Source organism: Lotus japonicus, chromosome 1 (genome assembly GCF_012489685.1).
Source record: "Lotus japonicus ecotype B-129 chromosome 1, LjGifu_v1.2".
NCBI classification, from domain to species: domain Eukaryota; kingdom Viridiplantae; phylum Streptophyta; class Magnoliopsida; order Fabales; family Fabaceae; genus Lotus; species Lotus japonicus.
Window position 1 is genome coordinate 37,752,299 of NC_080041.1, and position 72,089 is coordinate 37,824,387.

Consider the following 72,089-nt stretch of genomic DNA (forward strand, 5'->3'; position numbering starts at 1 on the left):
TAAATCAACAATTTCTTTTGGTGGGTGTTCCATGCAGTCGTTCTAGAATTTATTTAAAATAAAATGAAATAAATTAATATATTATGAATTACATTTTCAATGTAAAAGTGCTTAATTTGAATTGTATATGTTTACCTTTTCCATTTCATCCAAAATTTCGTTGCTTTTTTTTTGAGGAGAAAACAACCATCACTATCAAAAATTGTTAAAGTTGCATATCCAGTATTATCAGCAACATTTATCAACAACTTGTACCTTAGGTAAACATCAATAATTAAACTAAATGTATTGTTTATTGAACAAAATAATTTATTTATTCAAAGTGGAGTTTACCGTATGGTAGGAGTGATGTGCTTGTTACACTTTGGACAAAAATATAGTGCTCCATCAGAGTATGCTGCTTTGTGACATTTGCAATCATGATAATACTGTAACGACCTAATTTTTTTCCCTCAACAAGAAATAATAGGACCCAGGCTAAACCAAGGATGATCCAAGCTAACCTGATGACTTGGATAGAGTTTAAAAGAGTATTTCTGGAGAAATACTTCCCTGAAGACGTCAAGGCCCGAAAGGAAGTTGAATTTTTGGAGCTGAAACAGGGAAATATGACTATTGGGCAATATGCAGCTAAATTCGAGGAACTGGCTCAATTTCATCCCTCGTACCGCGATGCTGCAAATGAAAACTCCAAATGTATTAAGTTTGAAAACGGATTGAGGCCAGACATCAAAGCTGCCATTGGGTACCAGCAGATTCGAAATTTTTATACGTTGGTAGACAAATGCCGCATATTCGAGAATGACGACAAACAGAGAAAGGAGTACCTTAAAACCCTCGGCCCTCAGAAGAACTTTCGAGGAGGAATTGATAAAAAGAAACCATTCCAGAAAGCCTTCCGATCGCAAAGTTCTTCTTCTAGTGAGAAAAACAAAATCCTGAGATACCAGCCGCAAAATCCTCCCCGATGTTATAATTGTGGAGGAAACCATTACCGGTATGAATTTTCTCACACCCAAGCCGTATGTTACCGGTGCAAACAGCCAGGGCATGTCAGTATAAATTGCCCAAATCCTAAAGTGGAGTCTTCCAACAATGAACGTGGAGGAGCTGGCAATCGCAACAACAACAATAACAACAAAGGGAAGAAGGAGAACAACAAGGCGCCTGCCCGAGGACGCGTCTTCACTCTGACTGGAGCAGACCTAGAACCAACCGAAGATCTGATTCAAGGTACATGTTTTATGAATGGCATTCCTTTAGTTGTTTTGTATGATTCTGGTGCTACCCATTCTTTCATTGCTGTTAATCTCGTGAAACGATTGCGTTTGGCCACGCAATCCTTAGTTCGTAAACTCATAGTATCAACCCCTACTGGAGATACTGTGAGTACTACCTTCCTTTGTAAAGACTGTCCACTTGTAATTCAGGACAGAAATTTTGTGGTAAGCCTTGTTTGCTTACCACTGTCCCAAATCGACATAATCATGGGAATGGATTGGCTTTCGGCCAATCATGTCCTTCTGGATTGCCATCGTAAAATTATAATCTTCGGATCAGATCCCCCACATGATGGCAGATTTATTTCTGCTAACAACGTTAACACCTCGGTAAAGCAAGGCGAACAAGTCTATATGTTATTGTGCTCACTGAAAGGAGAGGCGGAACATCCGACGCAGCGCATACCTGTTGTGGAGGAGTTTCCGGATGTATTCCCTGATGACATTCCCGGATTACCTCCAGAGAGGGAAGTAGAGTTCGCTATTGACTTGATTCCTGGTACAGGGCCGATATCCATAACACCCTATAGGATGTCCCCTCTAGAGTTAGCTGAAGTAAAGAGGCAAATCGAGGAGTTGCTAGAAAAGCAATTTATCCGCCCCAGTGTGTCACCATGGGGTGCACCGGTGTTGTTAGTAAAGAAGAAAGACGACAGTATGAGGATGTGTGTTGATTACCGTCAACTAAACAAGGTGACAATAAAGAATCGGTATCCTCTCCCTAGGATAGATGACCTCCTAGATCAGTTGCAAGGAGCCTCGGTGTTCTCGAAGATCGATTTAAGGTCGGGATATCATCAAATTCGTGTAAAGGCGGAAGATATTCAGAAGACTGCCTTTCGCACACGATATGGTCATTATGAGTATTTAGTCATGCCTTTTGGAGTGACTAATGCTCCGGCCATATTCATGGACTACATGAATCGAATCTTCCACCCGTTCTTGGGCAAGTTTGTCATTGTTTTTATCGATGACATACTTGTATATTCGAAAACAAAGGAGGAGCACGTGGAGCATCTCAGGGCTGTTCTTCAAATATTGAAGGAAAAGCAACTGTATGACAAGTTATCTAAGTGTGAATTTTGGCTGGATCGAGTTAATTTTCTTGGGCATGTGGTCATTGCTGAGGGAATCTCTGTTGATCCCTCTAAAGTTGAAGCGGTGTTAAAGTGGTAAAGGCCCAAGACCGTTACAGAAATTAGGAGCTTCCTTGGTCTTGCTGGCTATTATCGAAAGTTCATCGAAGGATTTTCAAAACTGGCTTTGCCTTTGACTCGGCTTACTCGCAAAGGAGAACCTTTCGTGTGGACTACAAAATGCGAAGAAAGTTTTCAACAGTTAAAGACCAAGCTGACGACAGCCCCAGTGTTAACTATCCCTGATCCTAAACAAGACTTTGAAGTGTACTGTGACGCTTCTAAGCAGGGTCTGGGATGCGTGCTAATGCAACAAGGAAAAGTTGTGGCGTATGCTTCACGACAACTCCGACCTCATGAAGAAAACTACCCCACTCATGACTTGGAATTGGCAGCTATTGTGTTTGCCCTGAAGTTATGGCGACATTACTTGTATGGAGCCAAGTTCGTGGTATACAGTGACCATAAGAGTTTAAAATTTCTATTTAGCCAAAAGGAGATGAATATGAGACAACGAAGGTGGATGGATTTCTTGCAGGATTATGATTTTGACCTGCAATATTATCCTGGGAAAGCTAATTTGGTAGCTGATGCTTTGAGTCGCAAATCTCTTCACGTTTCAGCTATGATGATCAAGGAGCTGGAACTAATCGAAGAGTTCAGTAATCTGAATCTGGCGGTAGAAACTACCCCCACCAATTTAAAACTGGGAATGTTAAAAATTTCCAATGATTTTCTGGAGCAAATAAAGGGGGCACAACAAAATGATGAGTATCTCCAAAAACGAAAAGAGGCTGGCGCTGAGATTAGAGAAGATGCCGCAGGAATTTTGCGACTCAACAACAGAATCTGTGTACCCAATGATGCAACTTTAAGAAGGTTGATCTTGGATGAAGCACACAAGAGTAATCTGAGCATTCATCCAGGAACCAATAAGATGTACGCAGATCTAAAGAAAATGTTTTGGTGGCGAGGAATGAAGAAGGATGTGGCAAAATATGTAGTGGCTTGCCTGGTGTGCCAAAAAGCAAAAATTGAGCATCAGAAGCTTGCTGGGATGATACAACCCCTAGAGATTCCGGTATGGAAGTGGGATGCTATAGCCATGGATTTTGTATCCGGATTACCAAGAACTTCTTCTGGATACGACGCTATATGGGTAATTGTGGATCGATTGACAAAGTCAGCACACTTTTTACCCATCAAAGTTACCCATTCTCTGGAGAAGTTAACCCAGTTATATATAAAAGAAATAGTAAGATTACATGGAATCCCAACAACTATTGTCTCAGATCGAGATCCCAGATTCCTATCAAGATTCAGGGGAAGTTTACATCAAGCTTTGGGAACTCAACTACGACTAAGCTCCGCTTATCATCCTCAAACTGATGGTCAGTCGGAAAGAACCATTCAGACTCTCGAGGATTTGCTGCGAGCTTGTGTACTAGAATACAAAGGGAGTTGGGATCAATACCTTCCTTTGATTGAATTCACTTATAATAACAGCTTTCACTCCAGTATCGGAATGGCACCGTATGAGGCGTTATACGGAAGAAAGTGTCGAACACCACTATGCTGGTTCGATGATGGAGACAAGCTGATGTTGGGACCGGAAGTGGTGCAAAGGATGACAGAGATAGTAAGAGACATACGAGAAAAGATGAGGACGTCTCAAGATCGACAAAAGAGTTATTACGATCAAAGAAGGAAACCTCTGGAATTCCAAGAAGGAGACCATGTTTTCTTAAAGGTAAACCCAACCACAGGAGTAGGTCGAGTATTGAAAGCCAAGAAGCTTACTCCAAAATTTATTGGGCCTTATCAAATTATAAAAAGGGTTGGCCCAGTCGCATATCAGATCGCCTTGCCACCAGTACTATCAAATCTTCATAACGTATTCCGCGTCTCTCAACTACGGAAATATGTACCTGACCCTTCTCATGTACTGGAACCGGAGACCATTCAGCTGAAGGATAATTTAACCTTTAGTGTGCCTCCAGTACAAATAGTGGACCGACGAATCAAACAACTCAGAGGAAAGGAAATTCCATTGGTCAAAGTAGCTTGGGGAACGGGTATGGAGGAAGAGGCCACTTGGGAATTGGAGGATCAAATGAAGAAAAGTCATCCGTTTCTCTTCAACTAGGTATGAAATTTCGAGGACGAAATTTTCTTTCTAGTGGGGGAGAAATGTAACGACCTAATTTTTTTCCCTCAACAAGAAATAATAGGAGTATTTTAATTAATTAGTATTATTATTATTATTATTATTATTATTATTATAAATAAATAACTAAATAAAATAAAAATCAAAATCAAGTTCTAGAAAATTCAAAGGATAAGGATGAGAATAAAAAAAATTTTCAGGAAGGACTAAACTGCAAACTGACCTAACTCTTAAGGACCAAAGTTAATAACCGACCTATTCTATAGGGATCTAACTGTAACATCAGAAATAGTTTTAATTCAAATTCAGGTCCCTGGCTTTGTCTATAAATACCACCACCGAGTTCAAGTTCAAACCAACTCAAACCAGAACAACCCAAGCCTCCAAATCCTTGCTAAACCTTCCTCTCAGCCTCCTAAAGCCTTCCCTAACCTCTTCTCCGCCCAACAACCACCACAAAACACCCATTAACGTTTTAAAAATATCACAGTTTCGGTCACATTCAATTTTAGCAGACTAGAGAGAATTGTCATCGAAACACTTTACCATTAGCTTCCTTAAGTCCATTAGAGTGTGAAACAACCAAGAACCAAGCTCCAATTGCCCTGAGATAGCCCAACCGAGCTCAAGAAATTCTGAAACTTTGAGCTCTCGGTTCTCCCTCAAATCTCCATCAATTTTGTCGAACCAAGAGTCTATTTTGCTTAGAATTTCACCAGGAAGCTATTCGTGCAAGAATTTTGAAGTTTGGAGGTCTAGATTTCATTCTGCCATTGTTGCTGAGCTCCTCACCGGAAAAGCTTCACGGTGCTCATCGTTCTGGCCAAAACAGAGACCTTTTCAGCTACCCACCTATACCATTGAGTTACTGGGAGTGAGAGGAAGCTTTTCCAATCGGTTTCCACCCTTAACTCCACCCTTCCGCCGGAGCGCCGCCGCCAGCCACCGTCTTCTCCGGCGAGCTCACCGGAAAACTGCTCAGAACTTGGATTTTCTTGCATAGTTCGAATCCTTGTCTTCCATAGGTTCCATATACATATCTGGTTCGGAAAAATTAACTTGGTTTGATAGGGTTTCAAGAGGAAAGAAGGTATGCAACTTCCCGGCCTTATAACTCACTATTCTTAATGATTCAATGCAAAGTAAGAGTTGATTATGATTCATGGGATTAAAATGAACATTTAGAAAGAAACCGAATGAATTTTGGAGGTCTAGAACAAAAGTTATGAAATTTTTAAGTTTAAGCTAAAATAGTTAATTTTATTCTTATTTAATTGGTTAAGTCGCTTGAATTTAAAGGTGGCTCTGCCGCCGCATAAATATAAAGGTGGCTCTGCCGCCGTATAAATATAAAGGCTGGCTCTGCCGCCACACACATATAAAGGCCGGCACTGCCGCCTCATTTAAAAACTAATGGTCGGCTCTGTCGCCTTATCAAAAATACATAGTCAGCTATGCCGCCTTATTTAAAGTTATATAATGATGGTCGGCCTTGCCGCCTAATTATTTAATTTCTTACAAAATAAAAACGAATATTTGTTAAAAAAAGAATTAAATATTTAAATTATGAAGAATAACATGGAATTTTATAACTTTAAGATGAAAAATTGACTAAAATGCCTTACGATATTATTATTGCAGATAATTATTAAATGGAGGATTTTTCCGAAGAAAGGTAAGGGGGGGAGAATGCTCAACTCATGAGGGAGTGTAGTGTAAATAAATAGGTGTTGGACCTCCCTTGGGTCCCTATTTGTTTTATTGAAATATTGTAAACAGGATTTATTTCTGGGAATTGATTCGATAGGAGCCTCCGAATCTTTTCTTAAACATTTTTTTACGAGGCATCCCGATTTTTAAAGAAAATATTATTTGATCAATTCTCAGAATATTTCCACGAGATTTCTAACGGCTTGCAGGTACTCTATGAAAAGGAAAGGTCAGTGGCCCCAACTGGACAGTCAAGGCCAGGCTGTGCCATTGGGTAACGCTGTGAGATCTAAGGGATACCTTTATGGTTGCGGTCCTTGGGGTGTGATTAGGTGGGACCTACCAACAGGTTGGAGATGAGGTTTGTCCCATCCGGAACCTAATCACACTGCAGGCCCCCTGATGATCGTCCCAACCGAGCGGCTTCTCGGTGACTTTCCTGGAGAATGTTGGGCCCACATCCTCGTCTAGAGACCGAAACTATTTCTAATTAGATTTTTTTTAATGATTTATTTGATTATGCTATTACTTTTCACTTGATTTACTTGCTTATTTATTTTACACTATTCCTCTTGCTCGAGTGTGTTGGATTGCTTCTCACCCCTCTTGTTTTGGTTGGTTGTTCTAATTGAACAACTTAGGGACGGAGACCGAGGAAAAAGAACTAGAATGAAAAAGTGACCAAGGCAGGAAGAGCTGTAAATAGTTGTGAATATACGAGAGGGTTCGAGTAGAATAAAGACCAGCCGATGGGAGAAGACGTGTGCGACTGGACTCGTACTCTATCAGACTGTAAAATAAGTATGAAAGCAGTAGGTTTTTTGTAATTAAGTTTGTCAAAGTAATCGGGAAAGATTCAGAGGAGTCCATGCGAGACTCTGGGACGTCTTGTCTAAGGAAAGGAATTGCTTTTAATGACGCTTAGCGCGGCTAACTTTCCTGGAGACGTTCTCAGACTATCAATTGGACAACGATGAATTCTGACCCAAAGGTCTTGTACTTTTTTCAAAGTTCATCAATAAAAGTGTTGTTTTCTGAAGATATTCTTATTTTATAGTTTAGGTAGGGTGTGAGTTTGGTCGTCACAAATACCAATTATTTGTGCTCACAATTTTCTCAATCACATCATACACAATGATATTGTGCGGTGTAGTAATGAATAGTTGATTTAGAATTTTGTTGTAGTAACAACTATTTGTAATATTAATAATGATAATAACATATGTATATTTAATACATTTAAATGCACCTACCTAATGACATGTTTTTTTTAAGTATGTATTATAGTAGCATTTGTTGCTATTATTTAGCTAAAATTCTATGGGTAAAAAAACATTAAAAATGTTTACTGGTAAAAAAAAATTCAGAAAAGTACTGGAATTTTGTACTTAATGTTGTTATCATTTAATAAAAATATCAGGATAAATACGCAATTTACTCTACCAATTTTATTGTTTAAAAAAAAGGTAATACAGAAGTTAATGTTTTTATAAAATTATTATTAATATATGTATATAAAAATTGTCAATTAGCAAATCTTCATTATTTTTCCCTTAAATAGGAGAGGAATATAGCATTTTTTTAATTGATTAACATTTAATGTATTTAAAAACCAATAAATGTAAAAAAAAACGTTTTCCCTTTAATAATCGCAAAAAAAAATACGTTTTGAAAATACGTTTTGTTTTTTTAAAATTTATATTTTATAAATACAACTAAAATTATTTAAGGACTTAAGTGAGAAAAACATACTGATCTGCACCCAACCAAATTTCCAATGTTTGTGTGGGGAAATAGTTTTAGCATCTTCTTCAGTAACTTTGAAGCTTTCAAGCAAGACATTCATAACTTGAGTAGGAACTGCGTCACACTCAAATAACCTGTAAATAAAGATTAATTGTTGGAATTGTCATTAATAGTTGTTGAAACGATTATTCAATATCTTGCAAGGACAAACCTGTCTCTGTAGCATTGCGCTTCATCAATGTTAGGATTGAACATGACTTTTGGTCTCGCGGTAAAGTAAAAAAAAAGCTATAAGTAGGCTCGCTATTGGGAGCTATACGAGCTGTTTGCCTTTATACGGCTTCGCTAGCGCTCCTATGAAGTGAAATGGTGGGCCGCTTCGCCAGAAGCAAGCAAGATGAGGTCGCTCTCCTTTGCTCGTTCCGTACTTGACTTTGGCCTTTGATTGAAGTAGTTTAGTTAGTGCCAAAGATTGATGATTGTGCCTTTTGCGCTTAGCGTCGGAAAGAGGTGCTTCTTTTCTCTTTCCTGTCTACTTATTCTAGGTAAGCAGTATGTAACGTGGTTCCGGGCACTCTTCTTCTCGTTCCTAAAGACCTGTGGTAGAAGTTAAGTTTGGATAAGGGTCCCCACCTCTTGAAGGAACGTTAGCCTCTTCTGTTTCAGCGATTCGGTAGGAAATTTGTAAGCTAACAAGAACGAGGGATCCATGTAAAGCAGCCTAAGATTCCAATAGGCAAGAACGGTCCACACCAGTATGGGCGCACGGGAGTCCTCTCCCCTCAAAGTACGCGGTTGAACGTAAGATGGCTTTGTGTTGTGCGAGAGTGGCAAGAATCGGGTCTGATTTCGCCGCTCGATTGCCTTTCGTGCAGAGGTTCGTACGATGCCCAAAACCTTACAGTCCACAAGAGCGATTTCGAACAGCACTCTACGAGAATTGTTGGATAAGCATTTTAACCCAGTAGTTAACTGATTTTCCCCTGCCAATTTTTTTATTGGTCTAATGTTATTTACATATTAAACCTGTTACTTTTTTATAGAGAAGATTATTTTAGAAATTAGATCAAAATTATAAAATGTACCTTGATGCCTTGTTACTGCTCCCAGTAATATGATAACAACAACATGTTTGTTATCTTCTTCACTTAGAACTTTATCTAAATTGTTGACAAATTCGCCGTATAACAAACATTTAAATTTTTTCCTGCAAAAACAATAAATTGATCGCGCTTAATTTTTTTTATGAGTAGGTAAATTCTTTTTTTTCTCTGTTTTTTATGATAAAATCTAATAACTTACCCTTGAGATTCGATTTCAATGTCTCTGATATCAGTCGCCACTCTGTTCCACTCATATCCTTGATAGTTTCCGACGTGCGTAATTTCCCCCATGACATCTATTTTCATATTAATGTAAATGCTTGAAAGTGATAACTTACGTGAATTTATTTAAATCAAATGATTTACTTACCAACCAAGTATCTCTCATCGAAGTCATCGTTAAGAACATCATGCACGTTGTCAAATTTCGGCTCACGCAAAGGAACCCTACTTTCATCATATTTAAATATCATTGTTCTATTCAGCAAGTGTATCTTATATTGGTGTCTTGATGAACTAAAACCTTGGAAGTTATGCTATACGGAAAAATATTCAAAGCTGTATACTAATCCTTCATTGATTCTTTTTGCATGACGTTCTGAATTGCTTAGCCAACATTCTGCATGTATTGTTTGACACTACAAATGGTGAAGGTTCATATCGATGTAAGTTTCTGAAGTAAATTAAACGATATTAGGACAATTAATAAAAAATGTCGGTGTTTTTTGTTACTAACCTTGCGATCCATAAATAACATATTATAGGTTGATGGTGGATTCTGTTCCCCTTCCGCTTCTGTATTCCACACCCTGATGACTTTGAAAACAATTTTCCAGTTTTTTGTTGTAGGATTTATTTGGTCAAGATTACTGACGTGAGGATTCATGATGTAATTTCTTAGAAGAAAATGAAATAATACTTGTGTTGTAATGGAGAAGACTTTGGTGCTATGATATGAGTAAGGAGCTACATATATATTTGTAGGTCAAGAATGGAACGTATTTTATTTCACTATTAATCAATGATCTTAAAAGACGTTTAGTTGACAACAGTATATAAAAAAACATTAAATGTGTTTTATTATTATTATTTGACTAAAAGTTATTGTAGCAATAAATTCATTCATAATTATTGACTATATCTTTTATAAAAAATTGCGTGAGATATGCTATTTAATTTTGTTATTATTTGAGAATAATTTATTTATTTGAAAACCATTTAATAGATGATTTAAAAGTTTTCATTTGAGATATCATATATTTTTGAAATATCATTGAATGACTTTTTAATGCTCATATTGTTACTTCTCTCCTTTTTTTTGATATTTACCTAACGTAATTAACGCAGATGATTTGGTATAATTAAATTATGTAATTAAATCATTGTAATTAAGGAAATAAAATAAATTTTTTCATGAATTTTTAAACATCAGTCAACGGAGTTAATGAAATATATTTTTAAGAATTAATTTGGAAAATAATTGAATGTAAATAATGCAGTTAAACTATTTTGTGATGTGAGAAGGTATGTTTTTTAATAACATTATATGGCAATCAAATAGGAACGTATATTTTGGAAAGTTGTTGAGAACATCATTTTATTGTGTATTAATAATTTTGCATTTAAAACCGTGTAAATAGGTGTATTAAAATGCTTTTTTTTAAAGATGGGTTATTTGCAACCTACTAAATAAGCCAGTTTTTTTAGAAAATAAAAACGACAGTTTTTTTTTTTGAAAATGGAATGTATATTATTATAAAAAGCCTGAGTCAAAAACACTCTAGGCATGAGCCAAGTACAATCTGAAATGACAAACAAAAGCAACAAAGAAACCTGACCTGAGCTAAAACCTACCACCAACCCACATAATGACATAGTCGTTTTTTAGCAACTTTAAACAACAGCTTTTTAAAAAATTATTTAATTTGCTTCGAATATTTATATGGTTAATATACGTAATTAATGTTTGAAATTTGGAATAATTTAATTATCTAGTTAAATTAATAATTTAACATTTAGTAATACGTGAAATTTATTTTTAGTGAATGATTCAAAAATATGATGAAGTTTCGAAATGGGTATATGATTGTATTGATGTTTTGGAAGATAATAATTTATCAACGGATAAAGCATCATCTGTTACATGGAGAATAAATGAAGTAGTAAAACGTTCAAATAAAATCAATAATAACAATAACAGAAAATAGAACGCCAAAACATATTTAATAAGGGCGTCAATGCTAAAATCTTGAGTACATTTTGATAATTTCTGTCTATTTGTGCTGTCTCATAAATATTGCTGTCATCCTGAATTTCTTTGACTGCAGAATTATTTAGGTAGTGAATTGAATTACTTCGGTAAAATCAACATCCGAGAAACATGTAAATTCCTTCAGTGACTTTCCATTAGACTGTAGATGGTTGTCAATTTTTAGAAGACATAGTTTCTTCAATGCAGAATCTTCTATAATTAAATCTGTAAAAGATGACGATAGATTAAATTAATTTGAAAATGTGTTAGATGAAAAACTGAAAGTTCGAATCACACTTGGTTGCGTAAGAGTTCCGCGATATTCATGTTGAATGTCGTTAGCCAACAGTTTCCAAGTGATATTCCATACATGATCTGGGTTGTTCATAGTATTTTTAATTAACAATGAAGCAAATAGCCTTCTTAATTCAATTCCGGAATGATGTTCATCTGTAATGATTTCACTAACTTCTTTTATTGCATTAATGTATTCTTGATCTCCAAACGTTGCTGTAGATGGACCAGAACTAACAGGGGAATTCATTAGGGGCTAGACAGGAACATTTGCCGTGAGGGAAAGGTTTAAGGCGCAAAGAACTAATTTGTGAAAAGTTACAAACATGGTGTGGCTTTATAAAGCCTTATGAGAAGAGACTTTAAATTAGTGTCACCTTGCTAATGATTAGACATTAAAGTCAGTGATGTAATATCATAATATTTTGACGATTATATCTGTCTAGTTTAATAATATAGTATATAGTATTTCTAAAATTTAACATCTTTTTAATTTAAATTCGTAATCAAATAATTTTAAAAGGATTTGTATTTTAACTAATTTTGTTAAACAAAAGTTGTTTGAAAATTTATTTTTTCAATTAGATCTTTTTTTAAATGTTTGATAAAAAATAGAGATTAATTTCTGAGGTAATTTTTTTTTTGTTTGCTTCCTAAAAAAACTATATATTATTTTTTTTGAAATTGCAATTATGATCTAATTTAAAATGTGTAAAAATTTTGTTTGACATTAATATTTCGGTTTTATTTAAATATTTAAATTATCATTTTTGTTTTATTTTCTAAATTCAAATTTTCATTTATTATGTCATTAAATTGTTTGATTATTCCAAATTAGAAGCCTAATATTATGCCTTTTTATGAAAATCTTAAGGAATGCCATTAATGCATTAAACTTCTTTTATCCCTTTAAATTGGCTGCACATTATACGCATTACTTTTATGCATTAATTTTTTTTTACAATATAATTTATCTACTTTTTTTTGGTACATTGGCTAAAAAAAACAAAATTAAGGCCTCTCAAAGGCTACACCCGACGCATCCGCGAGAAGCAACAAACCCAAATCTGGAGAAGGTTGATCAATAAACAAAAACTCCTGATCTTGCTAGCGCCATGCTTAGCTAAGAAGTCCGCGCACGCATTTCCCTCTCGTAAAATATGATGAATGTCCACCAACCAATCTCTGGCCAAAAGATCTTTAATATCCCAAATAAGAGAGACATATAAGTGCCGAGTCGGAGGCACTGACATAACTAGATTCACGGCATCCATGGAATCCGACTGACAATCAACCACCCTATAACCCCGCTCCCAAGCCATAGACAACCCTTGGAAAATTGCTAGTAACTCCAACCGCAGGATGCAAGTCTCCTCCCGAAACCCGAAGAAGCCCCCCTGCCACTGCCCCTGGATGCTCCTAAAACAGCCTCCAAAACCACCTCGGCTCGGCACACCGCGCACACACCCGTTGTAACACACCGGTTTCTCAACTGAGGAGTCACATTAGTTACCTAACAAAATCTAAGGACTATTTCGTAATCCTAAGAAAACACAATATATTTTTTCTTTTAAAACAACTAAACATAGTTGAATACATAACATAGTCTTAATTAAACAACCCGTTCCCGACATATAATAATAGTGTCTTACAATATTCTAAACAAGTTTCCAAAATAAGTACGCTCACTTAGACAAGTGGCGAAGATAAGGTTTAGACAACAGAGTTTTCAAATGGAGAAAGAAACTCATACATAGTCCACCAAAAAGGGAGAAGCAACTGCTTCATCCATCTCTACTCGACCGCCCACGGTCACGGTCTCCAACTCGAACAGCTAAGCTTCAGCGGAAGGCTCTCCATCGCCTAATAGCGTTAAGCGCCTAAACAACAAGTAACAAACAAAAAGGGTTAACTCCATGCAATTACCATGTATGAAAGAGAAAATCATGCTATTCAAATTTACTTACCTAGCATGGTAAATAAACTAGCAACATAACTAAACTCATATATCAACAACTTAACATATAACATCAAATTAGATATCAATAATCCTCAACAATACAACGACAAATCAGATATCAATAATCCTCAACAATAAAATATCAATTCAGATATCAATAAACCAATAACTAAAATCCAACAACATAGGGTCAGGTGTTAGTTCCCTATAAAGCAACTATATGCTACTACCAAAATGGATCGATCAACAACGTCTCTCAAGACGGGACGATCACATGGGACAATCACCACCACACCGCCACTTAACGCCACTACGGACGAGACAATCACGTGGGACATTCACCACCACACTGCCACCTAAGGACATCCCGAAAGATGGGACGATCACGTGGGACAATCACCACCACATCGCCACTTTATAACGCCTTAAAAGACGGGACAATCACGTGGGACAATCACCACCACATTGCCACTTCAAGACCAAGCCCTATATGCCAAGTCAATCAACCACAATGCCCAAACCAATGATTTATTCGGAGTAACCACATGTTATTCCTATTATCAACGAACATAACTCAATTCAATTGCATACCAACTCAGTTCAATGACAGAAACCAGTAAACGACCGAAGCCTCTCAGAAAACGGAGACACACGTCTCAATAAGTTCGCTCGGCCGAAGCCTTCAGAAAACATTTGGCACAAGCCTCAGAAACAGTCAACATAAGCAAGCACACAACATTGCAAGCATAATAATCATAATCCAATGCCAATCAATATAAACATCTTCATCTCAAACGCAGGTAGTGCGATAAAAGCAGGCAAGACTCAAAGACACTCTAAAACTGAGTTACCCTTACCTTCGTGAGTAGAAGTTGGGCATGGAAGTTGTGAACCTAGAACAAGGAAACACAATCATCAACACAAGCCTCACTAGAAACAACACTATCTAATAACACTGATCGAAAACGAAAAGAAAGCTTTCAAAGCTTCGGAGTTCCTATTTAAGCACAAATTGACAACAGGAGACTTCGTTCGCTAAAACGAGCATAACTCGAGCTACAGAACTCGGAATGACACGAAACCAGGGCCAAAATTTCGACAATCGAAAGAGCTACGCAATGGCTCAGGTCATAGAGACCCAAAAATTATTTTTGGACACGGTACCCTAACAAATAGGTTTCGGCCACTATGGAAAATAGGGTTTCCGAACTTTTTCTTCGATCTAAATCAATTCCTAGGTATTTTTAGGCGATATCTAGGCCAGGGAAACTCTCAGAAAAATTATCGGATAGAAAACTGTCGCAGGGGTATTTTGGTCAATATTTTTAGCTTAGAAACTCAAAATCAGAATTTCGAAAAACAAATTAGATGGGGTCGACACCAACGACGATTATGACGACTAATCCTACTAACACTAAGCGCAGTTGAGCCCAAAGGACGGAACTTTAGCTAAAAATGGGTATTATGAGCAGAATTGAAACTCGGCGGCAATTCGGCGAGAATCGGCGAAATGTAATCCGCTAAACATGCTCAGGGGCACGCAAGGAATAAGTTTAGATAGAAAGATGAAGTTATTTGGACAGTTTTACAAAAAGCTCAAAACTTTGAGCACAGAAAACATAGAGAAAAGCGACATAATTTACGATCAGAGGCAAGGAAAAGCATCAGTACCTTGAGGCCTACGCGTAGCAACGAACTGTGGAACGATCAGGCAAGAATCGGCGAAAAACTCTTCTCCTCCTTCTCCTCTTGTGGCCGCGGGTTTGGGTGGGTGTGTTGGTGAGATTTTTGTTTTTTTTCATTTTTCAAGCTATTTATAGGAAATGGAAAATGAGGAAAAATGAAAATTTCGCGATTCCGATTTTTCCTGCGCATTTCTCTGTGAATTCTAAGATAGGTTTTGGCGACAGAATTCCAAAACTCAAATGAGGTTTCTTGGAATTAAAGTAAACAATCCAAAGTCGGTGTAAATCTATTTTACCCGAAAAACTACTTTTTGCAGTTGATGTCGGATGAGAAAACTTCTTTCTGAAGAAAGATTGGAAACATCAAGAGAAATAGGTGTACGCGTGTGGAATCTTCATTTGAAGCTCCGAATAGAAAAATTCTTCATCGTCGGTTGATTTTAGGTTTCTTGAACTATCAGTGATTTAGTTTCGGACGTTCGTACATTCCAGGGTTTCGTATCGAAATGCTTATCATGGAAGGATTAAGAGAAGTTCTAACATTTCTCTGAAGATTTTTGGAATTAGTTTCCATCGTGTCTTTAAGTGTAAATTAGTCGTTTACTAACGTTTTCGTCCTAGCTTTAAGCGAATACTAATCGTGCTATAACTTTTATCGACTTTGATACAATCCTTAGCCTTTTCCTGAACTTTCTTCTTCATAATATAAATCCAAACATTAAACGAAAGTCAAGTTCCTCTCACGCTTACCCATAATCCTATGCGTGAGTTGGAAATTAATTATTTATTTAATTCAAAAACCTGGGTCTTACAATACTAGCCCCCAAAAAGAAAGTTCCGTCCTCGAAACTTAAGGCTCAGTGAAGAGTTCCGGATACTGTTCCTTCATCTTCTCTTCTAGTTCCCAAGTAGCATCGCCCGTGACTTGGTTCCAAATCACTTTTACCAGAGGAACCTGCTTGTTCCTCAACTGCTTGATCCTAAGTTCCTCAATTCTCATTGGTGCCACTTCAAAAGACAAGTTGTCTCTAAGTTGGATGTCATCTTCCTTGATGATGTGAGAGGGATTAGGAATATACTTCCTCAATTGTGACACATGTAGCACATCATGAATCTTGGACAGAAATGGTGGCAACGCAATCCGATAAGCTACCTTACCGACTCGCTCAATAATCTGATACGGTCCAATGAACTTCGGTGTCAGCTTCCTCGACTTCATCGCCCTTCCCACTCCGGTAGTTGGTGTCACGCGAAGAAACACATGGTCTCCCGCCTCGAACTCCAGTTCTCTTCGTCGTGTGTCAGCATAACTCTTCTGTCGACTCTGTGACGTCCTCATCTTCTCTTGTATTTGTTTCACCTTCTCAGTAGTTTGTTGCACTAATTTAGGTCCAACGAGAAGATGTTCGCCATCTTGAAACCAACATAGAGGAGTTCTACATCTCCTCCCATACAAAGCCTCATAAGGTGCCATTCCAATACTAGCATGAAAACTGTTGTTATAAGTAAACTCGATCAACGGCAACAGCTCATCCCATCTTTCTTGACTATCCAGAACACAGGCTCGCAGCAAGTCCTCCAATGACTGTATCGTCCTCTCTGTCTGCCCATCTGTCTGAGGGTGATAGGCAGAGCTCAACCTCAACTTCGTGCCAAGCGCATCGTGTAAGGCCTTCCAGAAATGCGAAGTAAACTTCGGATCTCTGTCAGAAACAATACTCGAGGGTACTCCATGAAGTCGTACAATCTTAGTGACATACACTTTTGCAAGTGCCTCCACGTTATAGGTTGTCTTCACCGGTATGAAATGTGCTGATTTCGTCAAACGGTCCACAATGACCCAGATGGAATCAAATCTCTTCCTTGCAGCTGGCAAAGCTACCACGAAATCCATAGAGATACTGTCCCACTTCCACTCCGGCACATCAAGTGACTGTAACATACCCGCAGGCTTTTGATGTTCTATCTTCGCCTTCTGACATGTTAGACATGCCGCCACAAACTCTGCTACATTCTTCTTCATTCTTGGCCACCAAAAATTCAACTTTAGATCTTGGTACATCTTTGTCGATCCCGGATGAATACTCAATCTACTCTTGTGACCTTCGTCAAGAATCATCCTTCTCAACTCCATGTCCAATGGCACGCAGACACGTCCTTTGCAACGCAGAATGTTGTCGGTCCCTACCTTGAAATCCGGCGCTTTTCCCAAAATGATCAAGTTCCGTTTCTCGATAAAATCCTCATCTAACAGTTGCTTCACCTTGATCTCGTTCAGAAAATCACTAGTGATCGTCACCATCCCAAAGCTCAATTTTCCAGGTGTCACTTGCATACCCAAACTGAGGTCGTGAAAAGTCTCGATAAGTTCCAATTCCTTAATCATCAGCGATGAAACATGAATTGTCTGGCGACTCAGTTCGTCTGCTACAATATTTGCTTTTCCTGGGTGGTACAACAAAGTGAAATCATAGTCCTTGATAAATTCCATCCAACGCCTTTGTCTCATATTCAGATCCTTCTGATTGAACAGGTACTTCAGGCTCTTGTGATCACTAAAAACAGTGAAAGTGCTCCCATAATGATAGTGCCTCCAAATCTTGAGCGCAAATACCACAGCCGCTAACTCCAAATCATGCGTAGGATAGTTCCGTTCATGTATCTTCAATTGCCTTGAAGAATAAGCCACAGCCTTTCGGTGTTGCATCAACACACAACCCAAACCTTGGCACGAAGCATCGCAGTAGACCTCATAGGGTTCCTCCTCTTGTGGTAAAGTCAGAACTGGCGCGGTCGTCAGGCGCTCCTTCATATCTTGGAAACTCTGTTCACAATCCTCTGTCCATGCGAAAGGTTGGTTCTTCCGGGTGAGCTTCGTCAATTTTCCTGCAATCTTAGCAAAACCTTCGATGAATCGTCGGTAATATCCAGCTAAACCGATGAAACTCCTTATATCTGTCACAGTCTTAGGACGCTCCCAAGCAGTTACAGCTTCCACTTTACTGGCATCCACAACAATGCCCTCCTTTGAGATGACATGTCCTAGAAACTTTACTTCTTCTAGCCAAAACTCACATTTTGCCGCGTTACCATACAGTACCTTCTCCCGAAGAACTTGCAATACTTGGCGTAGATGTTCCTCGTGTTCCTCACGATTCCTCGAGTAGATCAAGATGTCGTCGATGAACACCACAACGAAGCGATCCAAGAATGGATGAAAGATCCTATTCATGTAGTCCATAAACACCGCTGGTGCGTTCGTAACTCTAAACGGCATCACCAAGTACTCATAGTGCCCATAGCGTGTCCTAAACGCCGTCTTTTGGATATCCTCATCCTTGACTCTAATCTGGTGATATCCCGATCTCACATCAATCTTCGAGAAAATAGCAGCACCCTTCAATTGATCCATCAAATCGTCAATCCTCGGCAACGGATAACGGTTCTGATATGTAAATAAGTAACACAAGAAATGGGGGGTTTGAATTGTGTCCTTAAAAATTACTTGTTAAAACTTTAGTTTATGAAAAGAATATAAGTTCTTAAGAAAACTGTTCTGGTGACTTTCCAAAAACCGTTTAGTGCAGCGGAAGTAAGTAAATAAAGCAGAACGATCAGCACACAGGAATTTATACTGGTTCACCCTAAACGATTGGGTTACGTCCAGTACTTGGCCACCACCAAGATTTTCACTAGCAAGTATCAAGGACTTCTCCAATACAAGTATTAGACAGGACTTCTCCAAGTATTATCACGGACTTCTCCAAGTATTGTACAGGACTCCTCCCAGTATTATCACAGACTTCTCCAAGTATTGTACAGGACTCCTCCTACAATCAACAAGATTGTTTGGCTCTACAAGAAATCTCTTCTCAAAAGAGTTAGTGTAGACAATTTATGGCACTGGAACTCTCAAGTGTTTTGGGTTCTGAAAGGACGTTGGAACACACAAGAGTTCAGAATCTAAGAGAGAACTAAATGAAGAGGTTTGACTCTTTTAAGGTTTGGTATTCTCTCTTGATTTAGCAAAGGTATGAGATCGGATTTGACTCTTAGGAAATCTGCTGTGAGCTTTTAATGCTTTGAAGAATGTTTGGAGTAACTGCTCTGAGTTCTTTCTTTGCTTGCAATAAATTTTTCTCTTCTCTCTTTTCTTCAATCTTCAGATATGTCCTTTATATATGATCTTGCTAGTTGTGTAGCCGTTGAGACACAAAATCTGGCCGTTGTTTGTAGCCGTTGTGAGTGTCATCTAACCGTTGATTCAAATCTCCGGTTGGTAGCTTCATTAAATGCATGCTGCTGTTCAAAGCTATCCTTTAGCCAAAAAGGTGTACTTTGTCAGCTAGTAGGTGGCGATAGCTTTGGGCTACTTTGCAGAAGAGAGACATTTTGGAAATGTGATGTTGACGTGTTGTCCTTTTTCCTTTGCATTGGTCACCGAGACTTCTCTCTTCAAAGGTAAATCAGTTTGCACGTGACCGGATTAGTTTCCTTCTGACTAAAGCATGGGACAAATGGTTGAGATATAATTTTGACTTTCCCGCTTAAAGGCTTCTTCTGAAACTCTGAGGTATGACGTGGCATGAAACGATCCAGAATAAGTGTCTTCCTCGTTTACTGGACGATGCGGTCATATCTTGCGTAAACTTCTTTTTCCTTATAAGGCTTAGACATATTCGTTGAAGCATGTGACCTTATAATATATATTTCGTGAAAAATGTCATTAACATCTGGAATTAGATTTTAGTATAGAGAAGTATTTATAAAAATTGTTAGGATCAAAATAAGATTGAAACACGTTGAACATGTTTGAACTTAACAGGTTCTTTATTGTGACTTTGTTGAACTGTCGATAATCCACGCAAAGTCGCGATCTTCCGTCTTTCTTCTTCACAAGCAGCATCGGCGCTCCCCACGGAGAAACGCTAGGTCGAATAAACCCCTTCTTGGTTAAATCCTCAAGTTGACTCTTCAGCTCCGTAAGTTCTGCCGGTGCCATACGATAAGGCGCGATCGATATAGGTCCCGTGCCTGGGACTATATCAATGGTGAACTCCATGTCTTTGACTGGAGGTATTCCAGGTACGTCTTCGGGGAACACATCCTCGAACTCTTACACAACAACTATTCCTTGTATTCCATTCTCCTTAGCTTCCATCACGGTTGTAGACATGAGAGAACTCAAAGCTCCTTTCCCCAAAGAGAGCTTCGAAAAGTACGAGTTCAGAAACTCGGCGAGTCCAGCATCGGGAAAGATAACTGCCTTATTGGCGCAATCAAGAAGGACATGATGGTGGGACAACCATTCCATGCCTATGATCACATCCAATCCCTTGAGAGGTAAACAGTTTAAGTTTGCTACAAACTTCTTATCTAGGTACATCCAAGGACATTCCAAACATGTAGTGTTAGTTACTAAGCTCTTAGATGCAGGGGTAGACACTGTGTAAGACCCAAGATTTTAAGCTTAGGATCAGTGGAAGAGATTTCCATTTACGATTAGGGTTGATGTATTGTGAAGGGAAACCTGAACTAGAGTTTACCAAATGAAATAAATTTATGAAGGAGAAAGTTCAGGAAAAGTCTGAGGATCGTATTGAAGTCGATAAAAGTTATAGCTCGATCGTTTTACGCTTAAACCTAGGTCAGAAACCCTAGTATATAGCTAATTTTCACTTTTAGGCACGACGGAAGTTAATTCCAAAAATCTTCAGAGAAATGTTAGAACTTCTCTTTTTCCATATATCACCATCATTTCGAGGCGAAACTCTAGGATCTACGAACGTCCGATTCCAATCATCGGAAGTTTGCCGAAACCGAATCCCTGGTATTTCAAAACCCTAGAATTTCTCGACAATGAAGACTTTATCTATTCAGAGCTTCAAATGAATATTCTACACGCGTACACCCATTTCTCTTGATGATTTCAATCTTTCTTCCGAAGGAAGTTTTCTATTCCGACATTCGATGCAAAAAGCAACTTATCGGGTAAAATAGTTTTATACCGACTATGCATTAGTTGCCAAAAATACAAAGAGACCTCATTTTAGTTTTGGAATTCTTTCGCCAAAACATATCTATTAATTCACGGAGAATGATGCCGGAAAAATCAGATTCGCGAAACTTTCATTTTCCCGCGAATTTCCATCTTCTATATATAGCAAAGAAAGGAAGAAAAACTCAAATTTTCCTCCATTTTCTTCATCAAGGCCGCGAGTTCTACAAGGGAGGGAGAAGAGAAGATTTTCTTCATCGTTTGCTTGATCGTCGATCAATCAGTTGCTACTTCAAGGCTTCGAGGTATAGTCGCTAATCCTTACCTCTGATCGCTTTTTCCATAGCTTTTCTGTAGAGTTTTCTGAGCGGATAGTTTATGGGTTTTTGCAAAACTATCCTGAATCTTTCATTTCTGATTCTAAACCTCTTCCTTATGCGCCCAAGATCACTTCTGCCGGGTTAGATTTTCCGTTATGTCGCCGGAATTCCGCCGGAATCAATTTGAGCCTAAAATACCCATTTTTGGAGTTTTTGGTGTAAAGCTTCAACCTTTAGGCTGAAAACTATCGCCTTAGCTTAGTGCTAGTAGGATTAGTTGTCATAAACGTCGTTGGTGACGTCCCTGCAAAATTTTATTTTTGGGATTTCAGTTTTGAAAAATCCTAAGTTAAAAATCATGACCAAAATACCCCTGCGACAGTTTTTGATCCGATAATTTTTCCGAGTCCAGAATACCCTTAGTTACGGCTAATGATAGTATAGGAACCAAGTTTGATCGAAGAAAAATCGAGTCTCCTAATTGCACAAAGTGGTCGAGCCCTATTAAGGGGGAGGAGGAAAAAATTTCTTTTCCGAAAACTTGTCTTTTCGCGCTAGATTATCGTACCTTAGAGTATAGATTACTTCGAGTAACCTTAGTAAGTATCGATAGCTTAGTTTTCGATAGATTCTGATAGTATTTATGTGGTTTTGCTCTAAAGGTGATTTTGAGGAATTCCCAGAGGAGCAAGCCTTTGATTGTGAACAAGTGTTAGGAGATCGTCCTGGAGAATCTACAGGTGAGGGCTTCTCACTGAATCTCTAGTTAATGCTTAGGGTCGATGTTTCGACATTGTTTACTATTTATGCACTGGAATTGTGTGTGATTGGAAAATGTTTTCTGAGGCTTCGGCTGACAATGTAGATGATTCATCTACTGAATGTTTTTGAGATTGTCTTACATGCTATGTGCTATGTGGGTAATCTAGGATGTGTGGTGCATGCTTTATATGCTAAGTGCTAAGTGTTTATGATGCGATTTATTGATATATGACATGTTGTTGATTGTGATGATTTAAATATGCTCTGCACTGGAATCTGAGATTCTGAATCGTGAGAATAGCGGGCAGGTCATGCCGATTTTTATTTGAGAGTTTTGAGAAAGTTTGATAGGACGAATGAGATTCGGGCCTTGTTATGATGTGTATGGATCGAGACATTCTCTGGAGTCATTTGGGGATTAGGGGATCCCGAGAACTTATAGGAATTTCGATAAGACTAAAAAGGATATTATTTTGAAAAGAAAACTCATAAGACATTAAACAACCTCTAAATCTTTAAATAAAGATAATAAACTCGAAAGGAAGCTTCGGATGCAAACCTTAGTTTTTGGAAAACGAGAAGTGTCGTCGGATCCAAGTGTTGAGGAGTTTGGTAAGTTCTGAGTATGTTGGTACTCCTTCGCTCGTTGAGCAGTTTGTTAGCCATCCAAGGGATGAGCCGAGAAGCTTCACTGAGGCGTGAGACCTTGTGAATGCGTGATACTCCACTGAGGCGTGAGACCTTGTGGAAAGCATGGATCTTCACTGAGGCGTGAGACCTCGTGAACAGCATGAAGCTTCACTGAGGCGTGAGACCTTGTGAATGCGGGATACTCCACTGAGGCGTGAGACCTTGTGGAAAGCATGGAACTCCACTGAGGCGTGAGACCTTGTGAGAGCATGAAATTTCACTGAAGCGTGAGACTTCGTGAGAGCATTGATGACCCGAAGAGTCATCGTGAGTGGTTGCACTCATTTTATGATTATTGTATTTTGTCGCAGAATCGACTTTACCTTAGGGTAAGCTTTTAGAGACATTAATTTAGCTAGAACACGTGGCGACGTGTCGAGTGAGGTCGGAGATGTTGTTTGGCTAATCACTGCATTGCATGCACTCATTAAGTGGTTTAAACACGGCGAGATACCGGACCACGGCGGATTCCAAAATTGGTTATAAGACCAGGATTTCCGCGTAAGAGCACTGCTAGGTGACTCTTAGTAGCAGACCGAAATGGCAGACCTACGGGTTTACTGTTGATCTGACTACCTTTGTGTGGTGTAAGAGGCACGCGGGCCGAAATGGTCCCACCGTGGCTGGTGTTAGGGCTGATCCGTTTGATGTCCATCCGTTCCGGATTGCATATTGGTTGACTGGGTTAACCTGCATATCATTTCATGCGACATGCATACTGACTTAGTTGATGAGTGTGTTTGATACTTGTTAGTTCTACTTGATGCATGTTAACTGTGTTTTACTGTCGTTATATTCTTTGTGGAATAATGCAACCCTAGGATGTTATCCCTAGTTATAAGCCTAAGTGGCTAATCTTTTAATGGTATCTATTGGTGGTATTGTTTATATAATTCTTTGGAGTTGACCCTCGCGTCTTCTGTGTGTGCTTTGGCGAACAAACGCCCTTTGTCAGATGTCTTTGGCGGGCTGATTCATGATGGTTCATCCTTCGGGAGGAACTAGGGTTGAGATGCAGGAACTGGAGCGTATCGCGGTTACGAGAGGAGGACGGATGGTGTATGTAGACTAGGTCGTTCTGGATTTTGAATTCGGACGACGATCATGCTAGCATGTAGGATTGAGTGTTAGTGTGAGCTCCTCGAGATGGGATTAGTGTAGGAGTAGAGTCCTAGCTCTGAACATCATTTTGTTCCTTTGGGAACAGGGTAGTTTCCCACCTATAGCTTTTTGTGTGGTTTCTTTACGGGAATCACAGGGAGTTGGTTGGACTTAGGAGGCCTTGTTTTAGGCCATCTAGGCTGACTTATTCTCAGTTTTGAGGGATGGTGTTGCGGACACTTCACCTTTTTATTTGGTTTGTACATATTGCCTACGGGCGTTACAGTTTTCTTTCCGTCACTGGAGGTTACTCGTGACGAGGTTGTTACTTACAGCGAGGGCTGTTTATATATTGTATTTTAGTTCTATTGCTTTTCGCATTCGGGTTTTATTTAATTCAGTCTTGTCTTAGTTATTATCAAAAAAAAAATATTCACGTTTTTCCGCATTAAGTTTATTTTTGGTTACTAAAGTGACGCCACCGAAATCGGGGTGTTACATTGTGGTATCAGAGCTTGTCGAGTCTTTCGGGAGTCTTTGGGGAATAGGTCTTCTGTGCTAGGTTGTGTGACTCTGCAAAGAGTGAAAATTGATTGTCTGCAAGCGATTTTTCGCTTAGAATTGATTGAAGTTATTGCTTAATCATATTGTATAGTTATGGAAATGCTATCTTATGATGAGTACTAACTGTTTGTCTAACTTAACAGAACATGGTGAACACTAACCAGTTAGCTGAGATGATGGCCACTATGGCCCAAGCTGTGACGGCGCAAGCAAACGATAATGCCATGAGGCGTGCTGCTGAAGAAGCACGTGAACAACATCAGCGCCAGAGGGAAGTAACTCTGGACCAGAATAAAGGCCTCAATGATTTCAGGAGGCAAAACCCACCCAAGTTCTCTGGTGGTACTGACCCAGACAAAGCGGATCTCTGGATCCAGGAGGTTGAAAAGATATTCGGCGTACTACAAACTGCTGAGGGTGCCAAAGTGGGCATGGCGACTTATCTGCTACTCGGGGATGCTGAGTACTGGTGGAAGGGCACCAGAGGAATTATGGAAGACAATCACGAGGAGATTAGCTGGAACTCATTCCGGACCGCATTCTTGGAAAAGTATTTTCCAACAAGTGCTCGGGATGAGCGGGAGTCACAATTTCTGACACTCCGTCAGGGAGGTATGTCAGTGCCGGAATTTGCTTCGAAGCTGGAATCCTTGGCGAAGCATTTCCAATTCTTTCATGATCACGTGAATGAGCGCTATATGTGCAAGCGTTTTGTTAATGGACTGAGGCCTGATATTGAGGACTCAGTGAGACCACTGGGAATCATGCGATTCCAATCGTTAGTCGAGAAAGCCACGGAAGTAGAGCTGATGAAGAACCAGAGATTAAACCGGGCTGGGACTGGAGGGCCGATGAGGTCGGGCTCTCAAAATTTTCAGAGCAGAGAGAAATTTCAGAGCAGGGGGCCGTATCAGCGTCCTGCTGGAAAAGGATTTACTTCAGGATCTTACAGACCCATGACGGGTACTGCTGGAGGTTCCGGAGATCAGACTTTGAAGAAGGAGACGACCTGTTTCAGATGTGGGGAGCCGGGGCACTATGCCAATGCTTGTCCCGACACGAGGCCCAAATGCTACAATTGTAACAAAATGGGGCACACTGCCGATCAGTGCAGAGCACCCAAGACAGAGCCAACCGTGAACACTGCTCGTGGAAAGCGTCCTGCGGCTAAAGCAAGAGTTTACACCATGGACGGTGAGAGAGCTGAGGGGTTTGTCATAGGAGAGCGCAAGAACGATGGTAACTTTCTAACCATTCTTTCTCATTCTAGTATAATATGTTCCATTTTTCTTGTAGAGTGTGCAGACACACCTATCTTACGTATATGGTTTACGCTTTGACCTTATAGTTACTACGCCTATTATGACTTTACTTTACTGTTACTCGTATTTTAGCTATAGAAATTACACGAGGTTTAGAATAACACGGTAAACCTAGAAAGTAGTTCTGCACCAATGCGTTTAACAAGAAGTTAGAAGCTGAAGATCATATTTGAGTAAGAGTTTTAGTGGTGTCATCATTGACGATTGTAGTTAAACCTCGGCAAGTTGAAAGATGTTATGTCTGTTGAGACGCCGTCGAACCAGCATTGGGGCTAGAAGAGTGAAACAATCGAAGAGAAAGCAGAGTGTTTTAGTGAAAATTATTTGGAATAAAGACACGGACGGTGTTATGTGAGAGTTAGAGGAAAAGATCAAGGAATAATATCCAGAACTATTACTGACCCTTAAGTTTCGAGGACGAAACTTTCTTTTTGGAGGGTAGTAATGTAAGACCCAAGATTTTAAGCTTAGGATCAGTGGAAGAGATTTCCATTTACGATTAGGGTTGATGTATTGTGAAGGGAAACCTGAACTAGAGTTTACCAAATGAAATAAATTTATGAAGGAGAAAGTTCAGGAAAAGTCTGAGGATCGTATTGAAGTCGATAAAAGTTATAGCACGATCGTTTTACGCTTAAACCTAGGTCAGAAACCCTAGTATATAGCTAATTTTCACTTTTAGGCATGACGGAAGTTAATTCCAAAAATCTTCAGAGAAATGTTAGAACTTCTCTTTTTCCATATATCACCATCATTTCGAGGCGAAACTCTAGGATCTACGAACGTCCGATTCCAATCATCGGAAGTTTGCCGAAACCGAATCCCTGGTATTTCAAAACCCTAGAATTTCTCGACAATGAAGACTTTATCTATTCAGAGCTTCAAATGAATATTCTACACGCGTACACCCATTTCTCTTGATGATTTCAATCTTTCTTCCGAAGGAAGTTTTCTATTCCGACATTCGATGCAAAAAGCAACTTATCGGGTAAAATAGTTTTATACCGACTATGCATTAGTTGCCAAAAATACAAAGAGACCTCATTTTAGTTTTGGAATTCTTTCGCCAAAACATATCTATTAATTCACGGAGAATGACGCCGGAAAAATCAGATTCGCGAAACTTTCATTTTCCCGCGAATTTCCATCTTCTATATATAGCAAAGAAAGGAAGAAAAACTCAAATTTTCCTCCATTTTCTTCATCAAGGCCGCGAGTTCTACAAGGGAGGGAGAAGAGAAGATTTTCTTCATCGTTTGCTTGATCGTCGATCAATCAGTTGCTACTTCAAGGCTTCGAGGTATAGTCGCTAATCCTTACCTCTGATCGCTTTTTCCATAGCTTTTCTGTAGTTTTCTGAGCGGATAGTTTATGGGTTTTTGCAAAACTATCCTGAATCTTTCATTTCTGATTCTAAACCTCTTCCTTATGCGCCCAAGATCACTTCTGCCGGGTTAGATTTTCCGTTATGTCGCCGGAATTCCGCCGGAATCAATTTGAGCCTAAAATACCCATTTTTGGAGTTTTTGGTGTAAAGCTTCAACCTTTAGGCTGAAAACTATCGCCTTAGCTTAGTGCTAGTAGGATTAGTTGTCATAAACGTCGTTGGTGACGTCCCTGCAAAATTTTATTTTTGGGATTTCAGTTTTGAAAAATCCTAAGTTAAAAATCATGACCAAAATACCCCTGCGACAGTTTTTGATCCGATAATTTTTCCGAGTCCAGAATACCCTTAGTTACGGCTAATGATAGTATAGGAACCAAGTTTGATCGAAGAAAAATCGAGTCTCCTAATTGCACAAAGTGGCCGAGCCCTATTAAGGGGGAGGAGGAAAAATTTTCTTTTCCGAAAACTTGTCTTTTCGCGCTAGATTATCGTACCTTAGAGTATAGATTACTTCGAGTAACCTTAGTAAGTATCGATAGCTTAGTTTTCGATAGATTCTGATAGTATTTATGTGGTTTTGCTCTAAAGGTGATTTTGAGGAATTCCCAGAGGAGCAAGCCTTTGATTGTGAACAAGTGTTAGGAGATCGTCCTGGAGAATCTACAGGTGAGGGCTTCTCACTGAATCTCTAGTTAATGCTTAGGGTCGATGTTTCGACATTGTTTACTGTTTATGCACTGGAATTGTGTGTGATTGGAAAATGTTTTCTGAGGCTTCGGCTGACAATGTAGATGATTCATCTACTGAATGTTTTTGAGATTGTCTTACATGCTATGTGCTATGTGGGTAATCTAGGATGTGTGGTGCATGCTTTATATGCTAAGTGCTAAGTGTTTATGATGCGATTTATTGATATATGACATGTTGTTGATTGTGATGATTTAAATATGCTCTGCACTGGAATCTGAGATTCTGAATCGTGAGAATAGCGGGCAGGTCATGCCGATTTTTATTTGAGAGTTTTGAGAAAGTTTGATAGGACGAATGAGATTCGGGCCTTGTTATGATGTGTATGGATCGAGACATTCTCTGGAGTCATTTGGGGATTAGGGGATCCCGAGAACTTATAGGAATTTCGATAAGACTAAAAAGGATATTATTTTGAAAAGAAAACTCATAAGACATTAAACAACCTCTAAATCTTTAAATAAAGATAATAAACTCGAAAGGAAGCTTCGGATGCAAACCTTAGTTTTTGGAAAACGAGAAGTGTCGTCGGATCCAAGTGTTGAGGAGTTTGGTAAGTTCTGAGTATGTTGGTACTCCTTCGCTCGTTGAGCAGTTTGTTAGCCATCCAAGGGATGAGCCGAGAAGCTTCACTGAGGCGTGAGACCTTGTGAATGCGTGATACTCCACTGAGGCGTGAGACCTTGTGGAAAGCATGGATCTTCACTGAGGCGTGAGACCTCGTGAACAGCATGAAGCTTCACTGAGGCGTGAGACCTTGTGAATGCGGGATACTCCACTGAGGCGTGAGACCTTGTGGAAAGCATGGAACTCCACTGAGGCGTGAGACCTTGTGAGAGCATGAAATTTCACTGAAGCGTGAGACTTCGTGAGAGCATTGATGACCCGAAGAGTCATCGTGAGTGGTTGCACTCATTTTATGATTATTATATTTTGTCGCAGAATCGACTTTACCTTAGGGTAAGCTTTTAGAGACATTAATTTAGCTAGAACACGTGGCGACGTGTCGAGTGAGGTCGGAGACGTTGTTTGGCTAATCACTGCATTGCATGCACTCATTAAGTGGTTTAAACACGGCGAGATACCGGACCACGGCGGATTCCAAAATTGGTTATAAGACCAGGATTTCCGCGTAAGAGCGCTGCTAGGTGACTCTTAGTAGCAGACCGAAATGGCAGACCTACGGGTTTACTGCTGATCTGACTACCTTTGTGTGGTGTAAGAGGCACGCGGGCCGAAATGGTCCCACCGTGGCTGGTGTTAGGGCTGATCCGTTTGATGTCCATCCGTTCCGGATTGCATATTGGTTGACTGGGTTAACCTGCATATCATTTCATGCGACATGCATACTAACTTAGTTGATGAGTGTGTTTGGTACTTGTTAGTTCTACTTGATGCATGTTAACTGTGTTTTACTGTCGTTATATTCTTTGTGGAATAATGCAACCCTAGGATGTTATCCCTAGTTATAAGCCTAAGTGGCTAATCTTTTAATGGTATCTATTGGTGGTATTATTTATATAATTCTTTGGAGTTGACCCTCGCGTCTTCTGTGTGTGCTTTGGCGAACAAACGCCCTTTGTCAGATGTCTTTGGCGGGCTGATTCATGATGGTTCATCCTTCGGGAGGAACTAGGGTTGAGATGCAGGAACTGGAGCGTATCGCGGTTACGAGAGGAGGACGGATGGTGTATGTAGACTAGGTCGTTCTGGATTTCGAATTCGGACGACGATCATGCTAGCATGTAGGATTGAGTGTTAGTGTGAGCTCCTCGAGATGGGATTAGTGTAGGAGTAGAGTCCTAGCTCTGAACATCATTTTGTTCCTTTGGGAACAGGGTAGTTTCCCACCTATAGCTTTTTGTGTGGTTTCTTTACGGGAATCACAGGGAGTTGGTTGGACTTAGGAGGCCTTGTTTTAGGCCATCTGGGCTGACTTATTCTCAGTTTTGAGGGATGGTGTTGCGGACACTTCACCTTTTTATTTGGTTTGTACATATTGCCTACGGGCGTTACAGTTTTCTTTCCGTCACTAGAGGTTACTCGTGACGAGGTTGTTACTTACAGCGAGGGCTGTTTATATATTGTATTTTAGTTCTATTGCTTTTCGCATTCGGGTTTTATTCAATTCAGTCTTGTCTTAGTTATTATCAAAAAAAAAATATTCACGTTTTTCCGCATTAAGTTTATTTTTGGTTACTAAAGTGACGCCACCGAAATCGGGGTGTTACATTGTGGTATCAGAGCTTGTCGAGTCTTTCGGGAGTCTTTGGGGAATAGGTCTTCTGTGCTAGGTTGTGTGACTCTGCAAAGAGTGAAAATTGATTGTCTGCAAGCGATTTTTCGCTTAGAATTGATTGAAGTTATTGCTTAATCATATTGTATAGTTATGGAAATGCTATCTTATGATGAGTACTAACTATTTGTCTAACTTAACAGAACATGGTGAACACTAACCAGTTAGCTGAGATGATGGCCACTATGGCCCAAGCTGTGACGGCGCAAGCAAACGATAATGCCATGAGGCGTGCTGCTGAAGAAGCACGTGAACAACATCAGCGCCAGAGGGAAGTAACTCTGGACCAGAATAAAGGCCTCAATGATTTCAGGAGGCAAAACCCACCCAAGTTCTCTGGTGGTACTGACCCAGACAAAGCGGATCTCTGGATCCAGGAGGTTGAAAAGATATTCGGCGTACTACAAACTGCTGAGGGTGCCAAAGTGGGCATGGCGACTTATCTGCTACTCGGGGATGCTGAGTACTGGTGGAAGGGCACCAGAGGAATTATGGAAGACAATCACGAGGAGATTAGCTGGAACTCATTCCGGACCGCATTCTTGGAAAAGTATTTTCCAACAAGTGCTCGGGATGAGCGGGAGTCACAATTTCTGACACTCCGTCAGGGAGGTATGTCAGTGCCGGAATTTGCTTCGAAGCTGGAATCCTTGGCGAAGCATTTCCAATTCTTTCATGATCACGTGAATGAGCGCTATATGTGCAAGCGTTTTGTTAATGGACTGAGGCCTGATATTGAGGACTCAGTGAGACCACTGGGAATCATGCGATTCCAATCGTTAGTCGAGAAAGCCACGGAAGTAGAGCTGATGAAGAACCGGAGATTAAACCGGGCTGGGACTGGAGGGCCGATGAGGTCGGGCTCTCAAAATTTTCAGAGCAGAGAGAAATTTCAGAGCAGGGGGCCGTATCAGCGTCCTGCTGGAAAAGGATTTACTTCAGGATCTTACAGACCCATGACGGGTACTGCTGGAGGTTCCGGAGATCAGACTTTGAAGAAGGAGACGACCTGTTTCAGATGTGGGGAGTCGGGGCACTATGCCAATGCTTGTCCCGACACGAGGCCCAAATGCTACAATTGTAACAAAATGGGGCACACTGCCGATCAGTGCAGAGCACCCAAGACGGAGCCAACCGTGAACACTGCTCGTGGAAATCGTCCTGCGGCTAAAGCAAGAGTTTACACCATGGACGGTGAGAGAGCTGAGGAGTTTGTCATAGGAGAGCGCAAGAACGATGGTAACTTTCTAACCATTCTTTCTCATTCTAGTATAATATGTTCCATTTTTCTTGTAGAGTGTGCAGACACACCTATCTTACGTATATGGTTTACGCTTTGACCTTATAGTTACTACGCCTATTATGACTTTACTTTACTGTTACTCGTATTTTAGCTATAGAAATTACACGAGGTTTAGAATAACACGGTAAACCTAGAAAGTAGTTCTGCACCAATGCGTTTAACAAGAAGTTAGAAGCTGAAGATCATATTTGAGTAAGAGTTTTAGTGGTGTCATCATTGACGATTGTAGTTAAACCTCGGCAAGTTGAAAGATGTTATGTCTGTTGAGACGCCGTCGAACCAGCATTGGGGCTAGAAGAGTGAAACAATCGAAGAGAAAGCAGAGTGTTTTAGTGAAAATTATTTGGAATAAAGACACGGACGGTGTTATGTGAGAGTTAGAGGAAAAGATCAAGGAATAATATCCAGAACTATTACTGACCCTTAAGTTTCGAGGACGAAACTTTCTTTTTGGAGGGTAGTAATGTAAGACCCAAGATTTTAAGCTTAGGATCAGTGGAAGAGATTTCCATTTACGATTAGGGTTGATGTATTGTGAAGGGAAACCTGAACTAGAGTTTACCAAATGAAATAAATTTATGAAGGAGAAAGTTCAGGAAAAGTCTGAGGATCGTATTGAAGTCGATAAAAGTTATAGCACGATCGTTTTACGCTTAAACCTAGGTCAGAAACCCTAGTATATAGCTAATTTTCACTTTTAGGCATGACGGAAGTTAATTCCAAAAATCTTCAGAGAAATGTTAGAACTTCTCTTTTTCCATATATCACCATCATTTCGAGGCGAAACTCTAGGATCTACGAACGTCCGATTCCAATCATCGGAAGTTTGCCGAAACCGAATCCCTGGTATTTCAAAACCCTAGAATTTCTCGACAATGAAGACTTTATCTATTCAGAGCTTCAAATGAATATTCTACACGCGTACACCCATTTCTCTTGATGATTTCAATCTTTCTTCCGAAGGAAGTTTTCTATTCCGACATTCGATGCAAAAAGCAACTTATCGGGTAAAATAGTTTTATACCGACTATGCATTAGTTGCCAAAAATACAAAGAGACCTCATTTTAGTTTTGGAATTCTTTCGCCAAAACATATCTATTAATTCACGGAGAATGACGCCGGAAAAATCAGATTCGCGAAACTTTCATTTTCCCGCGAATTTCCATCTTCTATATATAGCAAAGAAAGGAAGAAAAACTCAAATTTTCCTCCATTTTCTTCATCAAGGCCGCGAGTTCTACAAGGGAGGGAGAAGAGAAGATTTTCTTCATCGTTTGCTTGATCGTCGATCAATCAGTTGCTACTTCAAGGCTTCGAGGTATAGTCGCTAATCCTTACCTCTGATCGCTTTTTCCATAGCTTTTCTGTAGAGTTTTCTGAGCGGATAGTTTATGGGTTTTTGCAAAACTATCCTGAATCTTTCATTTCTGATTCTAAACCTCTTCCTTATGCGCCCAAGATCACTTCTGCCGGGTTAGATTTTCCGTTATGTCGCCGGAATTCCGCCGGAATCAATTTGAGCCTAAAATACCCATTTTTGGAGTTTTTGGTGTAAAGCTTCAACCTTTAGGCTGAAAACTATCGCCTTAGCTTAGTGCTAGTAGGATTAGTTGTCATAAACGTCGTTGGTGACGTCCCTGCAAAATTTTATTTTTGGGATTTCAGTTTTGAAAAATCCTAAGTTAAAAATCATGACCAAAATACCCCTGCGACAGTTTTTGATCCGATAATTTTTCCGAGTCCAGAATACCCTTAGTTACGGCTAATGATAGTATAGGAACCAAGTTTGATCGAAGAAAAATCGAGTCTCCTAATTGCACAAAGTGGCCGAGCCCTATTAAGGGGGAGGAGGAAAAATTTTCTTTTCCGAAAACTTGTCTTTTCGCGCTAGATTATCGTACCTTAGAGTATAGATTACTTCGAGTAACCTTAGTAAGTATCGATAGCTTAGTTTTCGATAGATTCTGATAGTATTTATGTGGTTTTGCTCTAAAGGTGATTTTGAGGAATTCCCAGAGGAGCAAGCCTTTGATTGTGAACAAGTGTTAGGAGATCGTCCTGGAGAATCTACAGGTGAGGGCTTCTCACTGAATCTCTAGTTAATGCTTAGGGTCGATGTTTCGACATTGTTTACTGTTTATGCACTGGAATTGTGTGTGATTGGAAAATGTTTTCTGAGGCTTCGGCTGACAATGTAGATGATTCATCTACTGAATGTTTTTGAGATTGTCTTACATGCTATGTGCTATGTGGGTAATCTAGGATGTGTGGTGCATGCTTTATATGCTAAGTGCTAAGTGTTTATGATGCGATTTATTGATATATGACATGTTGTTGATTGTGATGATTTAAATATGCTCTGCACTGGAATCTGAGATTCTGAATCGTGAGAATAGCGGGCAGGTCATGCCGATTTTTATTTGAGAGTTTTGAGAAAGTTTGATAGGACGAATGAGATTCGGGCCTTGTTATGATGTGTATGGATCGAGACATTCTCTGGAGTCATTTGGGGATTAGGGGATCCCGAGAACTTATAGGAATTTCGATAAGACTAAAAAGGATATTATTTTGAAAAGAAAACTCATAAGACATTAAACAACCTCTAAATCTTTAAATAAAGATAATAAACTCGAAAGGAAGCTTCGGATGCAAACCTTAGTTTTTGGAAAACGAGAAGTGTCGTCGGATCCAAGTGTTGAGGAGTTTGGTAAGTTCTGAGTATGTTGGTACTCCTTCGCTCGTTGAGCAGTTTGTTAGCCATCCAAGGGATGAGCCGAGAAGCTTCACTGAGGCGTGAGACCTTGTGAATGCGTGATACTCCACTGAGGCGTGAGACCTTGTGGAAAGCATGGATCTTCACTGAGGCGTGAGACCTCGTGAACAGCATGAAGCTTCACTGAGGCGTGAGACCTTGTGAATGCGGGATACTCCACTGAGGCGTGAGACCTTGTGGAAAGCATGGAACTCCACTGAGGCGTGAGACCTTGTGAGAGCATGAAATTTCACTGAAGCGTGAGACTTCGTGAGAGCATTGATGACCCGAAGAGTCATCGTGAGTGGTTGCACTCATTTTATGATTATTATATTTTGTCGCAGAATCGACTTTACCTTAGGGTAAGCTTTTAGAGACATTAATTTAGCTAGAACACGTGGCGACGTGTCGAGTGAGGTCGGAGACGTTGTTTGGCTAATCACTGCATTGCATGCACTCATTAAGTGGTTTAAACACGGCGAGATACCGGACCACGGCGGATTCCAAAATTGGTTATAAGACCAGGATTTCCGCGTAAGAGCGCTGCTAGGTGACTCTTAGTAGCAGACCGAAATGGCAGACCTACGGGTTTACTGCTGATCTGACTACCTTTGTGTGGTGTAAGAGGCACGCGGGCCGAAATGGTCCCACCGTGGCTGGTGTTAGGGCTGATCCGTTTGATGTCCATCCGTTCCGGATTGCATATTGGTTGACTGGGTTAACCTGCATATCATTTCATGCGACATGCATACTAACTTAGTTGATGAGTGTGTTTGGTACTTGTTAGTTCTACTTGATGCATGTTAACTGTGTTTTACTGTCGTTATATTCTTTGTGGAATAATGCAACCCTAGGATGTTATCCCTAGTTATAAGCCTAAGTGGCTAATCTTTTAATGGTATCTATTGGTGGTATTATTTATATAATTCTTTGGAGTTGACCCTCGCGTCTTCTGTGTGTGCTTTGGCGAACAAACGCCCTTTGTCAGATGTCTTTGGCGGGCTGATTCATGATGGTTCATCCTTCGGGAGGAACTAGGGTTGAGATGCAGGAACTGGAGCGTATCGCGGTTACGAGAGGAGGACGGATGGTGTATGTAGACTAGGTCGTTCTGGATTTCGAATTCGGACGACGATCATGCTAGCATGTAGGATTGAGTGTTAGTGTGAGCTCCTCGAGATGGGATTAGTGTAGGAGTAGAGTCCTAGCTCTGAACATCATTTTGTTCCTTTGGGAACAGGGTAGTTTCCCACCTATAGCTTTTTGTGTGGTTTCTTTACGGGAATCACAGGGAGTTGGTTGGACTTAGGAGGCCTTGTTTTAGGCCATCTGGGCTGACTTATTCTCAGTTTTGAGGGATGGTGTTGCGGACACTTCACCTTTTTATTTGGTTTGTACATATTGCCTACGGGCGTTACAGTTTTCTTTCCGTCACTGGAGGTTACTCGTGACGAGGTTGTTACTTACAGCGAGGGCTGTTTATATATTGTATTTTAGTTCTATTGCTTTTCGCATTCGGGTTTTATTCAATTCAGTCTTGTCTTAGTTATTATCAAAAAAAAAATATTCACGTTTTTCCGCATTAAGTTTATTTTTGGTTACTAAAGTGACGCCACCGAAATCGGGGTGTTACATTGTGGTATCAGAGCTTGTCGAGTCTTTCGGGAGTCTTTGGGGAATAGGTCTTCTGTGCTAGGTTGTGTGACTCTGCAAAGAGTGAAAATTGATTGTCTGCAAGCGATTTTTCGCTTAGAATTGATTGAAGTTATTGCTTAATCATATTGTATAGTTATGGAAATGCTATCTTATGATGAGTACTAACTATTTGTCTAACTTAACAGAACATGGTGAACACTAACCAGTTAGCTGAGATGATGGCCACTATGGCCCAAGCTGTGACGGCGCAAGCAAACGATAATGCCATGAGGCGTGCTGCTGAAGAAGCACGTGAACAACATCAGCGCCAGAGGGAAGTAACTCTGGACCAGAATAAAGGCCTCAATGATTTCAGGAGGCAAAACCCACCCAAGTTCTCTGGTGGTACTGACCCAGACAAAGCGGATCTCTGGATCCAGGAGGTTGAAAAGATATTCGGCGTACTACAAACTGCTGAGGGTGCCAAAGTGGGCATGGCGACTTATCTGCTACTCGGGGATGCTGAGTACTGGTGGAAGGGCACCAGAGGAATTATGGAAGACAATCACGAGGAGATTAGCTGGAACTCATTCCGGACCGCATTCTTGGAAAAGTATTTTCCAACAAGTGCTCGGGATGAGCGGGAGTCACAATTTCTGACACTCCGTCAGGGAGGTATGTCAGTGCCGGAATTTGCTTCGAAGCTGGAATCCTTGGCGAAGCATTTCCAATTCTTTCATGATCACGTGAATGAGCGCTATATGTGCAAGCGTTTTGTTAATGGACTGAGGCCTGATATTGAGGACTCAGTGAGACCACTGGGAATCATGCGATTCCAATCGTTAGTCGAGAAAGCCACGGAAGTAGAGCTGATGAAGAACCGGAGATTAAACCGGGCTGGGACTGGAGGGCCGATGAGGTCGGGCTCTCAAAATTTTCAGAGCAGAGAGAAATTTCAGAGCAGGGGGCCGTATCAGCGTCCTGCTGGAAAAGGATTTACTTCAGGATCTTACAGACCCATGACGGGTACTGCTGGAGGTTCCGGAGATCAGACTTTGAAGAAGGAGACGACCTGTTTCAGATGTGGGGAGTCGGGGCACTATGCCAATGCTTGTCCCGACACGAGGCCCAAATGCTACAATTGTAACAAAATGGGGCACACTGCCGATCAGTGCAGAGCACCCAAGACGGAGCCAACCGTGAACACTGCTCGTGGAAAGCGTCCTGCGGCTAAAGCAAGAGTTTACACCATGGACGGTGAGAGAGCTGAGGAGTTTGTCATAGGAGAGCGCAAGAACGATGGTAACTTTCTAACCATTCTTTCTCATTCTAGTATAATATGTTCCATTTTTCTTGTAGAGTGTGCAGACACACCTATCTTACGTATATGGTTTACGCTTTGACCTTATAGTTACTACGCCTATTATGACTTTACTTTACTGTTACTCGTATTTTAGCTATAGAAATTACACGAGGTTTAGAATAACACGGTAAACCTAGAAAGTAGTTCTGCACCAATGCGTTTAACAAGAAGTTAGAAGCTGAAGATCATATTTGAGTAAGAGTTTTAGTGGTGTCATCATTGACGATTGTAGTTAAACCTCGGCAAGTTGAAAGATGTTATGTCTGTTGAGACGCCGTCGAACCAGCATTGGGGCTAGAAGAGTGAAACAATCGAAGAGAAAGCAGAGTGTTTTAGTGAAAATTATTTGGAATAAAGACACGGACGGTGTTATGTGAGAGTTAGAGGAAAAGATCAAGGAATAATATCCAGAACTATTACTGACCCTTAAGTTTCGAGGACGAAACTTTCTTTTTGGAGGGTAGTAATGTAAGACCCAAGATTTTAAGCTTAGGATCAGTGGAAGAGATTTCCATTTACGATTAGGGTTGATGTATTGTGAAGGGAAACCTGAACTAGAGTTTACCAAATGAAATAAATTTATGAAGGAGAAAGTTCAGGAAAAGTCTGAGGATCGTATTGAAGTCGATAAAAGTTATAGCACGATCGTTTTACGCTTAAACCTAGGTCAGAAACCCTAGTATATAGCTAATTTTCACTTTTAGGCATGACGGAAGTTAATTCCAAAAATCTTCAGAGAAATGTTAGAACTTCTCTTTTTCCATATATCACCATCATTTCGAGGCGAAACTCTAGGATCTACGAACGTCCGATTCCAATCATCGGAAGTTTGCCGAAACCGAATCCCTGGTATTTCAAAACCCTAGAATTTCTCGACAATGAAGACTTTATCTATTCAGAGCTTCAAATGAATATTCTACACGCGTACACCCATTTCTCTTGATGATTTCAATCTTTCTTCCGAAGGAAGTTTTCTATTCCGACATTCGATGCAAAAAGCAACTTATCGGGTAAAATAGTTTTATACCGACTATGCATTAGTTGCCAAAAATACAAAGAGACCTCATTTTAGTTTTGGAATTCTTTCGCCAAAACATATCTATTAATTCACGGAGAATGACGCCGGAAAAATCAGATTCGCGAAACTTTCATTTTCCCGCGAATTTCCATCTTCTATATATAGCAAAGAAAGGAAGAAAAACTCAAATTTTCCTCCATTTTCTTCATCAAGGCCGCGAGTTCTACAAGGGAGGGAGAAGAGAAGATTTTCTTCATCGTTTGCTTGATCGTCGATCAATCAGTTGCTACTTCAAGGCTTCGAGGTATAGTCGCTAATCCTTACCTCTGATCGCTTTTTCCATAGCTTTTCTGTAGAGTTTTCTGAGCGGATAGTTTATGGGTTTTTGCAAAACTATCCTGAATCTTTCATTTCTGATTCTAAACCTCTTCCTTATGCGCCCAAGATCACTTCTGCCGGGTTAGATTTTCCGTTATGTCGCCGGAATTCCGCCGGAATCAATTTGAGCCTAAAATACCCATTTTTGGAGTTTTTGGTGTAAAGCTTCAACCTTTAGGCTGAAAACTATCGCCTTAGCTTAGTGCTAGTAGGATTAGTTGTCATAAACGTCGTTGGTGACGTCCCTGCAAAATTTTATTTTTGGGATTTCAGTTTTGAAAAATCCTAAGTTAAAAATCATGACCAAAATACCCCTGCGACAGTTTTTGATCCGATAATTTTTCCGAGTCCAGAATACCCTTAGTTACGGCTAATGATAGTATAGGAACCAAGTTTGATCGAAGAAAAATCGAGTCTCCTAATTGCACAAAGTGGCCGAGCCCTATTAAGGGGGAGGAGGAAAAATTTTCTTTTCCGAAAACTTGTCTTTTCGCGCTAGATTATCGTACCTTAGAGTATAGATTACTTCGAGTAACCTTAGTAAGTATCGATAGCTTAGTTTTCGATAGATTCTGATAGTATTTATGTGGTTTTGCTCTAAAGGTGATTTTGAGGAATTCCCAGAGGAGCAAGCCTTTGATTGTGAACAAGTGTTAGGAGATCGTCCTGGAGAATCTACAGGTGAGGGCTTCTCACTGAATCTCTAGTTAATGCTTAGGGTCGATGTTTCGACATTGTTTACTGTTTATGCACTGGAATTGTGTGTGATTGGAAAATGTTTTCTGAGGCTTCGGCTGACAATGTAGATGATTCATCTACTGAATGTTTTTGAGATTGTCTTACATGCTATGTGCTATGTGGGTAATCTAGGATGTGTGGTGCATGCTTTATATGCTAAGTGCTAAGTGTTTATGATGCGATTTATTGATATATGACATGTTGTTGATTGTGATGATTTAAATATGCTCTGCACTGGAATCTGAGATTCTGAATCGTGAGAATAGCGGGCAGGTCATGCCGATTTTTATTTGAGAGTTTTGAGAAAGTTTGATAGGACGAATGAGATTCGGGCCTTGTTATGATGTGTATGGATCGAGACATTCTCTGGAGTCATTTGGGGATTAGGGGATCCCGAGAACTTATAGGAATTTCGATAAGACTAAAAAGGATATTATTTTGAAAAGAAAACTCATAAGACATTAAACAACCTCTAAATCTTTAAATAAAGATAATAAACTCGAAAGGAAGCTTCGGATGCAAACCTTAGTTTTTGGAAAACGAGAAGTGTCGTCGGATCCAAGTGTTGAGGAGTTTGGTAAGTTCTGAGTATGTTGGTACTCCTTCGCTCGTTGAGCAGTTTGTTAGCCATCCAAGGGATGAGCCGAGAAGCTTCACTGAGGCGTGAGACCTTGTGAATGCGTGATACTCCACTGAGGCGTGAGACCTTGTGGAAAGCATGGATCTTCACTGAGGCGTGAGACCTCGTGAACAGCATGAAGCTTCACTGAGGCGTGAGACCTTGTGAATGCGGGATACTCCACTGAGGCGTGAGACCTTGTGGAAAGCATGGAACTCCACTGAGGCGTGAGACCTTGTGAGAGCATGAAATTTCACTGAAGCGTGAGACTTCGTGAGAGCATTGATGACCCGAAGAGTCATCGTGAGTGGTTGCACTCATTTTATGATTATTGTATTTTGTCGCAGAATCGACTTTACCTTAGGGTAAGCTTTTAGAGACATTAATTTAGCTAGAACACGTGGCGACGTGTCGAGTGAGGTCGGAGACGTTGTTTGGCTAATCACTGCATTGCATGCACTCATTAAGTGGTTTAAACACGGCGAGATACCGGACCACGGCGGATTCCAAAATTGGTTATAAGACCAGGATTTCCGCGTAAGAGCGCTGCTAGGTGACTCTTAGTAGCAGACCGAAATGGCAGACCTACGGGTTTACTGCTGATCTGACTACCTTTGTGTGGTGTAAGAGGCACGCGGGCCGAAATGGTCCCACCGTGGCTGGTGTTAGGGCTGATCCGTTTGATGTCCATCCGTTCCGGATTGCATATTGGTTGACTGGGTTAACCTGCATATCATTTCATGCGACATGCATACTGACTTAGTTGATGAGTGTGTTTGATACTTGTTAGTTCTACTTGATGCATGTTAACTGTGTTTTACTGTCGTTATATTCTTTGTGGAATAATGCAACCCTAGGATGTTATCCCTAGTTATAAGCCTAAGTGGCTAATCTTTTAATGGTATCTATTGGTGGTATTATTTATATAATTCTTTGGAGTTGACCCTCGCGTCTTCTGTGTGTGCTTTGGCGAACAAACGCCCTTTGTCAGATGTCTTTGGCGGGCTGATTCATGATGGTTCATCCTTCGGGAGGAACTAGGGTTGAGATGCAGGAACTGGAGCGTATCGCGGTTACGAGAGGAGGACGGATGGTGTATGTAGACTAGGTCGTTCTGGATTTCGAATTCGGACGACGATCATGCTAGCATGTAGGATTGAGTGTTAGTGTGAGCTCCTCGAGATGGGATTAGTGTAGGAGTAGAGTCCTAGCTCTGAACATCATTTTGTTCCTTTGGGAACAGGGTAGTTTCCCACCTATAGCTTTTTGTGTGGTTTCTTTACGGGAATCACAGGGAGTTGGTTGGACTTAGGAGGCCTTGTTTTAGGCCATCTGGGCTGACTTATTCTCAGTTTTGAGGGATGGTGTTGCAGACACTTCACCTTTTTATTTGGTTTGTACATATTGCCTACGGGCGTTACAGTTTTCTTTCCGTCACTGGAGGTTACTCGTGACGAGGTTGTTACTTACAGCGAGGGCTGTTTATATATTGTATTTTAGTTCTATTGCTTTTCGCATTCGGGTTTTATTCAATTCAGTCTTGTCTTAGTTATTATCAAAAAAAAAACATTCACGTTTTTCCGCATTAAGTTTATTTTTGGTTACTAAAGTGACGCCACCGAAATCGGGGTGTTACATTGTGGTATCAGAGCTTGTCGAGTCTTTCGGGAGTCTTTGGGGAATAGGTCTTCTGTGCTAGGTTGTGTGCCCATGATTTTAAGCTTAGGATCAGTGGAAGAGATTTCCATTTACGATTAGGGTTGATGTATTGTGAAGGGAAACCTGAACTAGAGTTTACCAAATGAAATAAATTTATGAAGGAGAAAGTTCAGGAAAAGTCTGAGGATCGTATTGAAGTCGATAAAAGTTATAGCTCGATCGTTTTACGCTTAAACCTAGGTCAGAAACCCTAGTATATAGCTAATTTTCACTTTTAGGCACGACGGAAGTTAATTCCAAAAATCTTCAGAGAAATGTTAGAACTTCTCTTTTTCCATATATCACCATCATTTCGAGGCGAAACTCTAGGATCTACGAACGTCCGATTCCAATCATCGGAAGTTTGCCGAAACCGAATCCCTGGTATTTCAAAACCCTAGAATTTCTCGACAATGAAGAATTTATCTATTCAGAGCTTCAAATGAATATTCTACACGCGTACACCCATTTCTCTTGATGATTTCAATCTTTCTTCCGAAGGAAGTTTTCTATTCCGACATTCGATGCAAAAAGCAACTTATCGGGTAAAATAGTTTTATACCGACTATGCATTAGTTGCCAAAAATACAAAGAGACCTCATTTTAGTTTTGGAATTCTTTCGCCAAAACATATCTATTAATTCACGGAGAATGACGCCGGAAAAATCAGATTCGCGAAACTTTCATTTTCCCGCGAATTTCCATCTTCTATATATAGCAAAGAAAGGAAGAAAAACTCAAATTTTCCTCCATTTTCTTCATCAAGGCCGCGAGTTCTACAAGGGAGGGAGAAGAGAAGATTTTCTTCATCGTTTGCTTGATCGTCGATCAATCAGTTGCTACTTCAAGGCTTCGAGGTATAGTCGCTAATCCTTACCTCTGATCGCTTTTTCCATAGCTTTTCTGTAGAGTTTTCTGAGCGGATAGTTTATGGGTTTTTGCAAAACTATCCTGAATCTTTCATTTCTGATTCTAAACCTCTTCCTTATGCGCCCAAGATCACTTCTGCCGGGTTAGATTTTCCGTTATGTCGCCGGAATTCCGCCGGAATCAATTTGAGCCTAAAATACCCATTTTTGGAGTTTTTGGTGTAAAGCTTCAACCTTTAGGCTGAAAACTATCGCCTTAGCTTAGTGCTAGTAGGATTAGTTGTCATAAACGTCGTTGGTGACGTCCCTGCAAAATTTTATTTTTGGGATTTCAGTTTTGAAAAATCCTAAGTTAAAAATCATGACCAAAATACCCCTGCGACAGTTTTTGATCCGATAATTTTTCCGAGTCCAGAATACCCTTAGTTACGGCTAATGATAGTATAGGAACCAAGTTTGATCGAAGAAAAATCGAGTCTCCTAATTGCACAAAGTGGCCGAGCCCTATTAAGGGGGAGGAGGAAAAATTTTCTTTTCCGAAAACTTGTCTTTTCGCGCTAGATTATCGTACCTTAGAGTATAGATTACTTCGAGTAACCTTAGTAAGTATCGATAGCTTAGTTTTCGATAGATTCTGATAGTATTTATGTGGTTTTGCTCTAAAGGTGATTTTGAGGAATTCCCAGAGGAGCAAGCCTTTGATTGTGAACAAGTGTTAGGAGATCGTCCTGGAGAATCTACAGGTGAGGGCTTCTCACTGAATCTCTAGTTAATGCTTAGGGTCGATGTTTCGACATTGTTTACTGTTTATGCACTGGAATTGTGTGTGATTGGAAAATGTTTTCTGAGGCTTCGGCTGACAATGTAGATGATTCATCTACTGAATGTTTTTGAGATTGTCTTACATGCTATGTGCTATGTGGGTAATCTAGGATGTGTGGTGCATGCTTTATATGCTAAGTGCTAAGTGTTTATGATGCGATTTATTGATATATGACATGTTGTTGATTGTGATGATTTAAATATGCTCTGCACTGGAATCTGAGATTCTGAATCGTGAGAATAGCGGGCAGGTCATGCCGATTTTTATTTGAGAGTTTTGAGAAAGTTTGATAGGACGAATGAGATTCGGGCCTTGTTATGATGTGTATGGATCGAGACATTCTCTGGAGTCATTTGGGGATTAGGGGATCCCGAGAACTTATAGGAATTTCGATAAGACTAAAAAGGATATTATTTTGAAAAGAAAACTCATAAGACATTAAACAACCTCTAAATCTTTAAATAAAGATAATAAACTCGAAAGGAAGCTTCGGATGCAAACCTTAGTTTTTGGAAAACGAGAAGTGTCGTCGGATCCAAGTGTTGAGGAGTTTGGTAAGTTCTGAGTATGTTGGTACTCCTTCGCTCGTTGAGCAGTTTGTTAGCCATCCAAGGGATGAGCCGAGAAGCTTCACTGAGGCGTGAGACCTTGTGAATGCGTGATACTCCACTGAGGCGTGAGACCTTGTGGAAAGCATGGATCTTCACTGAGGCGTGAGACCTCGTGAATAGCATGAAGCTTCACTGAGGCGTGAGACCTTGTGAATGCGGGATACTCCACTGAGGCGTGAGACCTTGTGGAAAGCATGGAACTCCACTGAGGCGTGAGACCTTGTGAGAGCATGAAATTTCACTGAAGCGTGAGACTTCGTGAGAGCATTGATGACCCGAAGAGTCATCGTGAGTGGTTGCACTCATTTTATGATTATTGTATTTTGTCGCAGAATCGACTTTACCTTAGGGTAAGCTTTTAGAGACATTAATTTAGCTAGAACACGTGGCGACGTGTCGAGTGAGGTCGGAGACGTTGTTTGGCTAATCACTGCATTGCATGCACTCATTAAGTGGTTTAAACACGGCGAGATACCGGACCACGGCGGATTCCAAAATTGGTTATAAGACCAGGATTTCCGCGTAAGAGCGCTGCTAGGTGACTCTTAGTAGCAGACCGAAATGGCAGACCTACGGGTTTACTGCTGATCTGACTACCTTTGTGTGGTGTAAGAGGCACGCGGGCCGAAATGGTCCCACCGTGGCTGGTGTTAGGGCTGATCCGTTTGATGTCCATCCGTTCCGGATTGCATATTGGTTGACTGGGTTAACCTGCATATCATTTCATGCGACATGCATACTGACTTAGTTGATGAGTGTGTTTGATACTTGTTAGTTCTACTTGATGCATGTTAACTGTGTTTTACTGTCGTTATATTCTTTGTGGAATAATGCAACCCTAGGATGTTATCCCTAGTTATAAGCCTAAGTGGCTAATCTTTTAATGGTATCTATTGGTGGTATTATTTATATAATTCTTTGGAGTTGACCCTCGCGTCTTCTGTGTGTGCTTTGGCGAACAGACGCCCTTTGTCAGATGTCTTTGGCGGGCTGATTCATGATGGTTCATCCTTCGGGAGGAACTAGGGTTGAGATGCAGGAACTGGAGCGTATCGCGGTTACGAGAGGAGGACGGATGTTGTATGTAGACTAGGTCGTTCTGGATTTTGAATTCGGACGACGATCATGCTAGCATGTAGGATTGAGTGTTAGTGTGAGCTCCTCGAGATGGGATTAGTGTAGGAGTAGAGTCCTAGCTCTGAACATCATTTTGTTCCTTTGGGAACAGGGTAGTTTCCCACCTATAGCTTTTTGTGTGGTTTCTTTACGGGAATCACAGGGAGTTGGTTGGACTTAGGAGGCCTTGTTTTAGGCCATCTGAGCTGACTTATTCTCAGTTTTGAGGGATGGTGTTGCGGACACTTCACCTTTTTATTTGGTTTGTACATATTGCCTACGGGCGTTACAGTTTTCTTTCCGTCACTGGAGGATACTCGTGACGAGGTTGTTACTTACAGCGAGGGCTGTTTATATATTGTATTTTAGTTCTATTGCTTTTCGCATTCGGGTTTTATTCAATTCAGTCTTGTCTTAGTTATTATCAAAAAAAAATATTCACGTTTTTCCGCATTAAGTTTATTTTTGGTTACTAAAGTGACGCCACCGAAATCGGGGTGTTACACACTGTCAAGTCAAACGGTAACTTTGACACTTCTAGCTTTAACCTTGTCGCATAAGCTATATCTATAAATGAATGCGTAGCACCAGAATCAAATTGCGCGATAAGGGAATTACCTGCAATCTCGCTGGTACTGCGGATTAGACCATCGTCCGCCTCAACTTCAGTTCCACTGATCGAATAGACTCTTCCACCAGCAGTAGGCCTCCTAGCCCCAGTAGTATTCCCAGCAGCCTCAACTTTAGGAGCCCTACACTCTACAGCAGTGTGACCAGGCTTCTTGCAGTTCCAACAGATCCTCATGCTCTCAGGACAACGATTTGCAAAATGCCCCGCTTTGTTGCACTTGAAGCAAGTCACATCCTCTAAACTCACTGCCAGAGGTCTTGGTGCAATAGCATTCCCACCCGTAGGATAAAAGGAACCAGAAGCTGTCCCCCTACCCTGGGGACAAACATACGACTTCTTCTGGAAATGCCTTCCCTTGTCACCTCTTCCTTGGTTAGTCCTAGCCGGACCTCCACTTCCTTGGTAAGGCTTGTTCAGACCTTGGAATTTGCCCCTTGCATTATCAATGACCTCAATCCCCTTGGTCTTCTCCACCAGCACTTGGTAGCAATTCAGTCCTAGCGGTTGCACCGCCCTCTGTAGCTCATAAATCAGCCCATCAATGAAGTGCTCACACATATAGCCTTAATCTATCTGTCCTCGAAAGTAGCGGAAATGTTTCGCCAACGACTCCAACTTAGAAGCATACTCAGCTACGGTCATGCCTCCTTGACAGAGTCTCAAAAATTGTGCTTCCTTAGCGGCTCTAGCGCTATTGGGAAAGTACTTGTCCAGGAAAGCTCCCCGGAAGCACTCCCAAGTGATAGCTTGATGGTCGGCTTCCATCATAGCTCTAGCCCCGCGCCACCAATACTCAGCTTCACCAGTCAGCAGGTAGGTCGCATAATCCACTTTCATCTCAGCAGTGGTACGCAGAAAGGTGAAGATCTTCTCCAACTCCTTGAGCCATAAGTCAGCTTCTTCCGGATCGAAGCCCCCAGAGAACTTCGGCGGATCCTGACGCTTGAAATCGTTCAGACCCCTGGTCTGAGCAGTAGCTTGTTCACGCTCCTCACGCTGAACACGGCGAGCATTTTCTTCAGCATGGTTTTGTGCAGCCACCAAAGCAGCAGTAGCAGCACGTTGTGCTTCAGCTTCTTCCCTTGCGGCAGTGTTAGTAACTTCTTGTGCCATAAGGGCAGTTAGATTAGCAATAGCTTGCTCCATCGGATTCATGTTGTCTGAACCTTGAGTCTCGTCAAGCTGTGGAAACCTCCTGTTCTTGTTTTCATGAACAGTCAAAGACCACAACAGATACTCAGGTCAGAACAACACGAAGTTCTATAATAGCTAACTATGTATAGTTATATCAAATGTATAATTAACGATAACTAGCATAAGGTTATTCACCTACGAACAACCTTCAAGAATAATTTATATAAACAGTAATCAAGCACACTCTTTCTCCGATTGACACCCCATCAATCGGTCTCAGAGTTCAAACATCTTAAGCAGACACTCTACCCAAAAGCTCTGGTTTCTCAACCAAAGCTCTGATACCACAATTGTAACACCCCGGTTTCTCAACTGAGGAGTCACATTAGTTACCTAACAAAATCTAAGGACTATTTCGTAATCCTAAGAAAACACGGTATATTTTTTCTTTTCAAACAACTAAACATAGTTGAATACATAACATAGTCTTAATTAAACAACCCGTTCCCGACATATAGTAATAGTGTCTTACAATATTCTAAACAAGTTTCCAAAATAAGTACGCTCACTTAGACAAGTGGCGAAGATAAGGTTTAGACAACGGAGTTTTCAAATGGAGAAAGAAACTCAGACATAGTCCACCAAAAAGGGAGAAGCAACTGCTTCATCCATCTCTACTCGACCGCCCACGGTCACGGTCTCCAACTTGAACAGCTAAGCTTCAGCGGAAGGCTCTCCATCGCCTAATAGCGTTAAGCGCCCAAACAACAAGTAGCAAACAGAAAGGGTTAACTCCATGCAATTACCATGTATGAAAGAGAAAATCATGCTATTCAAATTTACTTACCTAGCATGGTAAATAAACTAGCAACATAACTAAACTCATATATCAACAACTTAACATATAACATCAAATTAGATATCAATAATCCTCAACAATATAACGACAATTCAGATATCAATAATCCTCAACAATAAAATATCAATTCAGATATCAATAAACCAATAACTAAAATCCAACAACATAGGGTCAGGTGTTAGTTCCCTATAATGCAACTATATGCTACTACCAAAATGGATCGATCAGCAATGTCTTTAAAGACGGGACGATCACGTGGGACAATCACCACCACACCGCCACTTAACGCCACTACGGACGGGACAATCACCACAACACTGCCACTTTAGGACATCCCGAAAGATGGGACGATCACGTGAGGCAGTCACCACCACATCGCCACTTTATAACGCCTTAAAAGACGGGACAATCACGTGGGACAATCACTACCACATACCACTTCAAGACCAAGCCTTATATGCCAAGTCAATCAACCACAATGCCCAAACCAATGATTTATTCGGAGTAACCACATGTTATTCCTATTATCAACGAACATAACTCAATTCAATTGTATACCAACTCAGTTCAATGACAGAAACCAGTAAACGGCCGAAGCCTCTCAGAAAACGGAGACACACGTCTCAATAAGTTCACTCGGCCGAAGCCTTCAGAAAACATTTGGCACAAGCCTCAGAAACAGTCAACATAAGCAAGCACACAACATTGCAAGCATAATAATCATAATCCAATGCCAATCAATATAAACATCTTCATCTCAAACGCAGGCAGTGCGATAAAAGCAGGCAAGACTCAAAGACACTCTAAAACTGAGTTACCCTTACCTTCGTGAGTAGAAGTTGGGCATGGAAGTGCTGAACCTAGAACAAGGAAACACAATCATCAACACAAGCCTCACTAGAAACAACACTATCTAATAACACTGATCGAAACCGGAAAGAAAGCTTTCAAAGCTTCGGAGTTCCTATTTAAGCACAAATTGACAACGGAGACTTCGTTCGCTAAAACGAGCATAACTCGAGCTACAGAACTTGGAAAGACACGAAACCAACGCCAAAATTTCGACAATCGAAAGAGCTACGCAATGGCTCAGGTCATAGAGACCCAAAAATTATTTTTGGACACGGTACCCTAACAAATAGGTTTCGGCCACTATGGAAAATAGGGTTTCCGAACTTTTTCTTCGATCTAAATCAATTCCTAGGTATTCTTAGGCGATATCTAGGTCAGGGAAACTCTCAGAAAAATTATCGGATCGAAAACTGTCGCAGGGGTATTTTGGTCAAAATTTTTAGCTCAGAAACTCAAAATCAGAATTTCGAAAAACAAATTAGATGGGGTCGACACCAACAACGATTATGACGACTAATCCTACTAACACTAAGCTCAGTCAAGAGTTTTAAGCCCAAAGGACGGAACTTTAGCTAAAAATGGGTATTATGAGCAGAATTGAAACTCTGCGGCAATTCGGCGAGAATCGGCGAAATGTAATCCGCTAAACATGCTCAGGGGCACGTAGGGAATAAGTTTAGATAGAAAGATGAAGTTATTTGGACATTTTTACAAAAAGCTCAAAACTTTGAGCACAGAAAAACATAGAGAAAAGCGACAGAATTTACGATCAGAGGTAAGGAAAAGCATCAGTACCTCGAGGCCTACGCGTAGCAACGAACTGTGGAACGATCAGGCAAGAATCGGCGAAAAGCTCTTCTCCTCCTTCTCCTTTTGTGGCCGCGGGTTTGGGTGGGTGTGTTGGTGAGATTTTTGTTTTTTTTTTCATTTTTCAAGCTATTTATAGGAAATGGAAAATGCGGAAAAATGAAAATTTCGCGATTCTGATTTTTCCTGCGCATTTCTTTGTGAATTCTAAGATAGGTTCTGGCGACAGAATTCCAAAACTCAAATGAGGTTTCTTGGAATTAAGGTAAACAATCCAAAGTCGGTTTAAATCTATTTTACCCGAAAAACTACTTTTTGCAGTTAATGTCGGATGAGAAAACTTCTTTCTGAAGAAAGATTGGAAACATCAAGAGAAATAGGTGTATGCGTGTGGAATCTTCATTTGAAGCTCCGAATAGAAAAAGTCTTCATCGTCGGTTGATTTTAGGTTTCTTGAACTATCAGTGATTTAGTTTCGGCAAACCTCCGAGAATTAGAATCGGACGTTCGTACATTCCAGGGTTTCGTATCGAAACGCTTATCATGGAAGGATTAAGAGAAGTTCTAACATTTCTCTGAAGATTTTTGGAATTAGTTTCCATCGTGTCTTTAAGTGTAAATTAGTCGTTTACTAACGTTTTCGTCCTAGGTTTAGGCGAATACTAATCGTGCTATAACTTTTATCGACTTTGATACAATCCTTAGCCTTTTCCTGAACTTTCTTCTTCATAATATAAATCCAAACATTAAACAAAAGTCAAGTTCCTCTCACGCTTACACATAATCCTATGCGTGAGTTGAAATTAATTATTTATTTAATTCAAAAACTTGGGTCTTACACCCGTCAACATTCAACACCACACCGTAATCCAATATGGGCTCCCATTTAACCAGGCGCGGGGGAGGGCGAGGGGCATCGATAGCAGGAACAAACGCTTTCACAAGATCATGCCTCATGGCATCAATGTTTGAGCTAATAACTTGCACCGGCAGCATCTTATGCTCCAAACACCAGATACAACGCGCACGCCACACCCACCATAAGGTAGCTATCGCCAATGGGTCCGATGCAAAGATCAAAGCGCGCAGCCAGACTTTAACGTCCAAAATCGAGAACGAGTCACCCTCTGTATCAAAGCCCATTCTACGCCAGATAGCACGAGCCAAGTAATAGTCTCTGAGGCAGTGCAGAGCCGTGTCTTCGTTCGCCGAGCACACACCACAGTTTGGATCCTCCGCCATACCCCTATGGAAACGACAAGCATTAGTAGGCAACACGTCCTGAAAAATTAGCCAGAGGAAGACAGTACACTTGAGAGGCATATTGATTTCATTTTTTGAAAATTTAAATTATTTCAATATTTATAGCATGAAGACTTTATTAGTATTAATGTTAGGTTAATTTCGTATACACAATTAAAGGCTAATTTATTTTAAAGTTAATTCGTCACCTATTCATTTAATATTATACGTAATATTTTAGGCATTCTTTGAACAATTAGTGTATAAAAGAACAATTATGTGTATGAAAAACATTTTTTTATTAAAAAGGCTAGTGAAATTAATGTTTTTATCTTTGAATAAAATTTGATTGTTACATTTTAGTTTTTTTTAAAACCTTTTTTTATTTTTCATTGTCTTTGTTTTACGTGAGTTTACCTAAAAAATGAAAAATTTATCATTTTTTTCCCTATTTGAGTTAGTTGGAGATAGGATTAATAATGGTTCATTTATTTTGTTATTATGTATTTTTGTAAGTGTATATCACGGAACAAACGGTGAAATAAAATTCAGTAGCACCAAACTGTAATTTATTATGCTTGTGAAATAAATAAAAAATTGATTACATACTTTAAAAAAATTAAATACACATTTCATATATTTTTAAATACTTCTTGGTAAACTTCGTTCTTTGTAGCGTTTGTCACTTTTTCTTCCTCACCGAGCACTAATAATTTGAGTCCTTTTCTTGATCTTACCCCGGAGAGAGCAACATACAGTTGTCCATGTGTGAATACAGGGCGAGAAAGATATAGGCCAACGTGGGATAGTGACTGACCTTGACTTTTATTTATAGTCATTGCAAAGCACAAACTGATCGGAAACTGACATCTTTCAAACTTAAGCGGGTCTCCTGAGACAGATGGAACCATGTCCATTCTTGGAATGAAAATGTCATCTCCAATGTTGGTTCCAGTTATTACAGTGGCTTTTATGACATTTGTTCCAAGATCAGCCACTATTAGTCGCGCTCCATTGCATAAACCGGCTGCTTGATCTATATTTCTTAAAAGCATTATCGGAGCGCCTTCCTTCAATATTATTTTATGATTTGGTAAAAGCATATGGATCGAGCCCCTTGCTTCTCATTTCTGCAACCTACAAAACAAACTCAAGGGTGACTAAAAATAATAAGCCTTTCTTCAAATGAGAAAACAACCTCAAAACAAATACCATGGTCCATTAGTTTATCATATCATACAGTTCAAACTATCCATAATTGAAGAAAAGGACATCTAACTAATCCCAGGAAATGTTACTTAATAACACATAACTTCACACTCAATATTTTACCCCTTCCTTAGAGCATTTTTTTATTTATTTAAAAGATATATGAAAGTAAAAGAAGATGAGCATACAATTCTAATTTCTTCTATTGACTAATAAGATTTTACAAAAAATTGCCTTGTACACTTAATCATTTCAGTTTCAGAAGTCCAGAAAAATGGTTCCAAAATCATCAAAGAAATGATATTATCCATAGTATATTCATATAAAAGTTTAACACTTCCATGAGTATCCCATTGGTCTGATCTTCAGTATCCTCAAAGAAAAAGATACAAAGATATATTAAATGTTTACTTCTTACAAAGAAAAGAATCACACAATACTCACCTTGGTCTTTGGCAGCTAGCAAATCATTCTGGGAATGAACTGTTCTGTCTCATTGCTCCTGCATGTTCTGTCAGCATTTTAATCCTCTTGCTTGTCTACATGATTTCCACCAACCATTCTGCACTTCCTCTAATACCCAAGCATCCTGCAAAAATGACAATGAGAATAAGATGATTGAAATTGAAATTGACTTTGATTTTGTGGCTTTAATAAGATCAAATTATTTTCAACCGAAATTTGCACTTTTGAAAAGCTACCCACTCACTAAGATCAGCAAGCATGAGATTCCAATTTATTTTAATATGTTACCATCTCAAGCAGCACAAGAGTTAAATTTGGAATAACTGGAAAATGATCAAGGGCTGCAAGAGTTCAAAGGAGAAAATCATCAGTGTATATCAGTACCCTTTAAATAGTATACTGGGAATCTAGTCCATCATTATGAAACCATAGAGCAGCAAGATAAATAATGTAGAAGAGATGAAACCAAAGAGCATGAGATTGTTGACAGTACCATAAACCAATTATCACCCAATCTTTCATATCAAAAATTGAAGAACTCCCCAATAAGTTCATCTCAATTTATCAACTTAACCCCCTTACCCACAAAAAAAGCATTACTTAGTACATAGAAATCCACACATAATCTCTTATGTAATGATCAGTAAAATCAAAGTCAATACAAACAGAACAACACTCTACTAATGGGAATTAGATTTCCCACCCCCTGTTTTAGATTTCCCACCCCATTTAAAAGTGGGGAAAAACCAATATTGCCCCTCCGTCTTTTAGTCCGAAACTTCAACCTTCGGATCAGTACGAAACTTCATCCTTCGGATTAGTATGAAACTTCAACTTCCGGACACCTCTGACAGATTCTACCACCTTTTTCAGCACCATTACTCCATAGCTTCACCTACCTCACCACCATTATGGCCTGCATAAACTCCTCAACCACCCAACCACCCCCCATTTATGGCTGAACACACTGTTTGGATTGGTCCTCGTGTTATTACCAACTTTGATTTAACAGACATAACAGAAGATTGATAATATGATTCATGTTTGTAATGTTGTAACCATGTCTGTAACCATGTCTGTAACCATATTATTAGCAAGAATATTTTCCTTCAGTATTGTAACGAGGTCTGTTTGTCCCATATTATTGTCACTGCATTTTCACGTTTCTGTCTTTGTGACAGTATCTGGTTTGAAAGATCCGAATCTTGAAGTTTCATATTAATCCGGTTTTTCAACTCTCGGACGTCTAAAAAAGGGGGGTGGTAAATTTAATTATGAAGCAGTCCGAAACTTATAGTCCTGGATTGATCCGAAACTTAAAGTCCTGGATGGATCCGAAACTTAAAGTCCTGGATAGATTCGAAACTTAAAGTCCTGGATAACTCTTACCAAGCAGCAGAATGCAGTAAGTTAAGACCAAACCAAAAGGCATATTCATCAATTACAATCTCAACCACCACCACAATTACAAACCAAACATTTCAACCCAACAATTCGTTAGGCAAGTCCTCCAAGACGGCCACGACACCGATAATGTTATTTTAACTGTAACTAAAGAATCCGAACTTTTAACTCTCGGACTAGTCCAGAACATCAACCTCTGGACTGGTATGGAGGTTTAAGTCCCGGAGGGTAGTCCCGGCATTTTTTTAAAAAGGCTAGGGTGGCAATTCTAAAACAGGGGGTGGGAAATCTAATTCCCTCTACTAATCTTTGATATGAAACAAAACCAACATCCAAACCTTTGCAATTCTCTTGGCACTTCGGTACCACATCATCTGCTCCCATGCTGCAATCAATGCTATGCCAAACAGTATCCCCATAAACATCCCAGAAAGCAAACCCATTTTCACAGATTCCAAACAGGAACCCAAAAATAAAACCCAAAACCCTACATGAAAAAGAAGCAAAATTGAAGACCCCAACTCACAAAAAAATAAAATTCAAGCTAAAAGTTGAAACTTTATTTGAAGTTTGAGAAAAAAATAATTAAAGATTAAAACTTTAGTGACTGAACACCAACCTGGAATGAGATTATGCAGAGAGACCAAAAGTAGCAAGCAAAAATAAAACCCAGATGGTAAAATTGTGCTAATAATGGTATGAGTTGTGGGGCTTACAGCCTCAACCCGTTTGAGGCTTCAAGATGCGATTGGAAGGGGCCATGAGAGATGCGATTGAAGGTCGAGTGAATTGGAAGGGGTCGTGAGAGATACGATTGAAGGTCGACTGCGATTGAAGCGAAGAATGGTTATAATCTGGATGAGAGGGGAAACAAGGGATAACTGGTTTAGTTGAGGTTTCGATTCAAGAGCTTATGAATATGAAAATCAAAGACGGTGATGAAATTCTAGAAGAGATGAACTGCAGGGTTGAAACGGTAGAGGATGTTACGCTGATGAGAGAGGGGAAAACGCGTTTAGAATAAATGGGATTAAGGAGAGATGAGTGAAGGATAAGGAGAAAGGTGTAGGATAAGAGGAATGAAGGATTGAGTGCCATGTAGGATTTTTCATGATATTAACCAATCAGTAGATGCCACGTATGCGATGACTGTACTGAGATCTTTTCCTGAATGTATATACTATGGATTTAAATTAAAAATAAGTCAATCGTGCATAAGTCAACTGTATTTAATATGAAGAGAAAAATGAAATAAATAAATGAAATTGTGTTGTATATATCAAACAATTTCAAAAACTTCCTTACACTCTACATTTACAGTACCGATATGTTGTTTGCCCGAATCATCGAGTTAGGGATGACAATTTTCACCTGCATGTGGGGTTCCCTGTGGGGATGGTCTAATTTGGGGACCCGATCTTGGAGAATTTTTTCCCGTGAGGGTGGGGGTGGGGACGAAATCCCCCCCCCAAAACAAATTTGGGGATGGGGCTGTGAATCACCCTCCCCGCTCCATGTGCATAGGTAAAAATTCAATAATACCCTTAATAATAAAGTCAAGTAGCTAATAAAAAAATATAAAGGATCATAAACGTAGTCGATTAGGTACTTCAAAATTTCAGTTTGAACAACATATTATTTATGAAGATAAAGATGTTATTGAGGTAAAAAAATATGTGATTTCTATATTTAAACATTTGTGGTCCAGGTTTAAATTTATGTATTTTTTATTTTATTTTTAATGATATATTAGTGATCCCTAAGAGGATCCGTGGAACCTGCGGGGAGGTGGGGTTCACCCAGCCACGGGGATAGGGAGTGGGGATGAGGACGGAGAAGGGATACGGGGACGGGGAGAGCCTCCACTCCCTGTCCCCACCCCGAGCGGGTGCCATCCTTACATCCGTATACAAAGTTTAAGACCCTTTCTTGAGCGTATAGTAGAGAGAGGTACATATAGTTTACCAGTGAAGACGGACCTCATAAGGAAGAGTCTAACTTGAGATAGTTTGTCCTTGCTTTTGTTTTTGGTCATCGCGAAGCATACTGCAATTGGAAACTATCTTCTTCTGAATTTAATTGGAAATTTGGAATTAAAATGGACTTGGTTCCTTCTTGAAATGTGTACTTTGTCATTAATATTTGTTTCTGTGATAATAGTTGCACTAATAGCATGTTCACCATGTTCATCCACAATTAACCCGGTTCCATTGCGTAAACCTGATGCTTGATCTATATTTCTCAAAAGCATGATTGGAGAACCTACTTTCAATAATAGTTTGTGGTTAGGGATTCCTGAACTTTTGGTGTCGTTCAAAAATTCTATGGTAAACCACTCACCTCAGATTTCAAAATCCTCATCTGATCGCAAGGTAGAGTCGGAGCTCAGATATCCATGTTATGGTGCAGCTACCATGCCAAGCATATAAGTGTTTATCATTTCAACTTCCTCCAGTGTAGGGTTCAATATTGCTCTATCTTGAAAGAATTGCAGGTCTTTCATTTTGTGGAAGGTCAAAATATGTATATTTAATCAATTCCATTAATGGGTCGGGACTAATTGGGATGAGCAGATCTGGCGAGATTTGAACATCATACTTTCATGCTCTGGAATCAGGATAATCGTCATTTCCAATTTTAAGAATCCAATCTGCAAACTCTTTGATTTCTTTTGCTTCATCAGCCATCTCAGCTGCGGTTAGACATATGTTCTTAGACAATTTCATAACTTTAAAACGTTTCCACCATGATGAAGAGTTTACAGTAACTTCCACAACTTTATGTTTGCTTCCTCTAGTTATTACATGTAGTATTTTTCTAAAATCACATCCAAGTATTACTTTTTTTTTCTCCAAAAGGTTTATGTACGTTGTCTTCATTTTTCAACCTCATTAAATCTCAGAGTGTAACGTCAAAGAGCTTCAAAACAAAACTTCTTCAACATTGGAGCTTCGTCCCATATAATAAGGCTTATTTCAAGCAGAAGCTTTGCTCGTAGACTTCCATGCTTTATATTGCATATTGAGGTCTCTGTAGCATCTAATAGAATGCAAAATTTAGAATGAGTTGTTCTGCCTGCTGGAAAGAGTAATGATGTTATGTCGCTGGAAGCAACATTAAAAACAATTAGTCCTCTAGATCTAATTGTTTAAATGATACATAACTTTTTCAAATCAGCATCTACGATTCATAGTACAACAGCGAGAAGGAAGATTAACTAATGTTGTTTACATGTATCGAATATAACTAATGATGTTCACACATTTTGCATAATTATCATGCGCAACGTGATTTTCTAAGCTTTTGAATTTCATTTAAATTAATCTCAAAAATTAATTATATTATTATTGCAACATTTCAACTCTTAATAACATAACTTGAAAACCTACATATATGGATCATGAAATATTTTTCTATTAGGGTGTAGAATGCCTTCTAATAAAAGCAGTCAGTATGCGTCCCAAACATCATTAGGTTTTGAAATTGAATTCATCATTAACATTCTTACAAGTGTAATAAATAACATACCCGTTATCAATTTCAATTATAAATGGTAAAAAAATTAGTTAGGGTTTGGTTCTAAAATAAAAATATTTTTAATTTATATAAATTTCGAAAAATTCAAAATAAAAAAATCAATGATGGAAATATTTTTTTTATCTATTTTGTAAATAAGTTTTTTATTCCCGATATTGGTTTAAAATTCACATCTAATTACAAAAATATTAATTTTCAAAATAAATATGAATTTTCTCAAACAAACTTTAGCTTTCATGAGGAGCATGTCGATAAAGTCAGGTTGATCAGACTGCTTTGCGTTGGAAAAAACGTGTAAGTAAAACATTAGTTAATTTCAGGAGCAATCTAAGGTGAAAAAACGTGTAACTAATAAAATTCAAGTAATAAATAAAAACGTGTGGAAAAAATAAAAAAGTAAAAACAGCTGGTATCTTAATCATGTTATTAACCGTTTCCACTTGAAAATACTTTGAATGTCAACATTTATGGTGAATGAATTGAAGGAAAATATTTATGGAAAAATTTTGAATGTCAACTTTGAATTTCTATCGCATTCCGAATTGAACACGTTTTTTCATACACTGTAAAAATTCTGTGCAACACTAAATAAAAAGATACCACCATTATGTTCATGGAAACTAAGTTTATATTCAGTGTACTCATGCCCAACTATATATTATATTAATTTTGGAATCCATTCCTCTTTTAAAACGAAACAAACTTTTCAAATTTTGATACACCACAACAAAAAGATTTGTTCTATCCTGAGAACATTGAATGGGGTAGAGTACCCAAAGTGTGAGGAAAACGGTATGAATGTTTTAGTGAGAGAAACTCTAACTGCTAGAGAGAGAGAATAACTGAATTTCAATTTGAATATTTCTCAAATGAGCTAAGAGTCCTTTACAATTGGTATTCCCCTCCTATTTATAGAGGCAGAGTTGGGCTTTCGCGCCTGTAATCTATCTAAATGGGCTAGTTGGGCCTCGGGGAGAGAGGCCCAAGTCCCTGGCGCGCTCCCTGTATGAGGTTAGTGCTCCTGGGCGAGGTACCCTGGGGTCTCGCCCAGTCCACAAGACACCGAGCTCGAAGCATGAGAGCTAAGTGTGTCTTCAAGCAGAAAAGCTAAGGCGAGCGCCGTAAGAAACTAACCAATGCTAGAACCTAAAGTTTTAATAAAATGAAGAACAGTAGCCAACATGGCTTAGAGAATAAAGTATTTAAAATCTATACATTCCAGACTTTTTGTTGCGTCACCTCCTTCCGGGCGAACAGAGTCCATAAGTAGTCTTGTGGCAATAGCTTTTGGCGCGCTCGCCCCATCGTAGCTATGCACGTGTTTTGATCCGCAGCACTTAGACACGTGTTGAGCGCTGAGGTAGTGTTAAGATCAGCAAATCCCTAGGATCCCAACTGTTATCTCTGAAACGTCCCCTCGAATCTTTGTGAAGCCTGTCGTCCCGAATTTGGGCCAATAAGCTTTAACTGTGGTAACTTTTCATTTCAAGCATCCTTCCCATTTCCCAAAATCCCGCAACTGCCATCATACCATTTTCTGACGTCATGGAGCACGATTCCCCACTTTTTCTCCATGTCTTTCAACAACGTCCCTTAGCCTCTCTTCACACGTTTCCTTTCAAATGTCACTTCTCGCTTAAAAAGGTGTTGATTTCTTGCTTCCCGCTCCTTACGCGAACTTTCTTCACGGTTCATTGCTTTGGCTTTTTACGATTTTCTGCTCATCACCTCCTTTTCCGGCAAACCCTCGCACACCAGAGTAACCTTCACCCCTCGTACCCCTTTCACAATGACACCAAAATGTCAGACCAAAAACCATAAGCGCAAAGTTACTATCACCACCCCTCTGTGATGCGTTCCTCCCGTCGTCTCGCCCCCACCGGGAGGGGTTCCCCTCAAAGAAGAAGAAATTATTGGCTTTCGAACGAAGACCTGGGAATCGCTGAAAACCCCCGCCATAAGGGATTTGCCCGCCGGGACGATGCCTAACCAACAGACCAGCATAGAGAAGGAGTCATCTATTTGGGAAATTTCTTCAGAATCGGGCGGGTTTTGCCACGAAAAACCCCTTGACAATCTTATGTATTACGGTCTGCACAGCCTCTGAACGCCCTTGTATCCGTCCTCAAGACAGTTATGTGGGTGCTGACCATTTCTTCTATGTGTACGGGTATATGTTCACGAGCTTGGGCATCAAATTTCCTTTTTCCGCTTTCATTTGCTCCGTGATCCGTAGCATCAATGTTGCCCCTAGCCAACTTCATCCCAACAGTTGGGCTTTTCTGCGATGCTTCAAGATCCTTTGCGACGCGATTCAGCAAGATCCTGAACCTTCCCACTTCTTTTATTTCTATCGCGTGTCTGCTCCACCGTCGCCACCGCGCAGCTGGGTTTCCCTGGAAGCCAGAGAGGGTCGCCAGCGTTTTAACCCTTTCTGGCCCACCATTATTGTTGACTTGGCTCGAAAGTTCTTCAGGGTCATGGTGTCCCACGAGTATCCCGAGGTTTTCACCCACAGGGATGGCACTGCCCGCTTTCCCCTCTACTGGACCCAGGAAGTGTGCCAAGTAATCGACCCGCCCGGGGACTCCCTGACCCCAGAAGACAAAGCTGTCATCGATTTCCTGGCCAGACTTCCGGTTTAAGATTGCGCCCGCGTGATTGGTAAATCCTTCTTCCCTATTTATTTCATTTTTTTCGTTTCCTGCCAGCTTATTCTTGCCCTCCTTGCCTTAGGACAATTACATCACGCCAACGGGGAGCTTCTGGCCTCCTTTAAGAAGAGGAGAAATGTCTCGTTTCCCCTACGAGTGAATTTGAAAGGTGAAAAGACATCCCTGCTGAAGATCCAGGCGAGTGGAAAACGACCTATTGGCGAGGAAGACCCTTTCCCTTCCCCGAAGAGACTGCACTCCGCACCTGCTGCATCGTCCTCTAGTAAGGAAGATTCCAATCCCAAGTTGAACCAACCTGGTGAACCTTCGAAGGTGATCCCGGCTCCTTCGCCGAACGTCCAAAGCAATTTAATTGACGGACCCTTCTCCTCTTCAACGGTTGCCCCGTCGTCCCTTGGTCAAAGCTCAGCGCCTCCTGCCAGAGCTCCACCGTTCCCACCAGGTCGCGCCGCCATCCCGTCCCTAACTATGACACCAACTCAAGTGTCGAGGATGGATGAGGTAGTGAGGCGGTATGGCCTAGATAAAGTTTCAGAAGGTGCATTGGCGACAATTCTCCACGCCTTTCATTGCTACAACCGATCCGCCCAGGATGCTGATGGATTACAATCAGAAGTGGCTCGCCTCCGCGCTCTTAATGCTAAACTATCCGAAGAACGCGAGGCGCTTCATGCTCAACTGATTGCCAAAGAAATCTCCTTCTCCCAAGAGCAGGCCGAGCAGGCCAGCCGCGCGGCGGTGAGCCTAGAGTTCCGAGATAAGAGAACTTCCGATTTGGAAAAAGCCCTGGCGGAGCTGCGATAGGAGGTGCAACTGGAAGCTAACGCGAAGGCAGACATGGTATCTTCCAAAGATTAAACCCTTTCTTTGTTGGAGGTTGACCTTGAAAACCTTCGCCTTGAACTGGCGAAGAGAGACGAGGCCTTATCCTCGGCGAAGACTCAAGCCCAACTTGACGCGAAGGCCTTGGAGGAGAAGATGACATCAGATGCTGTTGCGAATGCCGTTTTCGAGCGAGGTCGTGGCTTTTTCCTCGCTAAAGCCCGAGTTGAACACCTCCACCCACTGATCGACCTTCACCAGATGGGAACGTTCAAAAAGGTTACCCCCTCAGGATTGGTTGGGACCGAGGATCCCCCAGGCTTCGTCGTCGAGCGTTTCATGACTGAAGAAGATGTAGAGCAATAGGTCAATTCTGTACCGATAATTTGTTCCCTTGCTGTCTTAAATGAGAATTCCAAATTATTTTTGCATCTTATATCTATTTCTCTTTTCCTCCTTTTTTTTAACAATTTTATGTCCTTCTTCTCCGCCGATGTCGTTCTCGTTACAAACTCTAAGCATGGATACCCCGCCAAGGATGCTCCGTGCGGCAAATTATGCTAATTGTTTTCCCAGAAAACCCTGACGTTTGCTTAAGTGCTTCTTTCCAGATTCCAATGGTTATTGTTGACCACCGGCCATGAATACTTAAGCCTTTATTGCGAGTCGCTCCTTTTCTAAGAAAAAACTCCTCGAGAAACTGCTCCAGCAATAACTTCCGGAGACTAAACCGAGCTTATAAATAAGAACCAAAACGCAACAAACTTCACATCTCATCTGCTTTCTAAAACTTCAAGGAAATGGCATCCTACATTGCCTGCTTGGAAGAGCTCAGGAAGAAAGCTTTTGATGAAGATCTCTTCATCAACGTTAGGCATCCGGAGGATCCTAACGTTTACGACCTGACCAACAAGCTGCTGGGAATGGATTTGAGTCCAGAGATGGACCCTATCCTCAGAAATTTCCTCTGCTTCGTGGAGGAGGTTCAAGAGCTCTGCCGGCGGGAGCTGGATCTGCTGGAGAAGATAGGAGCAGTGAAAACAGCTCTGGAGACGGCGGAAGAAGGTCCTGAGAAGCTGGAGCTGAGCCTGTAACACCCCGATTTCGGTGGCGTCACTTTAGTAACCAAAATCAAATAAAGCGGAAAAGCAGGTATATTTTTTTTTCGTTTTGTTTAAATAAAAAGATTTGTCGAAATAAAGACTCAACCCAATCGCGATTAACAACGACTAACAGACAATATAAGTACAGCCCTCGCTGCAACTAAAAACATCGTCACGAGTGTCCACAAGTGACAAAAAGTAACTAAAAGTGGTGCCCGCAGGCTAATAAGTGCGACCCATAGTTAGAGTCATAACATTTATAAATACAGTCCTCCAAGAAAGTAAGTCAGCCCAGAACGGCCTCCAAAAGACCTCCTACGTCCGACAAACTCCCTGTGATCCTCATGGAAGAGAACCACACAACAAGCTAATAGTCGGGGACCTACCCTGCCCCAATACAAAAAATGACAATCAGAGCTATGACAACGACACCCGATATACTACACCCCTAACATCGACCCTCATCCGATCCTGCATGAAGTGCGGGTCCACGTCGAAGGATCAGTAGTAGTCATTTCGCTCCGGGTCCTCCCAGAACGTTGAACTATCACGAATCAGTTGTTGAACGTCTGGCAGCAGGCCGACCGTCCAAACACAAACATGAACACAAAGCCAAGGCGCGAGGGTCAACTCACAGAATATGATAAATAATACAAGCAACATGTGAAGAATAAGGGGGTATATATATATATATGTTGTATATATATACATATAAGTTCTGCATTGCCTACCCTAAGGTATATACATGGCATGTTATCGAATCTCTAGTAACAACACAATATTCAATATCTCAACAATTCAACAAATAACATAACATTGTTCACCAATATCAAATCATCAAAATCTCAACATATGAAGTTAGGTGATAAGGTTAGTGAAACCATGTATCGTCCTCCCAACGCACAAGTGTCTAACTAAACAAATGTTCCTTGTCGTTTGCCCTAAGGTAAACGACGATGAAATCTCACGCTTCCATGAAGTCTCACACTTCAATGGAGTCTTACGCTTTCCCGAAGTCTCACGCTTCAGTGAAATCTCACACATTCACGAAGTCTCACGCTTCAGTGAAGTTTCACGGATTCACGAAGTCTCACGCTTCAGTGAAGTTTCGCGCCTTCATGAAGTCTCCCGCTTCAATGAAGTTTCACACCTTCACGAAGTCTCACGCTTCAGTGATGTTTCACACCTCCGCAACGTCTCCCGCTTCAGCGAAGGTTCCCGTCTCCACGAGGTCTCCCGCCTCAGTGAAGTTTCTGCTTTCACGAAGTCTCACGTTTCAGTGAATTTGCACACTTTCACGAAGTCTCACGCTTCAGTGAAGTTCCATGCTTTCACGAAGTCTCACGCCTCAGTGAAGCTTCCCGGCTCATCCTTTGGACGGCTAAATAAATTGCTCAAAGAGCAAAGGAGTACCAATGTTGTAACACCCCGATTTCGGTGGCGTCACTTTCGTAACCAAAAGAAATACTTAATGCGGAAAAACGTGAATATTTTTTTTCTCGATAATACAAAATTAAAACTGAAAGAAATAGGGCTTGACAACAGAAGATAACAAAACTAATATACAATAATAGTTACAGCCCCCACTGTAAGTTGTAAACCACGTCACGAGTAAACCTCCAGTGACGGAAAGTAAAAGAGAGTAACGCCCGTAGGCAAAAGTACAAACCAAAAGAAAAGTCAAGTGTCCGCAACACTATCCCTCAAAATGAGAATGAGTTAGCCCAGATGGCCTAAAACAAGACCTCTTAGCCCAACCAACTCTCTGTGATCCCCGTAGAGGAACCACACAAAAAGCTATAGGCGGGAAACTACCCTGTCCCCAAAGAAACAATGACGGTCAGAGCTAAGACTCTACTCCTACACTAATCCCATCTCGAGTAAGTCGCTCGGTGGCCAGCGGGGTCGACCACCCCTGAACCGTAGTCCTCCTGATCAAGCTTCTTCAACCTAGTTTCCCCTGAAGGGTGAACCATCGTGAACCGGTCCGCCATGGACATCTGACAAAGGCGTAGTCCGCCCAAACACACACAGAAGACGCGAGGGTCAACTCCAAAGAATTATATAAATAATAAAACCAGATATATAGGGTAATAATTATTTAGCCTCTCAGGCTTATACGTTTAGGGATAACATCCTAGGGTTGCATATATCACAATGAATATAAAGATCATAATAACAATTAGCATGCCTCAAATAGGATTAACAAGTACCAATCACACTCAACAACTAAGTCAGTATGTATGTTGCATGAAATGCAATGCTGGATAACAAAATGCATTCCGGAAGAAGGATGGACACCATCGAGTCAGCCCTAACACCGGCCAAAGTGGGACCATTCCGCTCGGGCGCCTCTTACACCACACAAAAGTAGTCAGATCAGCAGTGAACCCGTAGGTCTGCCATTCCGTCTGCTACTAAGGACCACCGTAGTGTCCTAAATATGGAAATCCGGGTCTTATGACCATTTTGGAATCCACCGAGGTCCGGTAATCCGCCGTGTATTAACCTCAAAATGAGTGCATGAATGCAAGTGATTAGCCAAACAACGTCTCCGACCTCACTCGACACGTCGCCACGTGTTCTAACTAACTTAATGTCTCTAAAAAGCCTACCCTAAGGCAAACGTCGATTCTGCGACAAAATGAATTAATCAAAAGAAGAAGAATGTACTTTGGAACTCATGGTTCCCGGCTAAACTTTAGATAGCCAATCAATAAACTGCTCATCGAGCGAAAAGGTACCGAAGTACTTGGAAACTTATAGTCTCCGGCTAAACTTTAGATAGCCAAACATTAAACTGCTCATCGAGCGAAAGAGTATAAGCATACTCGGAAACTTGTAAGTTTCCTCAAGACTTGGACTCGACGACACTTCTCATTTTCAAAACTAATATTCAGGCTCTAAGCTCTTATCTAAATGTTGTTATCATTTGTTCAAGGGGTTTAGAGATTGATTAATGTCTTATGAATTTTCTTTGAGAAAATAGATTTCGTTTAGTCTTATGATACTTCCTATGAGTTTCAGGGATCCCATAATCCCAATTAATTTCTGAGAAGGTCTCGATCCATTAAAATATAACAAGGTCCGAACTTCGTTCGTCCTTTCAAACTCTCTCAAAATCTCATAAAAATTCGGCATGACTTGCCCGTAATCCTCACTTTCCAGAAACATAGGCACGAGTGGAATAGCATCATGAAACAGCTCAACCAATAGGCATAAACAGCATATTCCAACACATCCTAAGTTAACCATGTAGCACATAGCATGTGAATCATTTAGCACACAATATCATGGCATCAAGTACTCAACAAGTTCGGCCGAAGCCTCAGAAATCATTTCAGACATTTAGCAATTAGGTGCATAACACATAAATCAAGTCGAATTTCATCGACACCTAAAGCATTATCTAGTAATTCAGAGAGTAGCCCTCACCGGTGGGTCTTCCAGCTTCCTCCTCAAAATGTTCTTCAAGCTCTTCTCCTTGATTTCTGGGAATCTCCTCAAACGAACCTTAAGCAAAAATCACAGAAATCAACACCAAGAGTCAGAAACTCAGCAATCAAAGAGTCCTAGGGTTACACAGTACACTACTACCTCCGTGGTACGACAATCTAACGCGTTAAGACAAGTTTTCGAAAAATCGGATTCTCCTCTCCCCTTGATATAGCTCTCGGCCACTTCCTCTAATTGGGAGGGTCGATTTTTCTTCGATCAAACTTGGTTCCTAGGTTAACATAAGCCGTAACTAAGACGGTTCTAGGCTCAGAAAAATTTTCGGATCGAAAACTGATATAGGGGTAGTTTGGTCATTATTTTTAGCTCAGAATTTCAAAATTGGATTTTTGAAAAACAAATTGGATGGGGACGTCCACAACGACGTTTATGACGATAAATCCTACTAGCACTAAGCCAAGTCGATAGATTAGAGCGTAAAGGTTGCGACTTTGCCGAAAAATGGGTATTTAGGGTAGAAATTGATCCCGGCGGCATTTCGTCGACATTTGACAAAATCTAATCCGCAGAACACGCTCAGGAGCATGCAGGGAAGAAGTTTAGACGCTGAAATCAGCTGATTTGAACAGTTTTTCAAAAACCTCAAAATTTTGAACTCAGAAAGTCGCAGGAGAAGTGGACAGAAACGACGATTCGAAGGAGAGTATAGATTACCTACCTCGAGGTCTTCGATTAGTGACGATCGGTGAAGCAAACGGGCAAGAAACGACGAAGATCCGGATTCTCTCTCTCTCTCTAGGTGCTCGCGGGTTTGGGGAGGGGAAATGGGTATTTTTTTGCAAAAAATCTAATTTTCAAGCTATTTATAGGTTTTGGAAAAAACGGAAAAATGATTTTTTTGCGATTCCGATTTTTCCTGCGCGTTCCTCTGCGCATTCTAAGATAGGTTCTGGCGACAGAATTCCAGAACTCAAAATAGGATTCTTGGAATTAAACCAGAAGATCCAAGATCGGCATAAGTCGGTGTAAGTCGGTTTATCCCGAAAAACTACTTTTTGCAGTGATCGTCGGATGAGAATACTTCCTTCTGAAGAAAGATTAGAATTGACGAGAGAAATAGGAGAACGCGGGTGGAATCTTCTTTTGCAGCTCCGAATAGAAAAAACATTCATCGTCTGTCGATCTTAGGTTTCTCGAACTATCAGGGATTCCGTTTCGGCAAACTTCCGAGAATTGGAATTTGACGTTCGTACTTTCCAAGATTTCGCATCGAAATGATTTGTTTAAGGATGGAAAAGAGAAGTTCTAACATTTCTCTGAGGATTCTTGGAATTAGTTTCCATCGTGTCCTAAAGCATAAATTAACTATTCACTAATACCTTTGACCTAGGATTAAGCGTATGTTAGTCGTGCTATAACTCTTTCGGTTTTTCGATAAATTCTTGGACTTTTCCTGAACCTTTTTCCTTCCCAAATTTATCTTAATCAAATAACTCTTTTATTTTATTCACTTATCCAAAGCGTTAAAACTTGGGCCTTACATTACTACCCTCCAAAAAGAAAGTTTCGACCTCGAAACTTAAGGGTCAGTAAAAAGTTCTGGATACTGTTCCTTGATCTTTTCCTTCAGCTCCCACGTCGCATCGCCGGTGTCCTTGTTCCAAATAACCTTCACTAACTCGATCTCTTTTCCCCTCAACTGCTTTATCCTTGTGTCACCAATGCTGATTGGCGGTGTCTCGAAAGACAAGTTATCCTTCAACTCAATGTCATCCAACTCGATGACATGTGTCGGATCAGCAATATACTTCCTCAGTTGTGACACATGGAATACACCGTGAATGTTTGATAGGAAAGGCGGTAGTGTGATCTGATAAGCTATCGGTCCTACACGACGAGTAATCAGATAAGGTCCAATGAACTTTGGCGCAAGCTTTCTTGACTCGATTGCTCGACCAACTCCTGTAGTATGAGTAACTCGCAGAAACACATGGTCTCCTTCTTCAAATTCTAAGGTTCTGCGCCTTTGATCTGCATAACTCTTCTGTCTACTCTGAAAAGCCTTCATCTTCTCTCTGATCTGTTGGATCTTCTCAGTTGTCTGTTGCAGAAGTTCCGGTCCTACTAACAAATTCTCTCCATCTTGATACCAACATAAAGGCGTTCTACACTTGCGGCCATACAAAGCCTCATACGGTGCCATGCCTATGGTCGTATGAAAATTGTTGTTGTATGTGAACTCAATCAGTGGCAATAGGGTATCCCAACTGCCCTTGTTGTCTAACACGCAAGCCCGTAGCAAATCCTCCAATGATTGGATAGTTCTCTCAGTTTGTCCATCAGTTTGTGGATGATAAGCAGAACTTAATCTCAGCCTCGTTCCCAAAGCCTGATGAAGAGCTCCCCACAAATGTGAAGTAAACTTCGGGTCTCTATCGGAAACGATACTTGTTGGCACTCCATGCAGTCGCACAATCTCAGCTATATATATCTCTGATAGCTTCTCCACGTTGTACGTGGTCCTCACAGGTATGAAATGAGCCGACTTAGTCAATCGATCCACGATTACCCAAATCGAATCATATACTTTCTGAGTTCTTGGCAACGCCACGACGAAATCCATCGATATACTATCCCATTTCCATTGAGGTACATCCAAGCTCTGTAGCATACCTGAAGATTTTCTGATGTTCCACCTTCGCCTTCTGACAGATTAAACATGCAGCTACATATTCTGCCACTTGTCTCTTCATCCCTGGCCACCAAAAATTCACCTTCAAGTCCTGATACATCTTTTTCATTCCAGGGTGAATGCTCAACTTGCTTTTGTGACCTTCGTCCATAATCAACCTCCTTAAGTCAGGGTTGTTAGGTACGCACACTCTATCCTTGCATCGCAGGATATTGTCACTCCCTACCTTGAATTCCGGGTCCTTACCCTGAATTACTAAATTCTTATTTTCCGAGTAAAAATTCATCTTGTAACTGTTGGTCTCGGATTTCTTCCATCAATCCATTGGTGATCTTGATCATCCCAAACTTCAGTTCTCCCTCAGATGCTCTCACATCTAAGCTCAAATCTCAAAATTGTTCCAGCAGTTGCAGCTCCTTAACCATCATTGATGAGATATGCATCTTCCTGCTCAATGCATCAGCAACGACATTAGCCTTTCCAGGATGGTATTGTAAGGTAAAATCGTAATCCTTGAGTAATTCCATCCAGCGTCGTTGTCTCATGTTCAACTCCTTCTGGTCAAACAAGTACTTTAAGCTCTATGTCGTCCTGCTCGACCACTCGTGTCGGTTCTATGTTGGAAATAACATTGGTTGACGCTACGTGCAATTGCACAACCTTAACCACTTGATCCTTTACTTTTGTTCGTCCAAAAATTCTGCTTAAAATCAGTACACCTCTGGCATTCCAGAGTGAATGTTCAACCTGTCCTCGTGATCTCCACTCATGATTCAAAACTTAACTCGATCGCTCTATAACTCATAGACGAACTATTCCCTTGGAATCTACTAGTCCATTAACGTCGATTCCAACTTCGTAACTATCCTCATTCGCACCATGAAATCAATCTTCTACTTAGTCATCACTCAAAGTAAAACTCGACGTGAGTCTTAATACCTTGTGCATCGCTAGACCCAATCCCTTTTAACATCCATTCATCAGCAACTTATAAGCTAATCACCATCTTAATATCTTACAATCCATTATTGTCATCTCCCCTTTTTCGAGACTTCCCTTACTTGAACCATAAAACCAACCTTCACTTATTCACAACCACTTTACAATTACCTAAAATCCTTAACACTTCCCCCAAATCCGAACTTATTCCCTAGAAGGTCAAATCATAATTGTACCTCAAGAAACTTAACTAGTCATTTTATCATCCGATCTCTCAATGTAAGGCCCTAAGTTCAATTTGGAACAATTTTATGGAAGTTTGAATAAAATTGAAGTTTTAGCTAATGTTTGATAACTGGCAGATTAGAACTGTCAACTTGTGTGAATTTTTAGAGGGTCTTAACGACTTCATTTGGGAAAACTTCCTTCATGAGAGTTGTAGACCTTCAAGTCTAGAAAATTCTCCAAGTGGTTTCGTGTCGATCCGATATCTGTAGCTCCAGATATCCCCGTTTTAGTGAACGTAGTTCCGGCTGTACAGTGCCAGCGGGATTATTACATTGTTTTTCTTCTAAGTCCGAATTTAATTATGAATTTACCTTTGAGGGCTTAGGTTTTAGTAAGTTTCAGGTCTGATTAGGTAATTATACTGGTGGGTTAAGGTTGGACTTGGGTCGGGCTTGTGGAAAAACAAAACCCTAGCCCACTTGTGGGTTGCATGGGATTTTAGCCAAGGGGGGAAACCCTATTCTTCCACAATCAGAAAACAGAGATACACTACAGCACCTTCACGTGAAAAACAAAGAGAGAGCAGAAGAGAGAAAAGAGAGAACGTGTGAGAGAAGAGAAGGGAGCCACCGCCCAAGCCACCACCATTGTCGCCGGTCACGCACGCGAGCAAGGGAGAGAACGCGAGTAGAGAGGGATTCGCGAGGGAGAGGAAATAGAGAACGAGGACAGCAGCTTTTGAACCTTCTTTCCATCTCCAAACTTCTGTTTTTCCATCACCAAACAAGGTAAGGGCTGGTCTTAGGATCTTTTGGGTAGAATAGGGGTTATATCATGAGTTTTCTTGGAAAAATTATGATTCTTGCCATGCTTTGACATGATTTTATGTATGAACTTGATTGATGTGCTTGAGGTTTTGAATATGCGATGTGTGCTGGACTTTTCCAGGTCATATTGGGTTACACTGTGAACATGTTACTATATTTGATGCTGGTAGATGACTTAGAACCCTTAGAATAGAATGGCTTAAACGAAATTGATGGCAGATGCATTCTCTGTCAGATTTCTGTGCTGGACAGTAAACTTCAGGTCCTATTTTCACTTGTTTCTGGTCGTCAAATAAAGAAATGATTAAAATACAAATTGTAGATCTTCGAAAGAGCTTTCCAGGCATATAAAGATCATAAATTTTGGTCTAGTATTGTGTGTTGTAGGTCGTTTTGGGTAACTGTCATACTTGCTGTTTTTCCCTGTGTCGGACAGAAACTTTAAGGAGTAATATCACCTAATTCTGGGGCTCAAATGAAAATGATTTTAACTAGAGAGTTGTAGATATTTAAAATAGCTTTCTAGAAAGGTATCATACGTGATTTTTGGTTGAAAGATGCATTCTGTGGCTCTATTTTTGTGAAAGTTGTTTCTGCTGTCAATATGTTGAAGTTGCGATGATATATTATGCATGAGTGAATGTTCTTGCGTTCCTTTACGTGGATTATATTTATTTTCTGAGTTAATGGTTCAAGGGTCGCTCACCTAGCCGTAATTCCCTTGTAACCCGTGAATGTTGTGTTGTGAAGGTTGTTGTATAAAGAGTATGATAAGACTCTAGGATTGATTTTAGAGACTTAACAAAGAGAAAAGTGTAATAAACTCGCTTGCAAGTAAATGTGAATAATTGGACATAGGTCTGGTGAGGACTATGGACCATGAGAACGATGGTACCTTGCACGCGAGGGTGTTTTGTGGGTTGTACGGTGAGTCCCCACGTGATTGGCTGACTGCGGTCGCCTTGTGATTCTGTGGACGGACGGTGAGTCTGGCGGACGGTGTGTCCCCCCACATGATTGAGGGTTGTACGGTGAGTCCCCTCCGAGATTTGTTCATCTGCGGATGATCGTGATTATGGCCATGGAAGTTTTGGTGGGTTGTGTGAAGTGAGATTCCGTTAGTAACTGACTCTTTCCCATAAAAGACATATAATATACTTATATTATATATGTTGTTGTTGATTTTGTCATTATCATTCTTTTGTTGGACCTGACCCTGCTTGTTTGCTATGTGTTTGTTTGGGGGGGGGTAGATGGTCGTGAAGATAATGGCGATGACTCATTCTTGGGAGTTGATGCTACGTGACGTGCCAATACCGGAGGACGACTACACTTCAGAGGAAGAGGAAGAGGCTAAGGAATAGGGTTTGGGTTGAGAGTCTTTTGTTTTCTGTTGGGGTTGAGAGTTTCCGAAGTGTTGGTATCGAACAATTTTATTGCTTAAATTCGAATGAACAAGTTTTGATGTAATCTTTATTTTCATTCAGGCCTTTGTTTCGTACTCTTTACAGTTGGTTATTTAAAAAGTTTTACGAAGTTGGTTACTTCCGCGTGTTTTTGGAAAGGTTATGTTTCAAGAGTTTTTGTAAAATGAAAGGTTTGTCATTAATTGAAGATTAATAAGTGAATCGACGAAAACTCTTTACGAAAATTGGTTAATTAGTTACTGTGTAACACTCGAGAAATCGGGGCGTTACATTGTGGTATCAGAGCTCCGGTTGAGAAACCAGAGCACTAAGGGTTTTGGGCTTACGAGTTTCCGAA

At 40.4% G+C, this 72,089-nt stretch overlaps 1 protein-coding gene and 2 long non-coding RNA genes across 3 annotated transcripts; 2 read left to right on the plus strand and 1 right to left on the minus strand.

Annotated features, from left to right (window-relative positions):
• Positions 1–506: 506 nt before the first annotated feature.
• Positions 507–2,456, plus strand: LOC130734935 (uncharacterized). Its single transcript, XM_057587213.1, has one exon. The coding sequence runs from the start codon at positions 507–509 to the stop codon at positions 2,454–2,456; it is 1,950 nt and encodes a 649-aa protein (XP_057443196.1).
• A 2,501-nt stretch (positions 2,457–4,957) lies between these two features.
• Positions 4,958–7,332, plus strand: LOC130731829 (uncharacterized). Its single transcript, XR_009016837.1, has 3 exons — positions 4,958–5,673; positions 6,225–6,258; positions 6,935–7,332. It is a non-coding gene; the product is annotated as an uncharacterized LOC130731829 (long non-coding RNA).
• Positions 7,333–51,520: 44,188 nt separating this feature from the next.
• LOC130734621 (uncharacterized) lies at positions 51,521–55,104 on the minus strand. Its single transcript, XR_009018016.1, has 5 exons — positions 54,666–55,104; positions 54,385–54,533; positions 52,887–52,983; positions 52,622–52,766; positions 51,521–52,105 (listed from the first exon to the last, which is right to left on the minus strand). It is a non-coding gene; the product is annotated as an uncharacterized LOC130734621 (long non-coding RNA).
• Between the last annotated feature and the right edge of the window lie 16,985 nt (positions 55,105–72,089).

Coding starts and splice junctions, on each gene's coding strand:
- LOC130734935 (XM_057587213.1), top strand. CDS start 507: ATGACTTGGATAGAGTTTAAAAGAGTATTTCTGGAGAAATACTTCCCT.